The sequence below is a fragment of the Eleginops maclovinus genome, chromosome 4 (assembly GCF_036324505.1).
Source record: "Eleginops maclovinus isolate JMC-PN-2008 ecotype Puerto Natales chromosome 4, JC_Emac_rtc_rv5, whole genome shotgun sequence".
In the NCBI taxonomy this organism is placed as follows: Eukaryota; Metazoa; Chordata; class Actinopteri; order Perciformes; family Eleginopidae; genus Eleginops; species Eleginops maclovinus.
The window spans coordinates 31,341,953-31,414,041 of record NC_086352.1 but is presented as its reverse complement, the minus strand read 5'-3'; the positions used below and the strand labels follow the sequence as shown (position 1 = coordinate 31,414,041).

Here is a 72,089-nt window from a genome sequence, read left to right as displayed (position 1 = left end):
AAACACTTATCTCCATAACATCACTGTGCTAAATTTCACAGATGGTTGCCATATCTGTGCCAGTTCAGGATGCAACAACTTATCAAGTTTACCGAAAGTAATGTTAATGATTGTGTTTGTGTTTGGTGTATGGCCAGGATCAGGCTTATGTTACAGTTTCACTGGTATCCATCAGGAGGTTTGTAGGTGGGTCATCAGCATGGTTTCCTCAAACAAGTGAAATGTCCTGCCAATGGAGACATTATTACATGCTTGGCCTGTCCCCTTTAGGAACGGAAGCCGGGAGGTATGTGTGTGACGTGTGCACCTCGGGGTTGTGGGAAAGAGAACTGTCCGGCTGTGTAATAGCGACGACCGCGGTGAGGCGCACATGTGTAGTGTAGAGAGGGAAAAAGTGTCCGGTTTAGCTCATTATGAACCTGCTTGAAGACATGTTATCACGTTCTGTGTGAAATAAAGCGGCGGATGTTCCAACGGCACCCAAACGCCTCCTTATCCTTTTGTTAAGGTAAAAATAGCCTGGGCGGCTGGTTACCGCCTGACAACGAGCCAAGGTCAGACATTCAAAGGCCAGTGAGCATCCCAACTACGGTTCGGAGCCGACATACTGTCCGAGACGGAAAGAAAGGTAACAACATGTTCACTTTAAAGAATAGTTTGCCATGTTGGGACTCACTCGTTCACTTTCTTGCTGAAAGTTAGAAAAGAAAGCCAATACCTCATGTCTGTATTTTAATGAGAAGCTAAAGCCACAACATGTTAGCCTAGCTTAGCACTAAGACTGGAAGCAAGGAGAAACAGGTAGCCAGGCTTTGTCAAAAGGTGGAAAATCCAGTTAGCATTTTACACGTTAGCATCTTACACGTTAGCATCCATGTTAGCTGGTTCTAGCAGGAAAAATGAGACAATAGACTTTAAAAACTAAGACAAAACAAGCTACTTCTACTGCAGAGTAAACAATGGAGGAACTGAATTATTCTAATAAACGTGAATCAAATACTTTAATTTAATATATATTTTTAAAGAATGCTGAAATAAAGTATGAAACATACTGATGCCTTACCAATTGGCTAGTCATTGTGCAAGCTAACAATTGAATTGGTGAATTTACATGAGCTCAATGGGGTTCAAATGTGTGTAGATCTGGCTCTGATACTAGCCAGCATCTCCCAATGTATTGACCTCACTGCATGGCACTGGAACAGCCTTAAAGATACTGCCTCAATGCCCCTTTCAACAGCTCTGGAGCCATATTCTTATTTTCTTACATTTTTTATGTAAAAATGTACCTTGTAGTTTAATTGTGCATGCTTCAACTGACTTTGCTTGATTTCCTCTAGCCTGTGGCTTTTTTGCTCTGATTTGCTGTGTAATGGGCTGCTGACTATGAAAATGCATGTTGTGTTTTTTTTAATTATCTGTTGCTAGTATGCTGTCTCTACCCCTTTATTATCAGCAGAGGAAAAGTTGATGCTCAAAGTAAATGTTTTACTTTTATCATAAATTGTGTTTGTCTGTAGTCGTGTCATTTTAAATGGTGGGCATGGTTTCAAGTCACTTTGGGTTATAACCAATATGTGCTGATCTTTGGTAGCTGTTATCTAGTCATTTCAACTTGGTGTAGCTTTGGGCCTTACCTGTTTCATCCTGTTAAACACATATTGAATAGCTTTCTTCTTTACCAAAAAAGAAAGATAAGAAAGGGGAGAATATTCAAAATGTAAATTAATGTTCGCTGCTTGCAAACTACAATTGTTTCTTAAGAGATGTTGTTAACACACTCATAACCTGTGACCTGGTAAACTGTACTTCTGGATTAGCAGTTTAAGTGTTTCCCATTGAAGCCGAACGGGTGTCCAAAATCACGACTATGTTTGTTCAATATGCAGGACAACTTAAGGAGGAGTAATGTGCTTTTAATTGATTCTGTTGATTTGTTTTACATTTGCATGGTTTCCCCCTGCTTTAAATGTTCATGCTATGCTGTGTCTGGATTCATATTCAGCATACAGACATGGGTATTATGTATTTTTCACCTAACTTTTTTTTTAAAGGATGAGTATGCCATAAAAATGTGACCACTTTTGAATGCCAGGTTTTTCACAGATAACATTTAGAGATAAGAGACTATTTTTCATTGTCTCTGCAGTTTCCTATCTGAGGATTGGCCATCTGAAAATCTGGTAACAAGCCAGAAAAAAATGGCTTTTCTGGAAGAATTGGTTCCATGGGAGCATATATTTCCTGCACTTTCCCGGTACTCTTTGCTTTTTCAAGAGTCTAAGATAATGAAGGAGTGAGAAATGGTGGAGGAAGGTGACTAACTAAGTCATCGTGTCTTTCCATAACCCACACACACACACACACACACACACACACACACACACACACACACACACACACACACACACACACACACACACACATACACACATACATATGCATGCATGCATAATATTTGTTATCATTTTCTAAGTAACGTAGTGGGGATATTACGTGAATAATATTACTATTAAAACCAGGCTGAAGACTTTTTATCTGAAGATCTTTTCTATTTAATGTCTGTTTTTAAATGACATATTTCTTAATCCTCTTAATGTTTCGCTACATCTTCCCACCAAACCGCCTGTAGTTGTATTCAGGAAAAAACAATGGAAAAATCCTACCCAGGAACCTCATCTTGTTCCAGTAAACGAGATAAGACCAGAGTTTTTCTTTGGAATCTTAGTCTTAAAAAGGAAAAAGGAAGGAATTAAATCGTTGTTGAATGAACAGAGATAAGAAAAGAAGAAACAAATGTTACTGGGATAACAGGAAACCCAGATTCAGCTGTTGTAAAATATACGTTAGCATCATCAATGTGAACTCACGGGTCACACAAAATTATGATTAACCATTTGGTATTCAGGTTCCTTACTGAGCGAGAAAGTGTGTGTGTGTGTGTGTGTGTGTGTGTGTGTGTGTGTGTGTGTGTGTTGCTCCATCATTTACTCCACTCCAGCTGGCTAAAATGAATTGGTGTGACCTGTGACCCCTCCATCAGAATAGCTGGATGTGAGTTATGCCCAAGGGTATCTCTGCCATCAATCATTTGGCTGGAGTGACTGCTAAAATCATAAAGAAGCGTTTATTATACAGGGCTGTAAAAAAATAATTAAATCTTTAAGGATTTGCTTTGAACAGTTGCTGAGAAATATATTATAGGTCCTTAAATGGATCGTACAACAAGTTTGTATTGCAAGAACATGGGGTTTTTGAGTTGTCCTGATTCTTATTTAGTTTGCTGTTTGTGTTCTGCTGTCATTTCAGACACGGCCAATCCCACTTGCCGGCTATCTCGTTACTAGATTAACTCCACCTGCTCCTCCTCGCCACTCACCTGCTCCCCATTCCCTAATCAGTTCCCTGGTATATGTAAAGGTCCACGTCCATTGCTTTGGAGCCAAATTGTCTTGGTGCCATGAGCATTTCAGATCCTAGCCTAACAGTACTTGTCTTCTGCCTGTGTTTTTGACTTTTGCCCCTTTTTCTCTAGAATATAATAAGCTTAGCCCTTTTAGTTTGCCTGCTTTGATTTTTGTATCTTTGCTCCTCTTATTGTAAGCAAGACTTAGTTTCTTGTAACCTGCCTTGTTGACTTGGATTTTCCTTCCTTGAACTGTAAAAGAGGGAACTTGTGAGGGACAGATTAAAACAATTTGTACAAATTGTATATCAGAAACAGTCTGAACAAGGCTCACCGTGACCCAAAAATGCTTTTGCATGCTGGGAAGTGCTTCTTGTAATCTTTATTATTGGATATGTACATGTGAATGCAGAATGTGCAGGCAGCGGGCAAGATTTTGGTATCAGAAGGGTTCTGTTTTTGTTTGTAGTCTGAGTAGCATTGACCAAGCTGGCTTGAATTGCATGCGGAGAGCAAAAGAGGCTCGACGCATGGGCTGTAATGCAATTCCTGAAGACAATTTAGCTCTTGGATGACAGGCACATGGCAAAGATTTCGACCAGATATCTGTTGTTGGAACAATAAATAAAATGAGAACCCCAGGAAAAAAACAATGGGTTACGATAAAGTGCTCCATGTGACGATTGGTGGAATGCCCCTTTCACAGCCGACACAAACAACTAGCTCATCATCAGTGGTTGGAAAAGATTACGTTCCAGTCAAATCTGTAGAAAAGAAAGTGACATGTTTCACACTATTTGTATCTTCATGCAGTGCAGTTAAATATATTTAATCTATTTCTGAACCTGTCAAATATGTTGATGTCATTGACTCTTTTAGAAATGCACCCAAGTCTAGCTTTATTTATTCATTTAGTTGGTAGGGACAGTGCTCATTGATTGACAAATTGCTGTAAATAAGCCAGAGTTAGCTGCTTTAGTCAGATCTGTCTGATAAGGGGTCTAAGAAGAATAAACTGACAAACACAGGGGAAGTGATGAAAATTAGGGCCAAAACAGAATCAAGATGGTTGCAAAGGTCATCAACGAAAGACATTTCCTAATAAGGGATCATTATACTGAATGAAACCATTAATCATTTGGCTTAAGGACCTTCACTTTGAAGGTTACTGATCTGGAACCATGGTGGTCAGATAATAAGCCTCTGTTTCCCCTTCCGTCTCCCCTCTTTCCCCCTCCTTTTAACCTCATTTCCTCTTTAAGGTGTCTCCTCTTTGCATCCTCCAATCCATCATGATTCTGCTCTTTGCCCTTGTGGCTGTGAGATGGGAGAGAATGGCACTATGCTTCTATATTCCTTATGAAATACCTGTAAAAAAACCTATCCAAATATTCCAATAACAATACCCATTAGCCATGACAGCAATAAACACACAGCACGAAAAACAGTGAAGCGAGGCTTGTTATTATATCTAGTGAAGCATCAAAGGAAAAGCAATCAATAAGAAAATCAATGAAGCCTGTGATTTATACATCCTGGGATCCCCGGAGTTCAATTTATGTTTTAGGATATTTGTCGGACTGAATCCAAGACATCCTGTCATTGATATTGTTAACTTTTTAGCCTTTAAACAAATAAATCAGAGAGAGTGTTAATACTTACTAAACATTTTTTTGCAGACAGACACCGACAGTGATGCCAAACGTTGATGAATGATTTGAGTTTGCCATGGCCCTATACTTAAAGCCACGCATGTTTTCACACTCATGAAAGTTTTTCTCGTAGACAGAGAGACATCTGTCATTATACTATGATGTAATAACATGTATTATATTCTACATTTGGGAAAGAATGACCATAAAAAGTGAACAGCTCTCCTGCTAGCCTGCGCTGGTTCATACAGCTGTTAACTGATTGCTTTTGTTTGCGAAATGTCCACAGCAATCAAAGTGAAAGGTTGAAAAGCCAAACACAATGGCAATGTCATTATTCTTCTCTCTTTTGCACTACTTTATTTATCTTTTGCACCATGCATGTTGAGTTGTTGGAGGAGCATGCGACATAAGATTTTCATTGCCAACATATACGCTGTATCTGCTGTGCATATGACAAATAAAACCTTGAAACCTTGAAACCTTGATGTCAGAGAAATGTGTAATATTCGGCCTCAAAATGATCCAGGACTGGAGTTCCTACTATAGCTTGCCCATCTTTTTATTTGCCACTTCTATTATTTGCAGCTAATAAGTGCACACTGTATTTCTAAATAAGGCACCAGTAGGTCTTCCTCCTCTGAAGCCCATGGACCAACCCCCCCCCCCCCAGGTTTTCCCCTGCAGTCCACTCGTTGAGTGATAAATGGCCTCTCAATCATGGCATTGATCCCCCCCAGAGGAAATAGCCATTAAATAAAACCGTAAGGTTACTAACAATGATGGGGACTTCACTCTACACTCCAGTCCTGGGAATTGATCAATGCTCTTAAAAGTGCCTCTTAATATGGAGCTCTACTTTTCATGGCCACACAAACACACAATATAGAAGCAGACACACCCAGAAGCAGAGCAGGCATCAGGACTGTATGAAACTACATACGTCTGTTTATTTGTTGACCTTTCAATGAACTGCGGTCGGTCCACCACCCATGGTGCAGTGTCCCTATGCGTAGGCCGAATAGCTTGATGTAATTACCCGAGTCATATGGAAATCCTCTGGAACAAAAGACTCGCCACAGTCTAGCAGGGTAGGCAGACACAATCTGATCTGTAATTTACATAAATGGGGATAAAAGACATGAGAAAATAAAATGATATGCAAAAAGCCTTGTGTTTATTGTGTGTGTGTGTGTGTGTGAGAGAGAGAGTGAGTATGTGTGTGTGTGTGTGTGTGTGTGTGTGTGTGTGTGTGTGTGTGTGTGTGTGTGTGTGTGTGTGTGTGTGTGTGTGTGTGTGTGTGTGTGTGTGTGTGTGTGTGTGTGTGTGTGTGTGTGTGTGTGAGTGTAAGAGAGGGAGTAGGAGGCGGTAATTACAGGAACTCCAGCCCACACTAGAGATAGAGATTGAGATAGATGGATGAATAACTGATCAAAGGAAGAAAGTGGGCAGCACAAACAAGATGGAAACTTTGAGAAAAATAAAATGCTCAGCAGGAGCAATCTCCACCAATAACATTTTCCAGTGCTTCATTGTCGGCATACTAAACTCAACTGATCATTTTCATGTAGTATCTTAACATTCTGTTTTATGTTGTGTTGTTGGTCATGGCGATACCGAAGCCCTAGGCGACCAACCTGAACTCGCTGTCCTTTGACCAGCTGAATCTATAAGAGATCGGAAGTTCTTCAAGGCATTATTTTGAATGAAAATGTTGTTTTTTCAATTAAGGTGATGATTTTCTTAAGATCTGAGTTTTAATTATTGATTTAACTGAACAGGCATAGGACTAAATTTGGCGACCCCCGAAAAACTATATTTGTTATATCAGAAATGATATAAATATCTTGTGATCTCTGAAAAACATTTCTTCTCTATAACTTCTCGTCATAAACCAGGGGAAGTAACCCTAACCCTAGTTTGAACTACATCTGTTTAGGGCTTCTAAACAACCACCATTTCAATGTTTATAGTTGACCATCAAACTTTTTTTTTTTATTGACTGATTGATATGATTTTTTTCACAATATGTGTGGGGAACAGCTAAAAGGGAACTCCTAATTTAATATTGAAGCTGTCATCTTGGATGTTTAATCATCACTATATCAAACATGTTTATCATGCTAGCAACTAGGTGGTAGCTATATTTCTGTAAAATAATTATTAAAGATATTACCTCAATATATGCCTGGGTATGCATCCTCTGCGTCCTTGTATCTTATGAACTGGACTGCGGGTCCATGCAGTCCATGGCAACACTGACTCATTTCCTGCCTAATGTGATTGGATGATCCCAGCAATTTTCCCTTTGGGACCTCTGCCTAGATCAGAGTGAGGACACAGTGGGAATCTACTGAAGGAGAAAAGGGTTGATGGTCAATACATAGTAAGAGAACACATTATGAAATAGATCTATTGATACTGTAATACAGTACATTTGCACACTTTTGAGCTTTTACAGTTCTTTGTTTTCTTAAATTTAGATTTGGAGTAAAAACTTGTCTTTAGCATTTTTTTAATGCTAAATAGTTTCTTATAAATACATATTATTATCTTTATATTTCACACCACGAGACACCAAATCTAACTCCTTGTATGTGTAAACGTACCGGCAAGGAACTTGATTCTGATCAAATATTAAACTCACCACAATGGCGTTGTTTCTTGTTTCAAACAGTTTTGGACAAAATGTAACAATTCTAATGCTTGTGGTGACATGTTGTTGTTGTTGTTCTGTCCAACTTCCACTTTCCACGTAATCAATCAAATGCTGTATGCTGACATTTCAAAGTAATGGGTTAATCATTCAAGATAAACATTACACAAACTATTTACAATACAGAATCCCAACTAGAAACCTAACATCATTGACTTGGTGATGATTGATGTGGCTTTAATATAAAACTAGTAATGTGTACTGCAACATGGCCTGTGTTGATTCATGTCCTCTCTACCTGCATCCTCTTATAACCCAGCCTCACTTCAAACGACTGTTGGCTTCAGGCTGTGTGGTTGGAGTAAATAAATAAATACTTTTTTTCCAAGTGACATTTAAAGTAAATTGAGGCCTACTTTTGCAAAAACAAGCAAATCGACCTCAACAGATATTTCTTATAAAATGTGATATAAAGAACACACACACGAAATGCAATGAAAATAAAAATATGTCTAAGATGAGCCAAAAAAATCTCAATGGAGTGATTCAAATAATTGGGAATTGAAAAGGAGATTGATAATGGGCGTGGGTGTGGGTGTGTGTTAGTGGGTGTGTGTACGTGCGTGCGTGCGTGCGTGCGTGTGTGGCCATAAGCTGATTTTAACAAGGGCTGACTAATGGAGTTATGAGGGTTTTTTTAAAGGTAGCCAAATGGTTGCTGGATCACAGAAGGAAGTGTCCAGCAGCTGCTTCTCAGAAGGTGCTCAGATCAAATGGTCCTCCTTCTCCTCGCTGATGTGTCTCATGATGCAACCTGTGGAGAATCTGCAGTAATAGGGACTTACCCATAACCATCTGTCTTTAGAATGCTGAATAGAAGATCGAATTGCATGAAGAACATATTGCTACTGCCATTAGCTCTTCCATAAGTGTTTCCTTACTAAAACCACATCAATCTTACATGAAAATAAGATGGGACAAGATGGGGTTGAAATTCAGAAGTGCAATTCCACAAATTCAGTTTTTGCTCAAATTAATTTGTAGTGTTCGAAGTCTCGACTGAACCGTTCTAAAACTCAGGGAAAGTGTCATTTCAGTTGCATTGTTTTAAGTTAGCTAGGCAAATTTATTTTGAAGTCTGGACTGAACCACTCTAAATTTCTTTGTGATGAAAAGTGGTGGCTACAGAAGAAAATACATTTATATTGTCTTCCCATCGTCCTTCATTGAGCTATCAGGAAAAAGTGGACTTTTCAACATTTTTCAATAGAGCTAATAGCCTTATAGCTAGTTTTCCATTAGCTCATAAATGTTGTTTGAAGTCTGGACTGAGCCATTCTCCGAAGGACAAGTGATGACTATAAAATAAGTGATTTCAATTGTTTCCTTATTAGTGTTCATTGAGCTACCCAGAAAAGTACATTGTTCAATAGAGCTAATAGTTATACGTTAGCTTGGAAACAGTTATAATGTTAAGTTGGTACTGTGAAGGAATTTGTTCATGGTGACCGAGCAGTAACAAATAATTACCAAACTTACCAGAGGAAGTGCTGCCTCTGAGTCCCTATGTGCATTTTAATGAAAAAAAAAAAATCCACCAAATATCAGAAGTGATGTTGTTTTCTGTGTGCCTGTCTTAAAAAAACAAACAATAACAGCATTCTTTTCTTTTCAATGTCTAAATGGTGACACATCCCCAAAATGCACTTGGGCTCGCTTAGAATCGGAGAAACTACCGGATACATTTTGATCTCTTGTATGTCACTTCTATGGCTTTTATTTGTCAGTGCAAGTTGCCTTACAGAGACAAAGTACAAATCAGACAGAATTATTCATGTGGGGGAGTCTTTCAAGGGTTACAGGAAAGAATATCTTTCAAAAAAAGTTCCGTGTTTCTGACACATACAGTATAGATCTATATTAGTCACCGTAAGAGAACTGCGAGTCGTAGCCAGCAGGGAAAACATCACATGAGCTCAGCAATCGCGTGTCCTAAGGGATGTAAGCTTCATTGTTATTCCTCTAATGAAGCAGGAGGCCTATAACTTGTTTGGCTGCACCCCCGCTGACCCCCACTTGTTGTCTGCCTGTGGTTAGGTCTCAATTCTTTGCATCCCGAGGCTCATTTTTTACATTCTTAACTTGCCTTCTCATGTTGCACTTGTTCCTGTTTTGATGTAGTCTTTTAACAAACATCATGTGCTGGTATTGTTAGGGAGGGGGGTGCATGGAGATGTTGTTCTGAACATGACAAGTCCTATTGTAGCATCCATTTATTGCAAATTGCCATACTTGTCACACATGAGACTCCGGGCACTCCATTTTTAGGTGATTGCTGCTTTGCTACTAGATGGTAGACAGAGGGGATGAAAAATAGGGGAGTTGCAGAGATTACACGTGACAAAGGTCATGCACCAGACAAGTATGCTTCTTATAGCTGCTGTGCCCCCAGGGAACCCACAGAACACAATTTCCCATGAATTGTCTCTGGTTGCTTCAGTCTGTGCAGTGGTTGCACCATGCAGAACAGGACGTTGGGTTCCTAATATTTCCGGCCAGGTCTAGCCATTTAAAAGCATCTATTCTCATTAAGTGAGATGCACTTGTGATTTGCATCATCCAGGAAGAGGTTTAATCCACACCTACGCAGCTGCATGACAAGAATAGACGAGGACTAGACAGAAAGTCGACTGGTACTGTAGGGTATTTAAGGTTCAGACTGGAGCCACACAGACCACACAGGAAACAAGGTTGCACTCAAGTTTAAGTTTATTCTCTCTTAGTCCAAAAATGGTGAATTGGAGACAGGACTGGATGAGTGCCAATGATGAGTACCAATGGTTCTACAAAGACAGAAAACAACATTACAATGCTTTGTCCAAAGTAAAATACAAACAGAAATGTTGCCTTACAATCGCAACACATGCCACATCAAACGTAGACAATTCAAACGATATCTAGTCAAGCTTCACATTAACTTCATAATCAACAAGTTAGATCTAATGAACTATTAAACTTACTATTAACATATTAGCAGTTAATACCTAAACATGATCCTCATCAATAAATGAAACTGGACTTACATTGAAATAACTCCAAAAGACACATGGCACACTTCACCAAACAATTTCCAGACGTGTTTAGGGACAAAGAGAGGAAGTCCCGCCCTTACAGGTCTGTATTTAAAGGGTAGGCAATGATTGACAGGTAGATTGTTCACTTGTACCACCTTGTGGAGCGGAGGGGAAATGCACTTGTAGTTCTTTGGAACTTGTAGTTTCTAACAGCCGCCCCCGGAGTTGTGCAGCAAATACGTTACGTGGTTTCTTCTTCAGTGATTTCAGGGAGTGGGATTAATCTGGAGACAGGGCGTATGTATTCTCGACCTTGAATGGTGATTTTAGCACTGCGAACCTTTCCATCTTTTCCAGGGTAGGTTTCGGTTATCCTTCCGATAGGCCAGGATGCTCGAGGTAGCTGGGGGTCAACCAACATCACAACCTGGCCTGAATCCAAATTCTCCTTGTCAGTTTTCCATTTCTGTCTGACTTGAAGGTTTGGAAGGTAGGATCGGATGAAAGCTGACCAGAATTTGTCAGCCAAGATTTGACTGTGACGCCATCTTCTCTTACCAAGAAGTTCACTGGGACAGTAGATTGCTTGGGGAAGAGAAGAATCAGGCCGCCCCATCAATAACATATTTGGTGTAACTGGATCAAGGTCAGCAGGGTCAGAGGAAATGTATGCAAGGGGTTTCGAATTCAGAAGGCCCTCTACTTCAATAAGGGTTGTATGTAGGACTGTCTCAGTTGTTTGTTGGTTTCCCAGTACAACACGGAGGGCCATTTTTATTGATTTGATTTCTCGTTCCCAGCTTCCACCGAAATGGGGGGCAGATGGAGGATTGAATTGGAAGTTGACTTGTGCACGAGCCAATTGCTGCTTTAACTCTGGGGTCATCGCTTGGAATGCACTTCGCAGTTCTGCCTCTCCTGCTTTGAAATTAGTCCCACAGTCCGAAATTAGTTCCAAAGGTTTGCCTCTACGTGAGACGAATCTTCTGAAGGCCATCAAAAATGTATCTGCATCCATGCTGTCAAGCAGCTCAAGATGAATGCAGCGTGTTGTTAAGCATTTAAATAGTATGCCCCACCTTTTCTCCGTGCGCCGGCCAATTTTAACCGTGAAAGGCCCAAAGCAGTCCACACCTGTGGACCAAAAGGGGGGTTTAAACAGCCTAAGACGGGCCGGAGGAAGGTCTGCCATTTTTGGAATGACTGGGTTGGCTCTCCATCTCTGACAGTCTCGACACTGGTGCTGATGTTGACGGATGGCTTGGCGACCACGTAAGATCCAGTACTTGCGTCTCACCTCACCTAGAAGACGCTCAGGACCTGGGTGGAACAGTTTGTTGTCATAATACTTGATAATGAGTTTTGTTATGGGATGTTTAGGATCTAATATAAGTGGATGGAGGGTGTCATGATCGAGGGACTCTGCTCTTCGAAGTCGACCTCCCACTCTAATGAGACCGAGATTGGGGTCGTATTCGGGAGAAAGAGGGAGTAGTTTACTATTCCTGGGAATAGATTTGTTGGTTTTAAGGGCATTGTACTCCTCAGGAAAACACTCAGATTGGGCCCTTTGCAAAAGATACTTCTCTGAGTTGATGTAGCATTGTGCCAAGTTTGAGTTTTGATCTTGAGCCGCCCCGTAAAGCATCTCCTTTGTTTCCTCCATCAGATCATCCCAGCTGCTGTATTTATTTAGATCAGGGAGGTTTGTGTTAAACATCACTGTGCCACAGAACATTGATTTTCTGAGTTCCGCAACAGGTTCTTGTTCAACAGCCGCACCTGGGTTGGCTGGCCAGCAGTCAGGGTTCAACAGAAGGAATGGGGGGCCTCGGTTCCATCTGTTTGGCTGAGAAAGCTCAAGGAGGGTTTTACCCCGGGTTACATCATCAGCCGGATTACTCTTTGAATCCACATATCGCCAGCTCATTGTGTCAGTCAGTGTCTGAATCTCAGCTATTCTTGTGCCAACAAATACCTTATAGCGGCACGAGTCAGATGTCAGCCATGACAGAACTGTTGTGGAATCTGTCCAAAGGGTCACTGACTGCAGTGGAATAGTTAGCTCAGAACTGAGGAGGTTAACCAGCTGTGCACCTGACAAAGCTGCACACAATTCAAGGCGGGGTATAGATAGCTGTCGTTTAGGGGCTATACGAGACCTGGCCATAATGAAGCTGACATGGATGTGGTGGTGCTGATCTACAGTCTGGAGGTAGGCAACGGCACCATAAACACGCTCAGATGCATCACAGAAGATGTGCATGTGGGAAGTTGAGGTAGCTGCATTGACAGATGGGGGTAAGTAACAGCGAGGAAAGTGGATGTCAGGGAGATTTTGCAGTTCCATTTCCCATGCTTGCCATTTCTCCAACAAGCTCTCAGTTTTGATTATGTTATCCCATCCTCTTTCCTGCTTCCATAGGTCCTGCACTATAATCTTTGCACGAGCTGTGAAAGGGGCCAGGTAGCCCAGAGGATCATACTGACTAGCCAGTACCTTGTAGACATTCCTCATTGTTGGCTCATGGTAAGTGATGGACCGGTTTTTGTAGCCCAGCATGTCTGTGCAACAGTTCCATTGGAGGCCTAGAGTCAGCTCTTTGGGGTCTCCATTCTCTGAGAGCCACAGTTCAGTTGTTTTGGACTTTGCATCTGGTGGGAGATGGTGTATTACAGCAGAATTATTGCTAGCCCATTGTCTGATGTCAAATCCACCATCCGCAAGAAGGGGTCTCATTTTGTTAATGAGGGACTTGGCCTCATGAGAGGAAGGGAAGCTTTGGAGGCAATTATCAACATAAAAGCAATGTTGGACAGATTGGAGGACATCCTCATTACTTCCAGAGTGATCTTGGACATGTCTGTGTATTGCATAGGTGGCACAGCAAGGGCTACATGTCGTTCCAAATGGTAAGACTTGCCATTCATAAACAGTGGGTTCCTGGTCCAGTTGCATCCCTCTCCATATAAAGCGCAGTAGAGGTTTGTCCTCATTCAGAAGGCGTACCTGATGGAACATTGCTTTAATATCTCCACAAATGGCAATAGCATGTTGGCGAAATCTGAGAAGGACCCCAAGGAGATCCTAGCCTGGTATGTACAGCCAATGGGCCACCAGGGGGCCCTATGAGAATTGGCTCTATGGCTGTAATAAGATGAGCATAGTCTGAACCAATGAGTACAAGAGGGCATGCATGTTCAACAAGTTGTAATGGAACATCTCTGAGATGGTGATACTGCTCTTGTAGCTGTCTCACAGGATATGTGTGCTCTGACAGGCCAAGATTGTCTGCAGTGAATGCACTGCTGATAACATGCCTCTGGTTTGGCTGGTTGATAGGGGAAATTTCAAAAGATACGGATGCTCCATGTACTTGCACTATATCTTGTCTTACGGTGCGTAGTGAGATGGTCTCAGGCTGAGCTGTGAGGCCCAAAGACTGAACAGCTTGGGGGAGTAGAATGGACCTGTCAGCCCCATCATCAAGGACTGCAAATGTGGTGAAGGTCTTCTCTCCATTGTAGAGACATACATTGACAACTTTCAACATGACCTTATGGGGACGGTTGGGTTTGTCCATGTAAAGGAGCTCTGAGGGGGAGGATGTAAGCATCACTGTGACTGATTTGTTTACATTAACATCATGGAGAATGGTTAGGTGAATCTCCTTACAAATGTTACATGGCCTCTTTAATGTGCATTTGTCAAATTTGTGTGTTCTCCCACATTTACGGCATCTGTCCTTCTCATTGATCCATTTCAGAATGTCATTTTTTGAGAGTTTCTTGAAGTCTGGGCATGAACCAAGAAAATGGTCTCTGACATTACAGTGAGGACAGTAAGGTTTGGGCTTAATTTCTACCTTCTCCTGTGCGCTTGATGTAGTATCCTTTTCCCATGTTGACAGGTAGACAGAGGAGACAGGTCTAGAGGGCCGGCGTTCATTTACAGCTTGTGGTCTTTTGTCACCAATTGTAGGTCTTTCCTGTTTATGGAGTTCAACCGCTCTCTCTGATATGCGTTTAGCTCTTGTCTTTGACTGCAGCCAGGTTGAAAGGTCAAGGAGGGAGTAAGTTCGGTTTGCCTGCCCAGTAATAATGCCACGTTTAATGCAGTACTCAACAAATCCATCTCTATACTGCACAGGGAGTTTGCTAAGCAGTCTGTCGACATGAGAACCACATCTTAATTCAGAGCCATTAGGGCCCTCTAGGGACAGCAGCATTACCACCAAAGCATGGATGGAAAGGGAGAAATCATCCAGGGCCTCTACATCGCTTATGCGAATAATGGGGGAATTCAATATTGCTCCAATTTCGCTCTGAACAAGGAGCCTTGGCTGACCATATTTCTCCTCAAGCGCTGCAAGAGCTGTGGAATATGGTCTAGCATCATGCATGCTGGATCTGGCCAGTTTGTTAGCACCTGGGTGCTGCAGATGGTCCAAGAGGATCTGATATTTATAATGTTCAGTAAGATGTGGGTGATTTTCAAGGAGGTTGCTAAGAGCCATTCTCAGGAGGGCAAACTCACTCTCTTGACCACTCTTGAACACAGGAAGTGAAGGTCTTGGTATCCCATATGCTGAGGCTATTAGCAGATCCATGTTATTGGGGGGTTGAATATGTGGATAAAGAGCTTGTGGCTGCTGGGATGATGTAACTTGCACTGGGGGCAATCTACCAGTCGAAATGGGCCATCTAGGATCAGGCATGGATGCAATATAAGCAGGAGCTTGGACAGTCGCTGACGGTGCAGTTGCACGGTGAATAAGAAGGGAGGAGTGTGGTACACTGACAGAGGCATGGTGACTGGAAGGCTGGGTAGACACACTAGGCATGGACAGCACTGCAGCTTGAGCAGTAGCTACAGGGGGCAAAGGGCAAGACTGAATAGAGCCTATGGACAATGGGGCTGTTTGAGGTGCAGCAACAGAATTGGGAGCTTGGAAAATGGCTACCTTTGGCTCCATAGGTTGAGGCATAGGAAAGGTTTGGGGAACCCTGGGAAGGCCAGGCTGAGGGAATAGAGAAAACTGTGAAGCTGCGAGAATTTGATTGTCAGCATGCGGAATTCTTGAGGGGGCAGGAGTGAATATTCTGGATGGAGGCAGATCATAAAAGGAAGAGGTGGCTACATTAGGAGGTGAGGGAAAGAGAGCGGCAGCTCCACAGGGGTCATCAAAGAGGTTTTGTTGAATGAAACTAGTCACAAGCTGGGCTGAGTCAAGCTCTAGTTCTTTCTGGCGAATGCGTCTATTAATCGCAACCTGTCTGACAATTCTCTCTCTGTCCTTGTGCGCCTCTTCCTGCCACTGCTGAGCAGCTTTGGCATTCTTATCAATCAGTTTGCATTGTTCATCCAGGTCTTCTTCCTCCTGTCTTTGTCTTTTCAGCTCCTCCAGCTCATCTTTCTTCTTCTTTGCCTCAAGCATGCTGACTTGGAGGTCACTCAAACAACTAGTGTGGCTACTACTAGAATGCCTACTGGTGTGAGATCTAGCAGGGAGACTAAAGGTCGTTTTTGTACGACCCCTCTTACTATGAGAGCTACGGGAGCCATGGGAAAGTGTATGCGGCCTTTGCGATCGCACAGGAATACTATAGAAATCAGGGGGCCGTGTTTGCCTTTTCGGTCTAGTCCCTGGGTCAAGGGCAGGTGGCTTTAAGACGACTTCACAAGGTACTGATGGCAAAGGGATTTGGTCCTCTTTGTGAGAGGTAGGTAATGGGAGTTTAGGTGAAAGGCTAGGCTCTGTTTGATGAGTGGGTATAGATGGCGTAGGTGATGTTTGCGGGGGGGCTTTATCTTCTGCGTAAAGCTTGGTTGCGTCTAATTCACCTTGGGATCCATCCGCACACTCAGTGGAGGTAGCCTGACCTTCAGTGGTCTCAAGTACAGGGGGCTCATCAGTAGACCTTATCTCGTCTGGTTGTACATCGGCCATTGTCTTCGTGTGGTGTGTGGCTCAGTATCCGGCTCGAAGGACCAACTGTAGGGTATTTAAGGTTCAGACTGGAGCCACACAGACCACACAGGAAACAAGGTTGCACTCAAGTTTAAGTTTATTCTCTCTTAGTCCAAAAATGGTGAATTGGAGACAGGACTGGATGAGTGCCAATGATGAGTACCAATGGTTCTACAAAGACAGAAAACAACATTACAATGCTTTGTCCAAAGTAAAATACAAACAGAAATGTTGCCTTACAATCGCAACACATGCCACATCAAACGTAGACAATTCAAACGATATCTAGTCAAGCTTCACATTAACTTCATAATCAACAAGTTAGATCTAATGAACTATTAAACTTACTATTAACATATTAGCAGTTAATACCTAAACATGATCCTCATCAATAAATGAAACTGGACTTACATTGAAATAACTCCAAAAGACACATGGCACACTTCACCAAACAATTTCCAGACGTGTTTAGGGACAAAGAGAGGAAGTCCCGCCCTTACAGGTCTGTATTTAAAGGGTAGGCAATGATTGACAGGTAGATTGTTCACTTGTACCACCTTGTGGAGCGGAGGGGAAATGCACTTGTAGTTCTTTGGAACTTGTAGTTTCTAACAGGTACAATAAATAGCTCTATAAATCTACTCTGTGTGTGAGTGTGAGTGTGAGTGTGAGTGTGTGTGTGTGTGTTTGTGTGTGTGTGTGTGTGTGTGTGTGTGTGTGCGTGTGTGCGTGCCTCACCCCAGGGGAGTAAGTTAGTGGTCACAACAGAGGTGGTTGCTAACTTCAAATCAGTCTGCATTCCTGAGCCAGATGAAATAACAGCACAATACAGATGCAAACACATTCCACGCAGCAGAGGGGTGGCATCGTGATCTTATAGTGGCGTCTCATGGGCCTCTTTCCTACTTGTGGTCTCTCGCTACATCTTATCCGAAACTCTGTTTTACAACCTTGCATGGGAATACTGTACCATGAAATTATTGATGTGGGGGGATTAGACTTTGTATGGTGTTTTCAGATATGTGACCCATTAAGGGGCCATTCAGAGGTTTGGCTCATTTTGGGGTTTTTGGTTGATTTTTAACAAACCAGACGATAAATATATTTTTGAAGCGTGTAAAGACAGGGTGTGAACTTCGGCGTTCACCGTCTCCTCTCACTCTGATCTGTTCCACCCCCCTCCCTCCCCACGCCTCGTGTAAGTAATGATTGACAGGGGAATATTAACAAGACAGGTTCCAGGATAATTCATCTGATCTCAAGCAAAACAAAGTTTTGGCTTTCAGAAAAAGTAATATTGTCAAATTCAGGTGATGAAAACAGCAAGGATGCTTGTAAAAGTACGATACTGAGGGGCGAACGGTGCAAACTCACACATTCTTGACCGACCTTTTAATTCTGTCTTCTTGAATCAAAGACTTTGCTAATTCAAGCTAGGCCAGGTGGAGAAGAAATGCACTTTTTTTTAATTATCATTTTTGCTCGAGGGAAGGCCCCAGACTCCCCACTAATTAAGAATCTTTTCAAGGTGGCACACCAATTTGTAAACCAAGCTGGGTATGTACAATTTATAACTCCAAATGGGATTTTGATCTAGCTGGACACTTTTTTTGAAATTTTGGGGTTTCGGGATAGCGGGTCATCGGAAATATATCACGGCAGCAACCAAGAACCCATGCAAATAGCTGTGGAATTGTCAAAAAGCCTCATTACATTTTGAAATGAGTCAGGAGAAATTAAAATGTGGAATTGCAAACCTGAAGTTGAAATAACGCCCACACTCAGCTGGTTATCAAACCCGTCATCCTGTTGCAAAGTAATGAAGGCGGACTGCGGATAGACAAGCAGCCACCTACTCAGCCCACTCAGCGCGTCCGGAGTGCATTGAGACTGAAGTCGCTGCCCTGAGCCGAGAGGAGACAGAGGCTGGAATGCATGGAGAGGTGAGAGTCTGTGCACAAGAATCCTTTATTCTGAGGCAGACATGAGAGAAAAGGCACAGTAGTTATTAGACTGATGGAGGGAGGGGGTGAGAAGTTACTGATGGCATGAAATGAGTTGCAAACATCAAAAACAGAGAGGGACATCTCTGAAGAAGAGGTGGGATTGATATGATTTTCATTCAATCAGAAAACGGAACCAAAAAGATGACTTAACTTTCAGCTTCAACAAAAGAAGAACATTTTAAATGCTGTTGTAATTTGCACTTTTAAATGAATCAATTCAAATCAGACAAATTGAAACTGAACTGCCAAAGGGACCGAACACATCTCACAGTCCGATTGTGTCTCGCTGTCTCTCTTTCATCTGTGCCAGTGTGCAGGCACATCTTAACTTTGAGGATGCTATCACAGGAATCCTTCTGGCCCCAGGCGGGAACTGACAACGGAACGAAGACAGAACAGACTCACCTCGACATTGCGATGAATGAGCAGGAGTGAAAGAGGGAGATGAAGCGAGCCGAGAAGAGATTCTGCCATTAAAAAAAGATGAAAATGGGGGAGGATGAGAGCTGAGACATATAGGCCCGAGCTGAAAAGATTTCTTATCACTGTCAGCCTGAAGAGGAGCGCCGTCTGAATACTGCAAGTACAGACTGAGGATACTATTTCAGAAGCGAGGCGAATAAAAAAGCAGCAATATTTAATTAGCTACCTGAATCATTAGGTTGTTAGCTAGCTTTCTGTAATAAGCACTAACAACTGAAACCGTGTTTAATATAGTTCCTTCACTTGCAGGCAGCAAGTGAAGGAACTATATTTTCTGAAACCCATTTGCTTCTTATAAACAGGATGTTGTTACTTGGATCTATTTATGCTAAAAGTGCAGTACGCATTCCTGTGTTGTAGCTTCCTGCACTTTTTCCTTGTATATGCAGAAGAAGATACAAGATCCAAAATATTAGTTACCAGAATAGCTTTTAATTACATCTCTCAAGGGTCTTTTTGTATCATATGTATACATGTCTCTGGATCGATTGTGCATTTATTCAACTTTTGAGTCCTTTGAGTCTGAAAGTTTACAATAGCAATACCTAAGAATAACTTTTTAAGAGACACAGGTTGATAAAAACTGATTAGAGTTAGCTGCTCTCTTGCCATGAGTTATATGAGAAGCTCAATAGCACTCTGATGTTGGGCCATCACCTATAGAGCTGCAGGCAAGAGTTGATCGGTTAGCATAAAGAGTCAGGAGAAACAGCTAGCATGGGTCTTTGTAACGTTCGATAGTGACTATAGCCTGAAAGACCTACCTGCGCCATTTACATGAAAGGATGGACTGATCCTAGTTACGGGGCAGATACACGCATTATGTTTCACTTTCATTAATGTTGACAAATGAGGCGTTACTGTTGGTATAACCTGATATATTAGTTGTCCCAACACCGACCCTAACCATTCTTGTGAATTCCCCCCAAATCCGGACGACCATCCATGTGGTTTCCTGATTAAAACTGTAAGCTCATGAACAAAGGACAAGAACAACACCTTAACATCTTGGGAAATGGGACCCTCCAAGGTTTTTTGTAAATGCACCATCGTCCTTGGTGTAAATCTACTCTCGCCCAAGGCCTTTATGGATGTATCACTATGTTTCTGGTTTAATACACAGAAGTGAACGTAAAAATGTAAGTGTCTTTTTATGTTCTGTAATGTGAGCAGAGTTAATTACAAAAGGTATTTAAATATGATTGGACCATTCAAAAGTGGACTGGACTAAATGCAGGGGGAAATGGAGTTTTAGTGAAGCTGGGAGATGTAGATAACTGTTGGCCTCCACCTACACCTACCTATTTTGTGTTATCAAACCACAAAGAGCAGAATTAGGGTACATTTATAGTTGCTACTAACTACAAGCTAATGGTCAAAAGTAGTTTGTGTAACGGGCGGGGTTAGCTAGTGGCCATAAATCGCATTTGATTGGATACAGTTCAGCTACATACAACCCAAAGAAGAAAATATTTCTTGTAAATAAAACTTCAAGTTTATACACTTTACGGTTCTGACGTATAAGAATTAAGAAACGTGTTTTCTGTATTTTCTATCTCTTTAAGAGGGAAATAAATACTTGAAATGTGTCATGGCTATCAGGTCAAGCTGTCCTGCATTCCACAAATGATTGTTTTAAATTCCTGATAGTGTACAAATTGAACAAACTCAACAAAAACAGTGTATTATTGAGTTTTGCAGGGGCTGGGCACCATATTTGGCTTTCTAACTTCTTATTTACTTGATACTTGGGCTTCTTGATAGGGCCATGAACAAGTGTTTTTCCCAAAACTATTCCTTAAAAAAAATAATTGCTCTATGTATGCAAAGAGCTGCGTTGCTAAGGGAACTCCAGGTGTCAAGAAGTGTTGTTTAGCTGCAGAACTGCAAGTATTTATCCTGTTGAAGAACCTTGAGCAAGAGTAATGCATGTCATCAGTGATCATTCATGTTTTTGTTGATTCTGGATATAAATTATTTATATGCATCATTGGCTAATACCTATTATGAATAGTTGTTCCTCTCTGAACAGAACTAGGTCATTGGGACTTTGGAATCCACCTGGTGTGTAAAAGCTTCTCATTTCCCCACATGCGGACACACACATACACTTTTCATTACATTCTCCATTTGGCATCTGTTTGTTTTCTGCTAGTTGCCCGCCTCATCATTCCTGCCCCAGCTGCCTGGAAAAGATGACGGCATTTCCAGAGCCGGTGCAGGACCAGGGGCTCCGCTCCCGCTGTGTGGCCCACTAACGCTGCCTCTTTGTGGGCTCAGCTCCAGATGTCCCTGCCCCTGATGAAGGCCGGGGTTTCTTCAGATGATGCTGTTTTGAGTTTCTGTGTGTGTATTTGTGTGTTTGCAACCCTGACATCTGTTAGACTGCCAGAAATCATGAGAATGTTTGATCATCAGGATCTTCAATCCTGATGTTTACTCTATCCAAGTGTGTGTGTGTTTGTGTTTCTGCAAAATCAGCTCAAAAGCCTGCAATTATCACACACACCCTCACAACAAACGCATGCATTTACAGAACTAAGCCCCTGGTAAAAAAAAAAAAGAAATCCTATTTGACTGTAAAATGGAAGAACAAAGACCAACAAAGAAGAATGAAAGACAAATCAACTGCTCTCTCTTTTGATGACGTAATGTGTTCTATATGACTTACCTCATCATTTCTTCTGTATACACAGCTGCCCTACTGACACCGCTTCATACTCACAAGATGCCATTTCTAGAAAAAGGTCAGACGAAGAACTTAGTGTTAAAGCTTTACTCTTTGCTGTCAATAGCTACTTAAAAATCTCTGCACATCCAGCAGGTACGGTCTAGGGACAAATAGGTACCTCTGGTGGATTGCAGTTGGAAAATAATTTGACCAGCTATTGTTGATCTGAGAATCTAAATCATCTGCAAACTTAACACGTAACACATCCTTCACCCAGAAAATGTTATCTTATGGATCTTAATTCTTACTCAAATGATGATCTCTGCACAGACATGAGATTGGTTTATATGTGTAAATGTTTTGGGAATGCAAATGCAAGAAATGTGGCTTTTTCAAACTTAAAGTTGTTAGGCCTTGACTTCTTATTATTTTACTTCTTAATGAAATGTCAACTGTAGCGCTGACATACAAAAAAAAAGTGTTTTAAGAGTGGCACCTATTTTATAAATGTCAATTAAACTGAAAGTACTATGGATGGAATTACAATGTTACTTTTTGCTGAGAAAATGTACTGCGAAACAAAAGAGATCATAAAAATTAAGAACAGATGAAGGTCTGTGGATAAGATAAGATCTTTTAGGTGGTACCTGCATGAAGGCTAAGCAAATATCAGTGTAAATCCAGGCTTTATTTACTACATTTTAGCAGATTTACCTTTCTGTCAGACAGCTCTTTCTGACAGGAAACTGGAGCTGTTATCTTTGCACTCCAGCCACCAGACTCCATTAGCAAAAAAATAATTCTTCCCTCGCAGAACTTTGGAGTTGTTTGTCAACCAATGTACTGTTTAGTTTGTTTGTGACTTTTTGAATTGGGAATAATCTTTTCAAACAGCTAAATTATGCAGTAACACAAATAACTGACTGATCGAGGCTTTAGTACACCAGTAACTTCAATCTTCTGTAATTTGAAATTACTATTTTTGACAATGATGGCTGATGGCTCTGCTTGTTCTGTTTAGGACGATTCAAAGGGGCGTACCAACGGCTATCTACTGTAGGTAATACATTGACTATGGATAATTATTTTGTACATCCCATTTTAAACAATCCCAGCTAACTATCAAATACATTATTCATGGCTAATGTACAGTACGCACCCTGAACCAACTGCCGGTCTCATTGGATTTAGCTTGTCAAATGTTATTAGTTACCTACTTTAATTTGTATTAGTACTATACATGCTCTGTATAGACGCCGAAGGCCCACAAAAGTTGTAAATTCTTGTAATGTAATCTAAAAGTTGGATTACAAATTGTAAACGGTCAAGTGTCTGTGACAAATTCTACTTCTTAAACTGTTTTAATTTCAGTTTATGAGGAGTTAGTTACCACTGCACCAAAACTAATTGAAATGTAGTGTTAACTTAGTGTATATTGTAAGCTTTAGATGATGATTGAAGAAGTAGCATTTGGCAAGACTTGAATTAGATGCTGTGTCTCTTCTATAAGTACACTGCCCTGTTAAACACTGTAAACGCTTTTGACCGTATAAGGTTTTCTCAAATCGCACATGGCTGCTCTGCCCTCACAGAAAGTGGCGTTAGCCGCCGTTAGATAGCTAGCTAGCAAAGATTGTTTGTGATGCAAAATCTTTACGGACTGCTTTTAACCAAATCAAATAACTAGTTTCTACTAACTTCAAGCTAATGGTCCAGAGTAGTTTATGTAATGGGCGGGGTTAGTTAGTGGCCATAAATCACCTTTGATTGGATACACTTCGGCTATGCAACCAAGAGGCCAAGATCGATCTTCAAAAAATGTATTTTATACTGTACATTTCTGACATAAGAATTAAGAAAAACATTGTTGTATTATCTGTGTCTTTAAAAGGCAAATAAGTACTTTAAATATTTATGGCATGAGGTCAAACTGTCCTGAAGATTACAAATTGTTGGTTTAAATTCCTGATTGTGTACAGATTGAACCAGCTCAACATATAGTGTGTATTATTGAGTTTTGCGGGGGCTGGGGGTCATATTTAGCTTTTTAACTTCCTATAATCTCATCTCAAATCGCACACAGCTGCTCTGCCCTCATAGTAACTGCGGTTAGCTGCTGTTAGATAGCTAGCTAGCAAAGATTGTTTGTGGTGCAAAATCTTTACAGACTGCTTATTAACTAAATAAAAGTAACTGTGGCTTCTATTAGATTAGAGTATTAAGTTGTACGTTACTATAATTGTGAAAAAAGCCCACATTTGTAACTTTTATTTGTATAGTGCTATCGTGGCTAATCACGTAACTTCAGTTCAGTAGTGTCCAGTGTTTCACAGTCAACTTGTTTAAACATTAGTAGTCCAGTGTGCATAAACACTTATCTTCAGCATTTTTATGATAAGTGACTAAATTGTAATCGAATGTACAATTTGTTACACGAACAAGTAACCAAATGAATGTTGCGCACATTACTGCTTCACTGCTCAAACATGCACACCGGTACTCCTCTGTGCTTACCGACACTAAACGACACCTTCATAGCTTGTTTTACTGCTCTCACTCTCACACACAGACACACACACACTCACACACACACACACACCACGCATCCCTTGTGGTGCTTTGCTCATTAACTTTATTACATCCCATTATCTTATGAGCTTTCTTGCCTGGTTGTTTTGATAATAGGTTCAACATCAGCGTGAAGCCTAACTCTCTTTGACTTCTATCTGCATACACCTTCTAATGCATGAGAGTGTAAATACTCATACTCACACAGATACATGTTTTATTGTACAGATGGGGGGACTACAGATCATAATAAAATACACGACTCAGCAGGTCTGCATTAAACTGATTCTCTTTGTAGTGCACACCGCTGAACCTCTGCAAAAGGTTGATGTGAAATGTAATAAAGTTAGAGACAGTAAAATAAAGTCAGAGAACATGATGACCAGGTAAGTCTTCCCATGATTGCAGAATGTCTCCCTGTGGACTGTGAGCTGAATGAAGAGAGTTTGATGTCTCTTCTTTTTCAAATGTTCCCCACAGGGTGAAGGATGTTCTGAAATATTTTTGTTTCATTCAAGATACTGTGATGTCAGGCTGTAATGATTGAAAAGACCTGTGGGGAGGGAAAACCATTTTCCCTTTACAGTTTCCCTCGAAATATCAATTTTAGTACATTCTGACAATGAAATTGAGACAGAAATTAAACACTGCGTTGCCAAATTACCATACTCCTTTATTGTGCTTATAGTGAACACTGTAGCTTTACAGACATGAGAGAGAATCTTGACAGTGAATCTCCTGATATTATGTCTCGTCTCTCGTGGGTCTATGGATGTCAGAGGTTCAAAACACAAGGGATTGTGGGAAGTGAGGAGTCTGCTAGTCTTTAAGGTTCAGCTGCTCTGAAGACGAGGTCACAACTTTCTCTCAGGAAAAATAGTTTGTCTGAGTTTTGTGGGGACTTTTCTGGAGCAACAGGACAGATCAGCTGCCACACACACACACACACACGTTGTTTTAGTTTAAAGCCCTAAGGATCTGTTGTCACTCACTTCATGATGTGCTCTGTTAACACCCCCCACCTGGATGGAAGTAATTCTAAGTCACTCACACACCTGCATCCCAGCATTTTAGTTCATGCATTCCTTGCATGTTTGCGAGTCCAGATGCAGCGGTGTAAGTCCTTCCAGGTGTTGTTTGTGGTGCCATGCTGGAGACCAGTTGGGCTTCCCTGAGTTGGCAAAACAGTTTTACCCCGGGAAAGATCTACATACGTTACTTACAACCAGGCTAGGTAAAAGTCTCAGTTTTTACTTAAAAGTCACCTTAGGTTTGGTCCAACTCATCTGGGAAATAACTTCGAAACATGACTTTATAGTGGCAGTTGTCTGAGTTCCCTAAAAAAAGAGTGATGCAACGAAAATGCAGTCAGATTTTGTATCTGATGCTGGGTGTTGTGAAGCTGCAAATTTGCTTTTAATCTCCAGTGGATTATTTTTGTGTAGTAAAACACATTTCATTATTTTTATATTTACCATGATCTGAGGATTATTTCATGTTTTTTGTATCAGTGTCCTTTTAAGATGCCGTGCTTTGATTTCCAACAAATTAAACCTTTTGAAATTGGTATTAAAAAAAAGAAACCGGGCTTAGTCCCTGCTGAGGCGGACACAAGTTTAATTCCAGTCTGGGGTCCCTGCACACGTTTCGTCCTCTTAATCTCCCCCGGAAATACATCTCTCTAATAAAGAGAGATATTAAACTAAACTGGCCAAATAAATTGCAGTATTATGCACATTTTTTGGTCCATGTTAGTATTTAGTTCCTCTACTGGGACATGTCTTCATGCTCTAATGTTCAAAAAGCTCTTTGTTTTTCTCATCCTACCTGTGCTGCAGCAACTCTATTCACCCTCTGTCTGAAACCAGAGCCCAGTCTGCTCTGATTGGTTAGCTGGCTGGCTCTGATTGGTCAAACGCTTATAGAAATCTCCGTTCAGCCTATCATAATACAATGTTTGGAGCGCTAGCCAATAGGAGCACGACCGTTATATAGTGATGGCACTTTAGTAAACAAAGGAGTTTGTTTCAGGCGGGGGGGGGGGCAGTGTTTGGGAACACAGGGATTTTAGCCCTTGCAGACCATTTACATGCACTTAAACATCTACAACACACTAAAAGAAAGGTAAAACCCAAAAAGTATAATAAGGGCTCTTTAATACAAATATTTCATTCTTCTCTTTATGACACAATAGTCTTGGGTTAGTACCTTTAGCCTCCATTACCCACACTGACGTCTGTCACACATCATGCTTCGCCTACGTTGAGGTATCCTTGGTAAAGTATTAAATGGTTGCTGGGTGGACCTCCCTTCTTTATATTACTGTAGCTATGCTCTGCACCTATTTTACAAGCACCAAGAGTATCGTCGTGCCACTGAACATAACACCCCCAATCCCAGCATTAACCCGTGATGCCTTCAGGAGCATGTCCACACCCTTGCACTGCACTGATGTGTGCCAAAGCTAGCACCAAAAAACATTGCATTACAGCTCCAGATGTTACCTCAACATTACCTCACTGTGAAACAATAAAAGTGAAGCAGGGAAGGGAAATGGAAACTGTGTTTTCATGGTGGGGATTTTATACATTACACACACGTGCAGAAAACATCATGAAGGTGCTTTCCTGAACCCCTACATCCAGTTCAGCTAATAAAAATAGTCATGTTCAGTGTAATATTTGCCATTTTGAATTGATTATTTGTCTTAGTTTGACACAACTCTGCAGTTCTGTGTATCTTGGATGTTTTTTTTCTCTTTTCTGTTTTTTGTCTTGGCTGTATCTCATTATATGCTGCCTCAGATCAGCCCAGCACTCATTAAAGTTTCATCTAATCTAATCAGCCAATCTAAATAAGTTATTGTACACCTAAAGCAAAGTACAACAAGAAAACATTGGGCATAATTGTGGAATTAAAAGCACATTTTACTCTATCTGCATTCATTTCCCCCAAAATGCTTTACACAGCTTTTGAAATTCATTTTTCAGATATGTGGTAGATGTTGTTGGGCTCTTGGGTTCTCCTCCGTAGATCAAATACAATCACATTTTGTTGGCTCAATGGTTGGTTTGATTTCTGGTTCCACAGAAGCGGAAATTGATAACTGAAGGCTCTGGCTCTGCTTTTGGAGACTCTAGGAACCGCTAATAGCCTTGCATTCCTGGAACGTGATGCCTGAGGGGGGCAACAGGGTGCTATGAGCTCTTTAAGATGGATGGATAGGATGGTGCCTGACAATTAAGGGCTTTGTAGGCTAGGAGAAGATTTTTAAATTGCATCATTATATCAATTGTATCAGAGCAGAGCTGCTAATAACAATTTAATCTTGTGCTTGATTATTGGATCAACTGCAGATTTTATGGACGCTTTATAAATACATGCTAGTTTTTCTGCATCATTCACAGGCAGGAGGTGCTGGATTTGAGCAATTTTACCAAGATAAAATTGTTAAGTCCTTATCATTTGTGTGGGAGTTTAAGGACATGATGAAACATAACGCCAAGATTCCTAATGGCAGTGCCAGATGGACCTGGCATCAAGGGCTGGACCTGGGGGACTAGGCCTGTCTAGCCAGAGTTTTGGCCCTCCCAGGAGGAATCATTGTTATTATTGTCAATGTGTAGGCCATGGATGTTTAATAAGAGAACGAGCAGGCCCAAATATATTTTTGTCAGGTTTGAGCAGAACAGGTAAGACCCAATTGCAGGAAAGACAAATGTTTTAAACTGAAAATACCTTTATTTCAAGGCTAAACACGTTAAACATTAAACACAATTCACTACCTTGTAAACTCACAGGCAAACCGAACTCTCTCCATTGTGAAAGACTCAAGAATCCAAGAACCACCAACATAAAAACCAGAACTTAAATGGACGCAGAACTAATGCAGAGGAAAAGACACAGCTGAACACCTTACAAAATAAAACAGGAAAACAGACGGATCGTGACACTCCAAAATAAAACACAGATAGATCGTGACAATTTTAAATGTAACGTAATGTTTGTGTTTGTGAGATAGTTGTCAAATAGTCAGAATAAACGCCGGTCTCTGAAGTAACTGTGTGTGATTGAGTCTCGTGGAGCGACACAAATGGAAGAGGAAATATGGCAGAGCAAATATTTAATTGTTGAAATAGACTTGTGTTTTTGGTAACATTACACATGTGCATTGTTCAATGATTGAGACATGTTCTTGTATGTAAATAAGTGTCCAGAACGCATCAAAAAGCATCAAAACAGCTTTTTAATCGCAAAATGTGACCTCCGTACAGAGATTCATGTAGCCTGAATGTTTATGGTGTTCCTACTTAATCGCTGATGCCAGGTCTGGTAATGGAGGCCAGGTTAATGACATTCAGAGTAATTATATCGGTAACACTTAACTTGAATGGGTGTTCATAACACTGACATAACATTGTCATAACCATGACATGACACCTGTCATAAACATTAATGAATACTTATGACAGTTGTCGTTAAGTGTCATTCGGTAAGTTATCTCACTTTTGATGCAAAGGTGACATTGTTTGAGATGTCCTTGTTGTGACAACTTGACATAAACCAAGACAACAAAACCTGTCATAAACATGTCATAGCAGACCTAACTGTCAAACTTAAGAAAAACATTTAGCTTGATATCTTAGCACGACATTAAACCGTCATATATGGATGTCTGCTATGACATGTTTATGACAGGTTTTGTTGTCTTGGTTTATGTCAAGTTGTCATAACAAGGACATCTCATACAATGTTACCTTTGCATCAAAAGTGAGATAACTTACCGAATGACACTTAACGACAACTGTCATAAGCATTCATTAATGTTTATGACAGGTGTCATGTCATGGTTATGACGATGTTATGTCAGTCTTATGAACACCCATTCAAGTAAAGTGTTACCGATATATCTGTGGATAATGTTTTTTCAACGTTGTTTGTATTGTAATGATATGTCGTCATTTCCATAAGGACCACATCCTTAGTAAGAAGTTCCAGCAACAACAAACAAAACTTAAAATCCATACTATACCCCAGTTATTTAACTCCCTTCCAAATGCCCAACAGGTGCATTACTGTCAAAGCATTGTTGAACAGGTGATTCAGCTTCACCTCCTTCAGATATTCTCAGTGGAGTCATTAGCTGAAGCTGCTAGTGATTAACTTCCTCTATACAGTATGTGTCTGTGCACATACACATATGTTGTACGTATGGGCAAAAAGTGAGTTAATTTTCCAACCAGAGAAAAAGAGATGTCTGCAAGTAATTATGGAGCACCACAGGGTGGTACCTGGTGATAACTGTAACTGATAGATTTTACAAGCAAGGATCCCGGCCAGCGCCAGACTCTGGCAGGAAAACATTAAAAACATGTAAACACAGAGCAAACCAGGACGACATACACACACCACACGCTCCATTAAAGTTGTTTGTTTACAAATTGCACATAGGAATGTCCCACAAAAAAAGGATAATGGTTGACAGCACAAGTAAGTAGGTCATTTGGAGACGTAACGTTTGAAACCCTGGTCGTTCATGTATCCTCTTCCATCATGATAACGGGTCATGTTCTAATTCAATAATCTGATAGAGGATCAAATAACTGACTCAAAATGTGTTTTGTATATTTATCCTGAGAAGTTCCAGAACAAAAATAGTTTTGGGGTCATCTCCAAATGTTATTATACCCAGGCCAGTCCCTCCAATTTCACATATTTGCCCTACCCAAAATAAAATGTGTTTTACAATTATTATTAGTTTTGTTATTCTGCTCTTAAATGCTACGATATATAAGATGTAAACAGGCTTTGGTAGTATGGAATTACTTGTGACGAGATTACATAATCAGGTAACTGTATTCCCTTACAGTGACCCAAAATTGAGGTAATCAGATTACTGTTACATTTCAAAAAATGGGGATTACTAGAAGGATTACAAGGTTACTAAAAACCTAAAAAGAGCATATAGTGTGTGTTGGATCAATGTATTTCTTCTTTGTAAACTGTACTGTTCTGTAGGCTAATACTTTAAGTGTGTATCTATACGCCTACTATTTGATCCAATATCCTGGTTTCTTCTTCTAAGGTCACATTGTTCTGTTGTCTTATATACTACACTTAAGTTAAACAAAACATCTCATTGATGGTTTCCTTTCTCTTTTATTTATTTGCATTGCCTTTGATATGGAGGAAATCCAAAAACAACGTCAATAAATGAAATAACATTACTTTTTTTATGTTGATACTTTGATCAGATTACGTTTTTTAACAGTAACTAATAATTGTAATGGATGACATTTTTTTAAAGCAACCCACCAGATACTAAATTAAATCCTGAAAACATTTAATAGACTGTTTGTGATTAGCCCAGATTTGGACCAATCGCTATCCAGAACACATCACGCAATCAAGTTTGTGTACATTGCACTGTTCACCTGTTCAGAAGTTTGGATTCTGTAGCCTGCCTGTTCTGTCTGAAACAAAAATGGACATCAGAAAATGGATTATCAGCATCAAGTGGTGAGTAGATTAGTTTCATATTTATTAAATGCTCTGCTAATTTCTGCGTAATGTGGTGTCACGCTGCATTGTTTACATTTGTATCTGTGTTAGGCCCAAACCAGACTGTTGCTGTGGTGTTTTTTGGTGTGGGCGTGTGAATTCACGCACTTGCTCTTGTGTGCTTTTGTTAACTGGTGAGTGTGCCGCCGCGCACACAATGAGAGGCTGCTGAAGTGGCTTGTATGTTGCTGTTGATTAGTGCGTATTTGGAAAGGCGTGCGTCTTTACGCAGTGCTGTTAGCCATGCGGTTTGAACGGAATTTAATGTGTGCCGCCGCACATGACGGTTTGTGGGCCCTCCAATGAAAATGCCCTCTGCAGATCTGCTCTGATGCTAGGCCTGCATAAACATATTCAACGTCATACATGTAGGACAAACGCATGTTGCAAGAGGCTTCAAGGTGGTGCCGTTTTGCTAAGCCTGTGCGAAAAAAAACACATTTTGGCAACATTTCAATTGTGTGCCAGGTTTAATTAAAAAGGAATACAATTCTGGGCCCCTCGAAAATTCAATTTATTGTGTGAATAATCATAAATCCTAAAATTTCATCTGAGTAAAGATAATTTAAACAGTTGAAATCAATATTTTACAATTACAGTTGTTAAAATGACAATGCATCAGGCACAGATAACCTGACTCAGCAGTTCCTTTCACTTTTACAGACCATTTAAAGCTCTGTTCAGCTTCTTTTCTTTTCATTTAGCAGCTAAAGACAAAGAGAATGAACAATAACCTTACATTGGTGAGGTGGCCTTTACAGGTAGTCCAGATGAATGATAATCTTACTCTGTATTAGCTATTCTTGGTATATCATGGCAGAGTTAAAAACTTTTGCAACATTCTGGTCACATGGATGGACCACAGACCAGAAAAGTGTGTTATGCTGCAGAGGTTTGAGAATGTGCATATGAGACTGGACCCTTGTAGGAATCTGTTGTGTCTGTGAGGATGTTAGCTACAGATTTTAAGCTACAGACAGTTTGAACCACCTTTCAGACCAGCAGGCAGTGAACATTATATGCAGTGGAGTATTTTTGAAGTGTGTGAGTCAGAGAATTATCAGTTAGGGCGGGGAGTATGGCAGGTAAGGGTGAAGTATTGTAAAGACCAAAACCAGAAATAAGTTGATGCAAGTATGTGTATTTAAACCCTAATATATTATTCCTTTGAGCTACTTGAGATACTACTTCTGGGGGAAACACACTGATTTTGGCTTTTGTAGACCATTTACAAACACAAAAAGCTATATAACACACTACAGGAAAGGGAAAATGCTGAAGAAGCATATTAGGGCCTCTTGAAGTTGGGAATTGTTTTCAGGGTAGCATTACTATCTGTTCTGTTGATGCAACTATTGCCCATCCAATGTTTGTCTGGCACCTGTGTGAAATGTGTCTTGCCAAACAGACTCTGTCACCTCTTGAAAATGTGTTGTTTTCTTTTTTCTCATCCCTGTAATAGACCCCTTTCCTCTCAAAAAACGTGCCGCCCTCGGCTGGTTGCCTGCATTAATCAATCATAAGGATTCAGGAGGAGACAAAATAACTATCATTCGGTTTCAATTTTGTCTGATTACACCCGCGACGGGATGTGAGTAGGTGTCGCTTCGTTTTCGGTCTGGGCAACATCTTACTCCAAGTCACAAAAACATCTCATTAAGTTTTCCGTCAGTCACTGTTCTGTAATTTTGGTGTTTGGATGCAATCCATCACACTTTAGCCGTGTGGTGCTGTGAACAATGAATTTCCTCCTCAGTGCGATGACACCATTGCCCCATCGCTTTCTTTTAGGCGAGCACCCTGCTCACTTCCTCCCCGCTCATTTGGCTTCCTGGCAGGCAGCCAGACCCCACCCTCTATCATGGTCTATAAAGACTTGTGCTGCCGGTCCCGTGTGAGACAGGAAGCAGGGCCCTATGGACAGTGACCTCACAGCAGGAAGAGAGCGCAGGGTGTGTGTGCAGAATTATAGTCCTCCATTCTCTCCAGATAGCACCAGTCACACGTAGTAACGAAATCAAAAATATTTTCAGAGCAATTTTTAATGTGTACATGTCCAGCATGGCTTGTTAACACACTCAACTAGAGGTGATCACACAAAAACACAAATGTATAAAATATTACATTTTCTACAGGAAAAAACCCATTAACAACCAACCAAAAAAAAAACAATTGGAATGTTATTAACAAAAAACATGTCCTATTAAGTTTGAGAAATAAAATAAAAATTATCAAAGATGAACAATAACCTCATCTGTTTTATTTTTGACAGCTGCTTTTTTTTGTATCTCGTCCCAGTCAGGGATGGTGGTTAAGTTTTCAAAAAGTCACCGAAGCATTACTCGGGTAGTAATGAAGAGTTCCACCATGGACGGCCAGTTAATAATCCAACAAGATCTACTGTCGCTGCAGTTAGAGGGGGACAACAGGCTGCTAAACAGGTTCCATGTCTGTCTGAAGCAGCACTCAATGTCTTTGTCTGTTTCATCACCGTGGTGATTTAGAATGAGTGGTTTCAGAGTGGATTGGTTCAATGAGCTAAGGTGAGATGCACTCTGGGAAAAGAGAGAACCATCTGGACAACCTATGATCCTTTGGGTTCGAGCCATCATAAGCCACAAAGTTGACCCAAGTCGTACTGTATGTGAAGTTTGACTTTTTTCTTTGATCTCCTCAGTCCGTTTGTTATTGATCTGGTTTTTCCCCCTTTGAGTTCAGACTTTGCACAGGGCTGATGCAATGACTGTTTGAAGCTTGTGGTTATTAGAGGAAGTGCAGGGACACACATTGACCACAGGAAGCTGAAGCGGAGTGGAGAGAGAGACAGCAAGAAGAAAAGGTAAAGAGAAAAGAGGAGGTTTTAACAGAGATGTTCATCAAAATAAGAGAGAAGCAGTGTTCACAGAAACATCCTGAGGGAGATGAAAGCTCACACAAGGGATCGCCTCACCACACCTAAACCTTGCATCAAGGCCCTTTACTTCAAAACGAACAGGGTATTAACATAAAAAGAACTTCAGCCTTTGCAACTTTAAATCTGAATGTGACATCCTGCTGAAGAGTCTGCACAAAGCCAACTAAAACCTGTGTGTGTGTGTGTGTGTGTGTGTGTGTGTGTGTGTGTGTGTGTGTGTGTGTGTGTGTGTGTGTGTGTGTGTGTGTGTGTGTGTGTGTGTGTGTGTGTGTGTGTGTGTGTGTGTGTGTGTGTGTGTGTGTGTGTGTGTGTGTGTGTGTGTGTGTGTGTGTGTGTGTGTGTGTGTGTGTGTGTGTGTGTGTGTGTGTGTGTGTGTGTGAAGGCCATTGTTGTTATTACGATCCCCGGGGCGTGGAGGGCCGGGCTGAGCATGTGGAGGGGGGCAGATAGAGAGTGTTGTGGGAGATTTACAGTCGGAGAACAGGCCTCGCTTATGGAGAGTAGAGCTGATTAACTAAACACCTCGACACACACAAACAGGCATCAATCAGCCTGGACAGCTTCCTTTCTGAACCTTTACATTTCTCTCCTGCTAGCTGTCCAAAGACAGGACTGTGTCTCAATGCGGACACTTCCCCTTAATCCGCTGCATGCGAAGCACTGTGAACACTGACACCGTGTGTGAATTTCAACCCTGTTTTGTTTTGTCTCAAATCACCACAAGCTGCTGTACCCTTACAGGAAGAGCAAACATCGCTGTTAGCTAGCTAGCTACTAAGATAATTAGTTAGCAATGTAATCGTTAGCTGTAGCAAATCATTACCGACGGCATAATTTACCCAATAGAATGAATGGGAGCTGACACTAGTATAGTATTACCTTTATCAATTACTGATAAAAACTAACGGTTGACCTTTCTTTCTGCTGCTTTGTTAATTCCATCAACTATCGCTGGTAGCGCAGCTTCTGCTACGTAGCCAACCTTTGCTAATATGATGGTTCTTGAGTGTGAGAAGTGTCCAGCGTTCTACACTCAAGTTTTTGACAGTTAAAAGGGCCGAACCATGCAAAAGGACAGAAGTGCGCAAATTGAGACACAACAAATTAATCCCGGTCAGTGTCACGCCACGCCACAAAGGACCTCTCAAACTGGCAAACATTATGATTTCAGGGAAAGTAACGCCCGTACAATTAACGTGTTAAACTTTAACGTGGTTAACTGCATGTGGGCTTGCTGTGTGGAGGTCACAAAGGAGAACTGATAATAAGAGCAGCATTGCTTCTAATACAATGAGTCGACATTTTCTGAGCCTGTCCAGACACGAGGCTGTCTAAGCATTGATGCCTGTAGGAAGAGCAGGACAGGAGAGGAGAAAGCAGAAAGGGAGGGGGGGCTTTTAACAATGATTAGCTACGTCCGCCAACCCCCCTCCCCCCAACAACCCTGATGGAGAGGAGGTGAGCGATGGACACAGGACACCGTTTCCTGGCAACCATTATTGACCGGCCACAAATCAATCTGCAGACTTCTGGTGACGGCAGATTATGCTCTTCCTTTTCTTCCACTCAGCGGGTGTCCTGTTAACTTCACCTCCGTCTGAACCGTGTACCACCTCAACCTGTCTGCACCTGCAGCTGAAGGTGAAGTAAGAGAACAGCGGTGTTGTGTTTCCGCACCGTCTGTCAACATGACTGGCAGTGAAGAAAAGCAGACGAAGCAAAACTGTGAGGCGCAGCTGGAAGTAGTGTGCAGGTTTTTTTAAACTAGCGCTGCAACTACCGATTATTGTCTTTGTTGTTAATGTCATTTATTTTTGGGGTATTTCAACTCAAAGTAGAGGAGAACAGAAACTAGGGAAGAATCATATTTAGAAAGCAGGGATGAAAGGATTTGGCTTTAGTTTGATGTCAAAAAAGTCTTCATTTATTTAATGTTTCCCAAATTGCTTGATCTTTTTCGCTCTCTTTTCACCATGTAATGGGGTCCATTCACACTGCAAGCAAAGCACATGCAGCAAAAGACTGTCACCTACTGTAGGCTAAAGTTTCCTCTTTGGCTAGCACTGCGGTTGAGCTAGCAGGAGAATTTGGGTCACATGAGCTGTTGCCAGTGGAATAGAGCCATCAAAGTCCCCTATCTCCCTCTCTCTCTCACCCCTCCTTATTCCTGTGATCCAAGCTGTGTGAGCTCAGGGAGACGAGGTTAGCCTCCCTCCCCCTTTCTCTTGAGTCTCCTCACCCTCCCCGTTCACATCTGTAACCTGATCCGGCTGAGACCCGTCTGCTCAGATTGGCAGCTTGGTCCTAAATGCGCCCTCAGATAAGGCTTCCTCCAATTCATATTGAAGCTGCACTCTAAAGTGTGCACTCCTATGATCTCTCTCTCAACTGAAGCTGGGTGTCTAAAGTCTTTTTAATCCTATTTTTATTGAAAAATGATTAATGATAATTGACATTGCTCTTGCATGGATCTTTTTTCAGTGAATATTTCCATGGCAGCCATAAATTTCCATTCATTTCTTTACAGTGTGGATCTGTCATGATCTCAGATTTTTAAGTTGGCCGGTTGCAATATATATACAAAATGTTTTTAAGATTATTGTTTAGGACAGATGTAAAGGGTCAACAGGTCCGAGCCCCTTTTTAATTGAACTGTTCTGATCTAACATTGCACTGTGACCTTTATTCTGCACTGTAACTTTTATTCATGTACTTTATACCTGTTGTGTTTATCTCATTATCCTTGCTCTTAAATGACTGTTTTTAATGCCTTTTCATAATGTGTTTATACTACACTATTTATGTAACGCTCTTAATGCCTTTCATGTCTATAAAGCGCTTTGAATTGCCTTGTGTTGAAAGGTACTCTATAAATAAACTTGCCTTGCCTAGGAGTAAGCTATGCGGCTGTATAAAATAAGAACATGCATTTTGAATTCAAATTTATTTTTCACTTAGTTTGTTGTGCGTTATGGTTCTTTTTTGGCATCTTAATGTGTTCAAAACATGACTGTGGTGATAGGCTAGAATAACTGTACAAGAGTGTTTCACTTAGATAGTGAAAAGGTAATTTGATTAACCAATAAAGCGGAAGATAGAATGATTATTTAAATGGCTCTCTATTGTTGACATGGGATCATATGTGTATGTTGACATATCAGTATTTAATCTTTTTATATTAATACCACATATATATGGCGAAAACCCTTGAGTTATATAATCCATCCGAGTGAATTATTTTTGCATTTTAATAACCTGTGATTTTTATACTCAACAAAATGAATGGAAACCAATGGCTGCCAGGAATATTAGAGTAGATGAGATTGAGACATTTTTCTTCTGCCCACACTCCACTTCCCGCGAGATGAAAAGGGAGAGGACAGTGTTTTGCTTCTAGGAGTTCAAGGTTTAGTTTAGCGATCGCAGGGGTTAACAGCATTTGCACACACCTGCTGTTTGTTAATGAACAGGATTAGTCTGTGTTCACATGAGCTGAGCCCACCCCTGGTGCTCGCAGCTCCAGTATTTACAACAGATAGACCCCAGGTCATGTGTGAACCTACTTCAATTGAAAAAAAAAAAAAACCACAAGCAGTAAAAAGTCCATTACAGAGTGCACGGTACATTAGCTTCACCCTATGACCGCTGGGTTACATGTGTGCTGCTACTTCCTATTCTGGAGTTAAAGGCCAGGGCTTTGCTTCGTTTCTCCCTGGTTTTATGTCAAAGATGCAATGAATGCTCCCTATCTGTTGTTATTTCTCACTGAGCTGACTTTTTAAATGGACCATGAAAACAAGGCAGTGGTGGTCTGAATTTAAAGGATAATTACTGTTGATTCCACTTAGACCATATTTTCGGGGCCACGATTTATATTTGCGAACAAAAAATGCCTTGCCAATACATTTCCCAAAATATTTAACCTTTTTTTAAATAGCCCCCATGTTAGATGGCTTATTTTAACGCTGTATCTGACAGACATGACAAACTGTTCTGCAGAGAGAGGCGAAGACACAGAGAAGAAGATGGTGAGAAAGGGAAGACAATCTACTGAACTCTTCCTGAAGCATAGTGGCCCGTCTTTCTTTACTAACCCGTTGCATTTTCTTTGTGGAATCTGATAGCATGAGCAGATGTGAAGGTATTGGCGAGGGCAAAGACCCTGCTGAGATTAGAGGGGGGTAAGGCGGTATATAAAGAGGAGGAGAATAGAACAGCCTTCCTGGTTTAGAAATAATTATAATTATAACAAAACGTCACACAAAATAATAAAAGAAACAATGTGCAAACTTCTCTCATATAAATAGACTACAGTCAACGCATTGTAGAGCACCATGGGAGACAGGAGGAGGTTAGGGTGGTGTGTGTGTATAAGTAAGAGTGTGTGTGTGTACAGTATTGGATCTACTACCACAGGTTCTAAGAGTTGCCGAGATGGATGGGTCAGTGAAAAGAGGCTTGGATTAGAGGAGCGCACTGTCTAAGGTTCCGATTTAAGTTCAAAGTTCTGTTTCTGCTCTCGTTAAGGGTCAGACCCAGTCTTGCAGCGAGCGCTTGCAGTGCACCAGCAGCCGCGGCGCCCCTTTGCTCTGCAGCGTGTTGATGATGGCGTAGATGAGTCCCAGGATGCACAGCAGCAGGACCAGAGGGATGGTCACCATCAGGATGTTCATGGTCCGCTCCTCGCTGTCGTCCACCTTCAGCACCACGTCCACCTCGTTGGTGTCTTCCTCGCGGCCCTCCCGGTAGTCCTCGTCTTTGTCGCTGTCCGTCCCTTTGCCCGAGTCATTGTCCGTCCCGTCGCGGTCCCCGTCTTTGCCCTTGTCTCCCTCACGTCCGGTTGTGTCGGGGTTGAACGGGGGGTGGTTCACGTCGGGGTATTTGCGCCCTGGGTCTGTATCCGTGTCTCTGTCCGGGTCCTGGTCCGCGGTGCAGCCCATGAAGTCTCTCAAGATGGACTTGGGGTAGCCCGGTTCGCTCTTCATGCGGTGGTTGTCAAACTTCCAGTACTTCGAACCCTTGTAGAAGTAGGTGTACGCTGGAGGAAGCAAGGGGAGCACAGGATGTCAAATAACATGAATATTTAAAGACAGACAAATGAAAGGAATAGTTTAAAATGTTCCAACTATACCGCTCTTATTATCTGTCTGTTCAATAGAGTGGTGCAGTGATTTAGATTTTCACTAGGGCTCCCTCGACAAAAAGCTATGAGATTTTTCCATTGGATTTAAAAGGTGCCATAGAATGCATCTATCTGGTATTTAAAATGTTCTCTGATGTCTCAAAAGAAGGTGTATAATTGTGGTTGATCCAAAAAATGTCCAGATGCAGTTTTACAGGCCCATTTACAACCCTATGATTTGGTCCTAGAATGCAACAAGCTGAATTGCCTTATTTAAATAATTATGATGAGCTCTGCTCTGATTGGCTGATTTACAAGGAGCAATCCATGGCTGCCTCAGAGCCCAAAGAAGTAAGGGATGTGAAACTGTGAGAGATGAACCATGGAGGCTATTGGCATCCAACCTTACATGTTTGAGCCTTCATCGGAGGAGGAAACCGATGAATTTGAAGAACAGCCAGTTGGTCGGATATTGGAGAGCAACTACGGAGTGGTAAGTGTTAGCGTTAGTGTTTCCTGTAGCTGGTGTATGCAAATGTTGGGGCTGGACTACCGTGTGTGACGTAACACACAGGGATTGTTGTAATTCGCCTGTTTTACCGCTGTGATATGCATATTCATGATTCGCACGTGAAGGTGGTGTTTGAGGTTCACGGTATGTCAGTTCAATGTACCGAACTCTCCTTATTCAACTATGCCAAGGTAAATACAGTTTCCCATTCTATGGCACCTTTAACATATTGCAAAAAATTAGATCTGTGGAAGACACACGTTTATGATGCTTACATGTGCTGTTCAGCAGAATAACCTCCACATAATAACACAACTTTTATGCTTATTGAAGAGTACAGTTAGGCTGTAAACAAACCACCTCACGGTCGCATGGCTTCACATCAGCATGGCTAGGCTACATTTTGACTATTGGTTATGACGTTAAGTTATCTTAGTCAGTTAATAGTTAGCATCATCCATTGTGTTAACCACAGACCTTAATTCAGGCAAGGGAACCGGAAGGGGTAAAATGCTAACTCGTTTCCAGGTTTTAGGGCTCATTCCATAAAAGGCTAAAGCCAAAGCTATTTGGATACATTGCCATTTGAAATATAAAGATAATTTTGACTATGCAAATTGTTATGACAGTGTATTGTGTGTGACTTTTATGTTTCAAAATGTCAGAAGGGACTATGGCACCCTGGGCATATTCACATTATCAAATCTGGCCCTCTTTGAAAAAAGGTTGGACACCCCTGCCGTAGATTGTACCACTCCTCTCTATCTTCACTGTAAACAAGCACAGCACAGCACAAAGCACTTCACATGTCTATGCTCAAATTCACACACACACTCCATCCCCTTTCTCTCCTGATGATTGTGGTACCACACCCTGATTCTTTGTTCCATGCATCAGTGTGCCCCGGCCCTTTCTGGCTTTTTCACACACACAGACGCACACAAGCACTCTTCTTGTGTGAGCTCACCTCCATCATCGCTGAGGAAGGCCCCCTTGGGGGAGGAGGGAACTGACGATCCCCAGACGCTGATAGGTTTCGGGTATCCTTGGTCGGCGTGGCGAGACTGCTCGTTGAAGCGCCAGTACCTACAGACAGCAGCGCAGAACCAGTTGTTACTGTAACTGTCTAAACAAGTAAAGAGCAGAATTCTTACACAGTGCAGCACATGGTGTGTGTATAAGAGCTGTTCTTACACTAGTGAAACCGCAAAAAGACATACTGTGATGAGAGGTCTCTTTGGAAATACAGACCTTAAGTGTAACTATGTTTCTACTTAAATAAATAGGTTACACTTGCATTTATTGTTATTTCTATAGCAGAAGTGGGTTCAGTATGTTTGTTTTGTCCACAGAAGTTTTTTAACTTTGTTAACAATGAGCTGTACAAACACAGCTGGTGCTTTCCCTCTGGTGAAGTGTATTACTCATCGGGCTTTGCTGTAACACAAATTGCTCCCGTGATCTCAGTCATTTGAGACTTTATATGGAAACAAACACAACACTCCAGGTAGATAGATTCAAAACATTGACACTGCTTCATCACGTGAACTTACTTTCTGCCTGAATTGGAGAAGTGTGAGCAGCCTTTGTCTTTGAGTTAAAGAGTAACGGTGGTTATGATTTCATATATTCTGCATCCTGCTGTATGAAGCTGTACTAAGCTTGATAATGCTTTAAATGAAATGTTAACCTTAACATGATCAGATTAATAATGCCTTCATACTGTTTCACATGTATAATGTCTACCATTTTTTAAACTTTATTTTCCTTTTTCTTAATGAACATATACAGTGTCAAAGACAAGAAGAACAGGTGTGCAGGTTGTCAACACCATGTCTTATTTTCACATGTTAGCATGCTAACACACTGCAGCTGACAGAGTAGGCTATAGCTGAGGCTAATGTTGCATTACTTGTCAGCTATTTTTACTTTTTGTATCACAGTACATTCTACTTCCATTTCGATCTACTCTAGCCAAGATATCACCAGTTTTCTCGAAAAATATGTTAGTGTTGTCAAATTAACCTTCAGTTAGCAGCTGAACTCTAGCAATGCAAATCCAGCTAGTGCAAACCCCACCGCTGGGTGACGGCAGCAACAGAATTTTCTTTTTCTGGTGCTGATGTTTACGCTGACTGAATTCGAATAGTTTGGACAAATGGTAGAATCTAGCAGCATGCAACATAAGAGAGATGTGGTAAAGTTTTTAACTACATTTTAAGTCTTGTTCTTTTTCATCAACAGTGTTTCATTTTGATAAAGTAAGGTTTGACATCTGTGCCTTCTCCTCATCGTCTCGTTGTAGGACATAGACCAAATAATGTAATCATAGAGTAACGAAAACAGCGCTAGACTGGTGTAAATGTCAGGTCATAAACCAAAAACATTGGACACATTCAAACATGATGTAACAAGATAAAAAGTTTCTAAAATTACATTTAATCCTGAGTGAGGTGATTCCTGCATCAAATCTATCCTATAACTGCTCTATTAACATTTAGAGCGATATGCTGGTTGCTACATTACCAGTCTCCTTGGAAGAAGTAGGTGTAGCCGGATGGCTCCCACCAGATAGCTGTGTCTATTCGGTCGTAGGGAATATCCTGACCATAATCAACCAGCTCCATTGGATAGCCTTGTTCCAGGTTAGCCTCCCTGAAGAGCCAGAATCTGGTTCCTGAGGGGGAGGAGATGACAGGAGGAGTGTTTAATGATCCTATATGGCCCATACATCTGTACATTCCCTATCCACCCCCCACTCATAACCCTTATGGACTCTGGGAAATGTTAGCACGCACACAATCGTCTTGTATATGTCGTGTTCACTCGGTTACACACACATCCAAGAACAGATGTGCCCATGCACATCCTGCTTATGCACACAGATTTTATCTTCTGGCACAGAATGTGTTAAATAATTGAGAATTAGGAAGAAAAAAGAGAACAATCAGAGAAACCAAACCGAGCTTGTAAACTCTTATGAATGTTATAATGATTTGCTGGCAAGATATCAGAAAACACCAGCACATCACTGACTGCTGGTTGAGCTCGTAATGATCCATTAGCAGCGGCGTGTCTCATGTCCTGAAGCAGGTTTTTCTCGCCCAAGGGAGGGTTTTATTGTTTTTACTGTGTCAGACAGGGGGACTCCGTTCCTCCTGGCACTGTTACATCTCTCCTCTTGGCTTCAATCCGCCTTTCCCTTCCCAGACCCACCCATCTATTCACCCACCTCCAGCCCCTTGCTCCTTGTTTAAAAGTAAAGCTCTACACTCAGCATCTGGAGAGAACCACAGGTTGACGCAATGCTTCCCAGTGTTCCTGCGGTGCACACAACTTAGAGTGAAATTCCATTCCTTATTCCAAGACTTTCCAGGGATTTAGTGACCTGTAGGTTTGACTCCTTCCTGCTGTGTAACATTTAAATGGATGGGTATGTTCTGTCTGGATTACAACTTTTAGAACGTCAGTCCATCAAGTGATCCTTGTTTAATATATTCCCTGTAGGTCTTCCTAAAGTCCAAAATTGCTTTCTTGGTATTTGAGAAATTGATATCAGCAGTCCAAACTCCAAACATCAGAAGGATACTTTATTTACGATTAGTACAATATCAGTCAGACTTTTTGTATAAATATGAGCTGTGTATTTGCAACTTAACAAATCTGTTGTCATCAATGAACTGCCTCTATTTACGAAGATAATTCATTTTTTATTATGGACAATTGAAAAAATACACTTTTAAATGGAAAGGATTATGTACTTAGACTTGCTTGAGCTAGCTTGCCTTGCTAGCAGGAACTCAGAATGTTTTTAAAGAGGCCCTATTGTTCTTTTGGGGGTTTTCTCTTTCTTGTTGTGTATCATATAGATTTTTGTGCCCGTAGGCTAAAATCCCAAAGTTCCCTCAACAGAGGCAGTATGAGAACATAACATAATGTCACAAAAGAGGCACAATATAGAAATATGAACCTGAAAATGAGCATAATAGGGCCCCTTTCTCTACAAAGTGAGGAATCTCTATGTATTTGTGTTCATATAACGAGAGCCATCCATCTGATCTTCCATATACTTGGCGGGTGTATTACTGTAACTCTCCCCCTGGTTGTTCTCCCTCTCTCATCTATGCTCAGGTGTTCCTGATCTGCACTAATCACTGATATAAATGGAAAGCTTGGCAAGACTCTGCAGCACTCAGTCAGCCTTAGTTAAGGATGTTGCTCTTTAATATGTCTTAGTGTGTTTAAGTATGGAGGATCAGGTAGTCCAGTTTTCCCGTCTTTCTTTCTTAGTTTACTTTATGCATTTGCCTTTAAGATAAACCTTTTTTGATACCAGAAGGTAAATTCAGCTGTTTTCGGCAACAGCCATAGGTTTAGTCTAGGGTGGGCTGTTCTGGGTCCTAGGGCCCCTTACGGCTTCCTTACACTCTTTCGTCCGGTCTTCCGGACTGGCATAGCTTCATTTAGTTTAAAATAAATAAAAACGTTTGCTTGTAACAGGATTTTAGTGTTGCTACTTTTACTTTAAGATCTGGGTACTTTTACCACCACTGCCCAAGATTAAGAACCGCTCCCTGCACTTTGAACCATTCTCCAAAAATAAGAGTACTTAAGCATTTGAGCCACTTTGAGCTAAGCAAATGTCCAAAACATATAGATAAAGGAGTGTTCAGCCTAAGTTATTCGAGTTCTGGACTGCTATGATCCATTTAAAGGTCTGAGCTTCAGCTGTGTTTGTCTCTCAGTTCTTGCTTCCTTCCTTCCTCTGAACTTCTCTTGTTCTTCCTTGGCTAATGGCTCGCAGCCAAGTGTCACACTGAGAGCCTCGCCGATGACATCATCCTCCTCATCATCAGCAGCTGCCCCCTAAGCCAGCAGCTCTCAAGACTCAAGCCGTCACAGGGTCCTTTTCTTTTTCCTTCAACAAACTTTATCCAGTGCTGTAAAACACACGCTGCTCAGTGACTCACAGGGCAATAACGAGCTGTTGTGAAAGAGATTTATGCGCTGCATGTAGAATGTATTATGTACTTTTATCCAAGAGTTGGGGGCATGTTTATTATTTTCATAATCTGAAGATGATGAAAAAAGTTCTGCGATTTACTTTATAGTTGAACTATGTCATTATTAAGACCTGACGCTTTGAAATGACTATGGAGAATGAATGATGTTTAGAGGTTGTGAAGAACAAACCAGATGGGGATGACTTCAATGCAGGAGATATTACTTATGTCAAAGGAAATCCATATTTTTCATATGCTCATGATACATAATTTACCTTTAGGAGCTGACATGATGCTAGACTATCTTATGATAAAACCTGGATTTTGTGTTTTACCACAGCTTCCAGTGAATCCTATGATTCTGTTTTGGTGTGGCAGAGTACACAGCGCTGCTTCACTGGAAACGGAATCCAAACACTGGATTTGTTTGTCATCATTGCTACTGAAGCATAGCAGTGGTTGAATGTTACTCTCAAGCTTGGAGCCTTATTTCAGAATTGGTTTGAATCTGAAAGTCTGCTTCTGGACGTCTTGTCATGCTCCAAAACTGACGGGGAATAATACCAAAAGAAGATTATTTGGAACTGGCCCATGCCTGTTTTTATAGCAACAATAACCAGAGACATTCATCCTCTGAAGGAGATCTGGTAGATGAGGATAAGAGAGGTCTAGTCCATCTTCCAGGGCTGACCACTTAGTAAAAACTAAAACACTTAGATGCAAATCAAATGTATTAAAACTGCTTTTTTTTCTTATTATATATTAAATGTGATTCAATATGGAAAAGATCAAAGGGTGTGTACCATGGTTTGTCTGCTCTACGCTCTAAGTTTTTACATTTTATTAAATCAGATATCAATAAGAAACTTACTGGATAAGTTATACAAAGTCTGTATATAGCTACTAAAAAAATAAGTTTTGTCCTTTGTCAAAAATAACAGGGCTCTCAATCCCTTTGGTCACGTCAGCTAGATAACCGATCATCCTCATTTAACTGCAGACAGAGCATGGAATAGAACAGAAAGTCTGAGAAACAAAGTGATGACTTATCAGTATCCGTATTACCAAAGCTATAGCTGGAGTTACCTTAACTTTAGTTTCATGCAAGTATTTTGGCAAGAAGGTCACATCTGTTGCAAGAAGCTAGCTAACAACAGCAGCTTAGGAAGGTTCCTAACGGAGCGAAATGACCCATGTGTGCCAAGTGCAATAAAAATGAAAAAAATGCCTACTATAATAATCATTTTGTCAACAATAATTGATTGAGCAGCGATTTGGAACAAGAACTTTTGATTTGTAAATGATTGCAGTTAGGAACATGTTTACTGTGGACTACTTTTCACATGCCACACTTCATGCCATGTCACAACTCAACAGGCTGCTTTTGCACATCTGATTCATAAAAGTCTTATTGTATACTTCTTTTACCTAAGAAACTATTTAATATCTTGTGAAAGATAACTGTACATGATATTTGAAGATTACTTGATCTTTCTTGACCCTCCAAATTGAGGGAGAAGTATAGCTCCAAATGTGGATTCAGTGGCGACGTCACCTACTGTATGTGTCGAAGAAGGGGAGGCTGTTGTCCTCCTGAGCACCATGCATGATGACAGAGCAGGGATCAACAGCGTGAAGAAGAAACCAGAAGTGATCCAGTACTTAAACAATTCATCAATGAACAAAATCAGGAGTAGAAACAATGGATCAGAGGGTTCGCACCTACACATGTAAACGGAGAGCACAGTGGTGGCCCAATGTGCTGGATGTTACCAACCGTGGAAGGCACAACCACTGAGGCAGATGGATTATGCTTACACTGATGCGGATCTGCCACTATGGTAGCCTTTCGGACAGGCAGAATTGGAATAGCTATTAAACTGATTACCCAAACCAGTCTGTGGGATAAAGTATGTGCACCCATGAAGCATTGAGTGTTCATCAAGGAGCTGGGCAAAGAGCTTGTCCTGCCACATATGAAAAGGCACATGGAGGGCAAGTGATTGTCATTCGTGAGGCATGTGTGCACTGAGATGGTCATGTTGTGATAGTACTGGATCACTTCTGGTTTCTTCTTCACACTGTTGTCATCCACAGCTCTGTCATCATGCATTGTGCTCAGGAGAAACAGCCTTCCCCTTCCCACATAGCTCACCATGGACATGTTGCCACTGAATCCCCATTCTGAGCTATGCTTGTGAAAAGCAGTCAACAGTAAACATTTACAAACCAAAGGTTCTTGTTCCAAATCGCGGCTCAATCAATTATCTTAACAAAATGTTTATCATAGTAGGTTTTTTTTTTCATTTTTATCGCACTTGGCACGCTTGGGTCAAAAATGACCCATGCATGTAAACCTGATGTAGCCATACAAAAACTGTTTCAGTTCATAAATTAAGAAAGGGACAATGAAAATAATGATTTATGTTAATCATAAACAAGATATTTAATGAATAATTGGAATAATACATTTAAATACATTGATTTCCAAAAATATAGCAAAGAAGCCCTCAGCCATGAATGAAATAACATTGTAGGTCAATACGGGTCATTTTTTACCCATGTTGTCCCTTAGAGGGGGTATGCATAGCTTGTGTATCAAAGGGTTGAACTGAGCATCCGGCATTCAATATGCTGGAGCTTAACTAAACTATGTTTATATTACATTTTATAGTATTTCCCCAGGGGAAGTATTTCTCATTCTGAAAACATGAGTGTGTATTTGCTGCTTACCTTTAAAGAAGACGAACCTGCCGTCGTGTCTCTCGTAGGCAGAGTCTATGTCTCCAGGCAGCCCCCTCCAGAAGTGACCGATGGGCATGGGGTAGTTATCCAGAACCCTGTTCCTGCGCACGCGCCAGAACCAGCGGCCCTGGGGGGGGGACACGCGTATGTTTGATGTCACTTCCTGTTGTCAGCTTTAAAAACTCTTTTTTCAAATTCCTGTGACTCACAAGCGTAAACCAATGCCCAAATAAGTTCAAAACATAGGGCTTCATATCTTAAACTAAATATTTCCTCTAGCCTTTTCAAAACATGCATATGAACAGAATAATGAAGTGTACGGTATTCTCTTTTCAACCGGTTTTAACAGTTTCACCAAGCAAGCAGCAGTCTGCAGCACGGCTGGACCAGGTATTTACTGTATATTGCACTCTCTGTCGATCACATCCTGATACAGTAACTTATTTTGAGTAATTTCAATATCAAGGCACACAAACAAGTAAAGTAGCACATTTTCTCCTAAGAACATTCATTCACTGTATGCTGTGCACACAGGCCAGCAGGCAGATTTACACCAGCAGCCCTCAGACTCATTCATGAGTGGTGAGTCAGTATCCTTGTCCTGGATAATGTAGCAGCAAAATGCTCAGTGCTACTTCTTTCTGGCAAGCGCACCTAGTTGTGTCCTTCACGCAGGACATGCTGGCAGACAAGGCGGCGCGGAACGTCACGGGATGGAACAGAAAGGAGAGCTGAGCGAAGGCCGAGCATGCTTTTCGATTTGTGTGGTCTGACAGCCCCCTTTTGCGTTGACCAGATTGAGACGGAGTTGACCATATTAGTCCTCGGCGGAACAGATCTCAGAGTGGGAGTTTGAATATTGAGCTCTGCAGGTCCAGCCCTGTGCTTCGAGCAAAGTGAATAAAATAAATGACAGCTCCTTTTCTTATTTTAATGAACTGTGGGGAGAGTGGCACTGATGTGCTACAGATTACTCCCACTCACAGTCAGTCATTCTTCCTGTGCATAGTTATATCAGAGAAGAACAATGTCTACCTTGCATAATAACAGTGGAGGCACCACTGCCAAATTCACATGAGGAGAACCAAAATGAATTAGTCAAGTGCTAAATATGTTAACAACTTATTGGGAAAATATACTTCACTTGTCTGTCTTCCTACACTTTATCGGAGTATAGAACCATCTAGAAGACAAAAACGGAGACACAAGGCTGCAGCATTTCCACTCTGTGTCTTGATTACATTAACTTTAATATTGCTGTACATGTGCAGATACACAGCCGGATAAAACTGCTTTCATAATGCTGAACTCATCACGTCCAGTCTTTTCAATTGGGGAAGCAGTTTGTTTCACTATGGTAAGGGTGATATGGTATTGCAGCCCATTTAAATTAGCATGTTTCACTTTTCCCGCCATAAACCAGAGAATATGACGAATGTTGTTTTAATGATAGAGCCAGATGGATAGATTGATGGCAGTCCAGCCACTACTTGTTGGGATATGTCATTAAAAGAAAAAGGAAAGCTGCTGGTGGCCCTACAGGAGAAAAGAGGGGATCCCCACCATTATTAGGGCTCTTCCTCCGGGGACCATGATGTCTGTACAAGATGTTATGCCAATATATCGGTTTTTAGCCATTTAGTCTCATAAAAAGGAAGGGGTTTGCAATCCATAGAGCCAAACCGCATGAAAGTAAAATTCTCCTTCTCTTTCTCCTCCTCCTCCTCCTCCTCCTCCTCCTCCTCCTCCTCCTCCTTCTCCTCCTCCTTCATTTAATAAAATAATAGTTTGCCCAGGACATGGTAATTATATTGATTGCATCTGGTCTGCATTGACTCGGTTCCAGACAAAGTTTAAGAACTGGTGAGAATGGACAAAGTTAATTTTGGAGACTGATTAAGGCTTTCCAGACTAGCTTCATGAAACCAAAGCACAGAGACATTGCTGTCTGAGATGAAACCCAAGAGCACAGACACAAATGTTTGACCATGTGCAGCACTTGTCCAGGCAGCTGGACGCCGGGACTTACTGGTCAGTGTCAGAAACACTTAGTCAGAGATAGCAGATTCACAGACACGGCTCTGTTATAAGACTCACCCAAAATAATGGGTGTATTCGTTTATCCAATCAAATGAGAGCAAAATCAATGAAGCGTTCTGTTTCTACATGTATTAGTGAACAGCCTAGTTAAAACGCATGAAAGAGAAACTTTTGTATAATAGGCTAAAGCTAAAGTTGGGCTTTAGCGAAAATGTAAGCTAGTGAGCTAGCAAAACTAGCAAACGGAACCTGCATCAACAGCTCTGCGGGGCCTTGCTAATGTGTTTCTATGGAAACAGTGGTGCTTCACTCAAATTTCCAATTATTTCATGTTTGACCTTGTTAACGCTAACCTTCTGATCTGCAACCAATCAGATGACAGCTGTGCGAAACAGGACAAGCTAGCAAGGCAGGTAATCAGAAATCTGAAATCCTATATCATCGCGTTGAGCAAAGAGCAGATTGCATATCATGTGAATTCAACATTAGGGTAAGCTGCTCTGAATAACCAGAAGGGCATTTTCCACCAGTTCTCTGAGTTCTTGAACAATCCCGTTCGTGCGAGCGCGCTCCTACGCTAAGAGTGACTTTTGACAAATGCGTCATTGGTGCTCATAGCTAACCTGCATCTGTTTTTTCATTTTCAGCTCAGAGTAGTTTTATATTTCGCCATGACATGTCTAACTGTATACATAATTCAAGACGTGGTTGATAGTTTGATACTACTGTTGGATATCTCCAGCAATGTCAATCCCTACTGTGGCTCCAACATTTCAGATGTCATGACAACATTTCTGAAAGTAAAGCAGAAGCTCCATTACAGTGAACCCTGGGTGTTCTCTGTCCCGCTCTGTATCATATCTGCCAACCACTTCAACGCTGCCAACACAGGACACCCCCCTCTGACCTCCCCCACTGTAACTCATTATTACTTATCTTTGCAGAGCTGCACTATGTATAGAACTCATTCTGAAGAGGAGAAAACACACAAGAGGTTGCTGAAATGTAACTTTGAAAATCACCAAATAAATGTGTTGCATCATCAACTCTAACCAAGAACCATTCCCCCCAAGGATAATGGAAAGAAAATAGCAGTTCATAACACATTAACCCAGGGGGTGAGTTGCATAATATTGAAATACCTTAAATATTTAATAGATCATACAACCCAGCTGACAGCAACAGCAGTGCACTGACCGGTACTTGCAGTCACATCTCTTAAAGGTAAACCCAGCTAATGGCTAACTGCTGCTTCAGCTCTTATTCAATGTTTAGTGTGGGTCCAGAGGCTCTTTAAGACAAACACCTGACCGCACCCCACCCTTTTAACAGTGTTCCGCCTCATAAAAAACACTGGCCTGTTGGTTTACAATCCACAAGGACCTGATTGAAAACAGGCGCCTTGTTGGCAGCGCACACGCCATTTGTCTCAAAGTGATTCCACAGAAAAGAATAACTAATTAATTGACACAGTTAAGTTGTCAGGATAGCTCCTCTGCTGGAAGCCGATTGAATTTCCAAGCAAGGACATGTAATAAAGGACTGCCAAGGTTCGCATATCTCTCTTATGCTTTAAACTCAAACTTATATCAAGTTAGCTAGCTACGGCAGAGCCTGAAGATAAAATGTACCTTGAAAACAAACATCTCCCCTCGGAGCATGGCAACACTGTCAAAGTTCCCTTCACAGATATTGGGCCCGTAGTGATCCGGTCTCTCAGTGGTCCTGGGGCGGTCAGGATGCCGGGGGGGAGTTTGTGGTGGGCGGGGCTCCGGGCGGCGAGGCGTCACTGTGGGCAGGGCCACGGTGGGGCTGCTGTTATGCTGACCTGCAGGGACAAACAGTAAGGGTTAAACATATCTTATCTAATAAAGAATAGAGAAATCAATACTTAAAAGCTCAAACTGCTTAAATTAAGGTGGATAATGTAAATTAGAAAGGGTGTAAGCTCTTTTATTTTGTTGTTCATTTGTGGTGACTTTTGGATAGAGCTGGTGTTGTTGACGAAAAAATGAATATAGAAATATGTAGTCAATTTTACACATGGCGCAAATCACCAGCTCATGATTGGAAAAACCACAAGGATTCTATGCTCTTGTCATCCAAAAAACCTCTTACCATAGATCTGCTGGATGCCTCGCCGGTCGTCATCAGGCAATTGGAAATTCTCCGTCTCCATCCACTGGTAAAAGGGAGCCATGATGGCCAGTGGGTTGTTGGAATGCTCTAAACCGAGGGCGTGGCCCAGCTCATGGACTGCAACCAGGAAGAGGTCATTACCTGTGTATGATGAAGCAAAGACATGAGGTAAGGGAAAATAAAAAGATGCAAACTTCACTTTGACACTTACAATCTAGTAATGGATTGTTTGAGTTTACTCTTAAGGAGATAGATAAAGCATGGGATGATGCAACTGGTTTCTTGAAGATGTCCAGTTGTATAAAATTGCCTTTAACCTTTTCACTTTCAGTTCATTAAAATGTTTAATTGTAATGTTGGTCATCTAAAAATGACGTATTCATTGTTTAGTTGTACTTCACTTCTGGTATCAAAAAGCCAAGACTCAGTCCGTTACATCATTTTCACAATACTTTTTCGACACTGATATACATTGGTAAAAAGGTGTCTTTAAATAAGCGCATCATTTTCTTTTTAGCTAAATTAACTCCACAGTCTGAACACTTAAATAGCCCTAATACAATGTTCAATCCTCCATCCATTGGCTGCAAATTGAAGGCAGGGCTTAAGGGAAATGCAAGTGTGCACTCTCTATGGACCCAGATACAGGTACTTTTGCTCTTGAGAGTCAGGCCATTTTAGGTCATGTGCCACTGAGCACATGTTATAGAAATAAACGGCCCCGCCTCCAACGCTGTATCCACTTGTCTTTCCATACCTGTTCAAAACTACAATCCACAATCCTTTGGGGCTTTAAAATAGAAATATTCAAGTAAAGTAGAAGTATGCCGAGTATTTCAGAATCATTCTTGAGTAAATGTTCTGCGTTACATTCCACCCCAGCAGAAGGCCTCAGTCAGCAGATATTCCCAGTAAATCCATGCAGTCAATGGATGACAATAGCTGTTCATTGTCCTCTCCCAGTTATGGTGTCAATGAACATCTCTGTGGATCTGGCATATCATTCACACACACAGGAATGCTAATGATTGCTGACATGAAGCAACATACATTTCTAACCAATCAAGAGATGTCATTGTCCAGCGCCACACAGCTGTGACACACTGATCCCTGCATCAACTTCCTCTCTACTTACTTTCTTTATTAGAAAAGTAAACCACAGTTCCAAATTAACCAAAAATATTCCTATAAAATTGTCTCGGAAGTGAATCCACACATACTGTATGTAGGTGCTTCCCCTCTTTGTTTCCCGGGCATGCTCTTTGTGAACTTTAAATTAGCAAGCCATTTTGTCTGGCGCGATTACCATTTGTGCTAGTTACGTCATGCTCTTGGTGGGGGGGGGGGGATTGGGACTCATGGATGTCACTGCTGTGTGTCATGCAAGGGAATAGAAGATGCTCTGAATGCCCGTCCTTGAGCGTCCTCTCATATGCACACACACAAAGGAACACACACAGGAGGATACACACAGTTCATCTCCCCTACGATCTATAATTTTCAGAGTCACATGAATGTCCTCATGGTGGACCAACGCTGGAGCTTACACTCAAAGAGAGAAACCAGCAGAGGGCAAAAAAGAGCGCTAGAGATAGCTGAGAGGATAAAGAGGCCTTTGTGTGGTGACTGTGGCAACTATTCAATAGAGAAAGCAGGAGTAGACTTCAAAAGTCTTGGCAAAGTTATAAGTTCAGCCAATGAGACCACTGCTATTTCTGACCACCCTGTACACACTACCACAGACATTTTGTCATCCTTATTTCACCTCTGAAGCATTGTTCGCTTGTTTACCACGTCTCACATCTCGTTCCCCAGCAGCTTAAGCAGCACCCTGACAACCAAAATGCACTCTCCAAGTTTGCTCTGCCTCTTGCCAGTGACTTACTCACATTAGTCTCATCTGACCGCACAGAAACACACAAGCTCCTGGGCTTTTATCGCTACCGGCCTGCACTGTTGTATCCGTGTAAGGTGGCTTTGAGTGTGCGTGTCAGCAAGTCACAGTGAGCAGCTGATTAATCACACCGTGCATCACAAGGTTCACTCAGAAAATGTCCTTCCTCAAAGCATTGTTTTTCACTAACCCGTGAAACTGAGGTCAAGGATAGGGAAACCCCTTAACTTTAAAGAGTGCACTGAATGGGTTTCAAGCTTTTACAGTCAATCTGTCGTATACATTTTTTATGTGGAACTATTGATCCCTAAGATAAAGTGTGTGTCTGTTCAACCCCACCCAAAAGGAGGTCAGAGTTCAAAGCTGATTCTGTTTCAAGGACACTTGAGCGCAGCCGATGTTAAATAAGGCCGGGGGAGTGTGGGAGAGAGGAAGCCTTTGCAGACCATTTACATGCACAAAAATCTATATAACACACTGCAGGGAAGGGAAACCCCCAAAAGCATAATAAGGCTTCTTAAAGTCTGTAGAATATTGTTTGTAGACTTGAGCTTCTCACAGGACTTGATTCAGATATTTTCACATACTTTGCCTTCAACAAATTTTGCAATTTTTGGAGATTAAATATTGTACATGGATATTGCACCATTCAAACATATAAACTGCCTCGAATAATTAACTGAATGAGTTGTGTCAGCTCTAAATGTTGATTCTCTTTACTGTTTTGTTCAATATCTCTCCCACAGCCAATCTGCAGGAGTGATGCTGGCAGAGTCAAAAAATTCAAATGGAACAAAGACTGTGCGACTGGTAGGAAGTCGACATGCTGAGGTTAAAAGAACACTGCCTCTGCAAAAAGTTTGACTAATTAGACACGTGTCCAACTAAAGTAGGACAAGATTGTAATTTGGTTCTACTCTGCTGTTGAGCTGTGTAAGTAGCGTGGTGCAACAAAGGGACCTGTCTAAAGATCTCCCCCAAGTGGAACACACTCCCACTTACTGAGGCATTCCACTGTCCCTGTGATCTGTCCGGCTACACATCCCACACACAGCTGATCACACAGATACACACACACAACGTTTAGCTGTCTGCTGTGTCTGTAGATAACAGGGGGAGGGAAGCCTATTGTCACTAAAATCCCTCTCTGGTGAGCGGGGTTAATGAGTGCACAGTAAGGAAACTTCTAAAAGGTTCTTAAAAATTAATATATTTTCTTAATCCTCACTTTTTCTAGAGTTGTAATTGGGTATAGGGTTCAACTCAAGTTAAATGTAGAGGGTAAGCATGAAGCATTCATAGGTCAAGGCAATGATTTCAGCAGCAAAAGTCCCCGTAAGCGCTAAAGTACAATTTACAATCTCTTAGTTGAGCCATGCCAACTCTAGTAAGGTGTGTAGAACAGCTGTTTATTTTACAATCATGGGGAGCTCACTATTGTAATGACAAATGGTGCGCTGGATTTCTAACAGAAGGCAAAATGAGAGCATTAGATTTGTTTTATCTTTATTTTCTTATTATAAGAAGCCACAATTGTAATTGTAAATAAAATGTGATAAATCCACCAGCACTAAATCCTACAGCCTATAACCTGTATCCTAATTGCTACCTAAAAAGAAGGTAATGCCTCCCTCCACATCCAATAAAAGGCTTCATAACACAGCAAGCGGTACGTGAAGAGCTGCACACATAAAAAAACACGTCCAACACTCCAACAAAAAATGTAGACGGCTTCCTTGTTGTGTGATAAGATTTTGTTCTTGGTTTATCTAAATTTGGCCATACACTAAAAATTCTGAATTATACTGGCAGTAACCGTTTACCTTGTACGTTATGGTTTCCTATGGTCCACGGTTCATCGGAGTCAAAGTGTGTGTCCCCGCCCATTCCAGGTCCAGGGAAGTAGGCGTGAGCTAGGAAGCCTCCCTCTCCATCAAAAGGAGAGCTGTCTCCATGGAAACCCGAAGCAAAAAAGATCATAATGTCGGGCTCCTTGCGGCGTCCATATTTGATGTCCTGGTAGGGGATTTCGTCAAAGGTCAATGGGGTCACCAACTGCCAGACTTTAAACGCCCGACGGATGGCTTCGTATGAGTTATACTCTCCAATCTTGGGAGTGTAGTTCTGGATACTGTGGTAAAAAGAGAAGAAGTTGGATTTTTTTTTCTACAAAAGTGTAACAGTAACCGGTTCGATTTTCTTTACAACCAGAAGGTCTTTGTGTTACCTGTAAGTGAGGTGGCCCTTGTTCCATTTATGTCCTGTGAGGGCATAGCGTTTCCGCCGAACATTGGTTTTGATCTGGCCTCCAAACTTGTCAGGCACACCGCAGCGGGGTCTCTTCATGGCACTAAAAGAGTTGGAAGGAGCAGGCAAGAAATGAATCAATATTTTATCGTCCATTTATCGTGAAATTTAGACTCCGTATTAAATCAAGCTAATTAGGGTGAGGCCTCAACCACAACTCTAACCCACTAAGCTACTTATAACCGGTCTACATATCGGTGTCCTTTCCATCCATCCATTCCCCGTCCTACCTCATCTTAACCCACAGCCATACATCCCTCCCTTCCATACATCCCTCCCTTCCATTCATTCCTTCCCCACTACATTCATTTGACTCTGCATCCCTTCCTCCCAATATCTCTGCGACCCTTCATTCTTCCCTACAGCCTTTGATCTTCATTCCTTCCATCCTTCATCCCATATCCCTTCTTCCTAAGTTCCTGTCATCGCTCCTTCCCTCCCTCCCTCCTCCCTCCATCCCTTTATCCCTTCCTCCCTACATCACTTCCTCCTAAGATCCCGTCATCGCTCCTTCTCTTCCTCCCTTCCTCCATTCACCCATCACTTCATCCATTCACCCCTTCCTTCCTTCATTCCTTACTCCTGTCTTTTTCCATATCTTATCATCTGGGGGTTTGTATCCCCACCCTTAGTCTCCCTCTGCCTGGACTTAAGTTTGTCCTCTAGACCAGCCTTACAGACAAGATTACTTATCCTTCTTCACCCTTTTCTACTTACAATCAATTTCTGCTGTAAATAAATCTTTAACATGCTGTTGACGCGTTGTCCTTGGTTTCAGGGACTGGTCCATATTTTCTTAAGAGTTGGTTTAAGTCTTAACATAGCAAAAACAGTCCAGTTAATCCTTGCTAACCTGACTGTTTGTTTGTCCATCTGTCCAGTGACCTCCAGGCTGTAGAAGCGCTGCATGTCACTGATGGCATTAGATAAGATCTGAGCCGATCGCATGGTGGACATCTGTCTGCTGGCCTGGGGCAGGTAACCGTACATCCTCAGCCATGACTGGAGACAAGAAAAAAATATATACAGAAACCTTTACAAATATCATTATTGTTAGCTGCAATGCTAACGCACAGGAAATGGACAGTATCAAAAATGCAAATGCCAAAATTACGCTACACAGACGTGACACCAACTCGAAAAATAACTATGGAATATATGAGTGCATTATACAAAAAATAGAGAAAATAGAAAGTATGAAAACTGATTGATTTATGAGCAAATGGGCGATCTCTGTCTGGATTTGTTTTATTCATTTTTTATGGAAGCCCATTTCCACAAATGGGATGAAGGAAAAGATTTGCAAAATCATGACTAAGAATCTCAAAACAATGACACCTAACTTAAAATACGGACTTATAGTCTTCAAAATTAGAAGCTTTTATAAATGATGGGCAAATTATTGAGCAATTGTGTCAAATTAATTACCTTGAATCTCAAAAGTCATTATTTTAAAAAAGGTATTCATTAATGCGATGTACTAAGAAAGTTTCTTATCATAATGTCACAAGGCAGAGAGTTGTTTATCGTTTTGTTATTTTTTAAACGTTTTAATGGCAGGAATGGGCTTCCATAGGGAGGCACAGTAGATACCAGAGCTTTTGTAACATGATGATATGACACAGTTTGACTTGGAGCTGAATGTGAGCACTGTGATCCTACCTCATCTGGTTCTCTGGGAGTATGTAAAAGGGGGGGGGGGGGGGGGGTTAATGACAGACTTGATGGAGAAAACATGATATTTGACCCAATCACAGATGACGCAAAGTCTATCCCACCTGTTAAGGAGAAACCTGATATCACACGCACTCGCACACGGGCAACCACTTACATACTGGGTAGTCTGGGATACTAGATACTCCCACACATGGACAACCCTCCCCATGGTGGTGCAGGGAATGTAAAAGGGTGCGTGTGAGTGCATGTGCGCTCACATAAAGCAGTGTGTGCATTAGTAAAGTCTACACCCATCTTTCACAATGCAAAAATACTGCTTGATAATCTGTGTTTACTTATCCACTCCTTAAAAACACTAGAAATATGTCAGTCTTTCTCTGACACTTAAAGACAGTGCACATCTTATAAAAACTGTAAAAAAAACAAGAGCTGTGGTCATATTGTAGTGCCGCCCACCAAATGTCTTAGTGTAGGAGGTAATGTCTACAAAACTACAATATGACTGTATGTAATAAAGCCAAAGGTGTGGACCTGTGCTCTTCTTTAAAAACACACACTGACGGAAGAGGAATTGAAATGATCATCACAGAGCTACTGACGTCAAAAACATCAGCTTTTAATCACTCGGATTTCATGACCTTAACCTGAGTACTTTGCCTCTGGTTATGATTAACACTATACATTGCATGCATGTGGCATTCATCCAAAATTACGACAGTTAATTATCGGGAAGTGAAAGCATAATGCCGGATCTATCAATCACTCTCTATCACTCAGAAGAGTCGGACAGCATTGCATCGCAAGTAGGGCATATTCTGCTCATTTTCAGGTTCATATTTGTATTTTCTTCCTCTACTCTGACATGTTTCCATGCTTTAATGTTCAAAAAGCTCTTTATTTTTCTCACTCTGCCTGTGCTGCAGCACCTCTTTTCACCTTCTGTCTGAAACCACAACCCAGTCTGCTCTGATTGGTTAACTGGTCGGCTCTGATGTGATTGGTCAACCGCCTAGAGAGGTCCCACCCCTTAGCCTATCACGTACAATGTGCTGGAGGGCTAGCCAAAGGAAGTGTTATTGTAACATAGCAATATTAATGTAAGATGTTAACAAAATAATCCAATCAAGTCATTACATGCAGGGGGGGAACTCCCTCTGGATGGAACTTTGGGATATTAGCCTTTGCAGACCATTTCCATGCACAGAAGCCTTTTTGACACATTGGATAGAGGGAGAACCCCAAAAAGCACAATAGGGCCACTTTAAGGTCGGCTTTTGTTGAAGTAGCATCTCTTGTCTTTTCCCCAAAGTTATCAGTAAATACAATTTATGTTAGCTCATGTGCCACATAATTCAGTAGAATATTTAAATTCAGGGCAGATAATCTGTATAACTGAGCTGCTTTTTTCTGTAAAAGATGCATTGAGTTTTCCCTTCAGCCTAAAACGTCGCTTAACATTTCTAAGCATTCACACAACTGTAGTAAACACAAATAACTCCCAGATACACCGGCCATCAGGAGGTCAAGGGAGGTAAACAAATAGTGTTTGAGCCCTCTGGCTTTGGAACAACCGGCCAAAGGAGCTCAAAGCTTCCAAAGCCTTTTCATATTTCTGTTATATCTCCAAACAATAAAGGCCGACTGCTGTGTGCTGAGCTTTTTCTATCTCCTCTTCAGGATGTTCATCATTATTTTTATTTGTATAGATGGTATTACCTACTTGTATGCCATTATTAAAACTTGCAAAATCCCACTTTTTATTTTATTTCATTCATATGTCATGTCAACCTATACTCCTATTTAACACTGTGCATTCTTAAATGTTGTTATACTATCCCATATTTACGTACGTACTTCACTTTTGTCACTTGAGCTCCTGCTAGTTAATGTTGTAATACGTATATGTTTTAATCTCCCTTTTTTATATTCTTCCATCCTATAGTTGTTATTGTTAAGCTATTAGCATTATTTTAAATAGCGCACTACACTTCATAATATTTTCAACTATTTAAGTGTTACATCATTTGAATTTGAATTGTGTCTAATTGGCACTTTTATTATTTCCTTTGCAGTACATGTTGAACAAAAACCTCTTAATGTTGTGTATGCTATGTATGCATTATTCCCTGTTTCTCATCTCCAATGTTTATCTTTCTTGTAGAGGTATATTGGTTTGCAGGAGAGAGGGTAAACTGGACGTGACCCTGACCCACCTTTGCCTTTAGATAAGGAAGCTCACACACACACACACACACACACACACACACACACACACACACACACACACACACACACACAGACACACACGCATACACTCCCTAACACAAACTTCCTGAAACACTATCTCAATACTCTCTCACCAACACACACACAGCCTAGAAAACAGGTGGCCGGGTACACAAAGAAAAACTCTATTCATCTCACGAAACGTAACCATACATGAGTTACAGAACAGCTACGACAACACAAACATCACAACAGTATACCAGGCTAACATGAACTCAACACAAAAAACTGGTTGATAAGCCCCGCCCCTCCAGTTTCTGTTGTTATACCCATGAAGTTTTCCATTCTTGACAGGCATATAATGCATATAACAATGAAAGCTGTGGCAGATTAACCATTCTAAACTTTAAGTAATGTTTGACCACAGGTCATTAATTACAGACTGAGGCAAACAGAGTTATTTCAATCTCAGTTATGGTAGTTTTGGTATGACAAACATGGCCAAAAACAGGCTTCTTCTCCAATTTCTCCAATAACCTCAACAGCACTTTTTAGAAAATCTTTCACTTGAAGTTCTTGGAGCCATAGCAAAAAAGGTTGAGTGGGAAGAAAAAAGTTGCAGAGCTTTTTTCTTGAGGCGGCCGCATGTGGTCACTCCCCAGTGAAAACTATTGAAAAAAGCTGTCACTCAGAAATAGCTGCTATGTGGACACAGGCCCTGGAAAGGCAACGTGATGGACTATGTACCTGGGTATATTTGCAATGCTATGCTAATGCTGGACAATCAAATGTTTGTTTAAAAATCAAACATCAAGAAAGAACTTCACCAAATAATTTCATCACAGCTGTATTTAATCGAATAACACAAATCTGACAGTTCCACTAGGTTGGATTTAGCTAATTTCAGCTAATGCAGCTTATATTTCATACTGCCTAAAGATAAAAACAAAGTGCTTGGTGAAATGCACCCGCTAACGGACATCTAAATACAGTAGTTTAAACCTGTAATAGAGTGATCACGTATTTTTGTAAGTAACCCTGTGTAACTGTAACTATCTTCAGCAAACACACATGTATGATACTTAAATATTTAACTGTGTAAGAATCACAGGATAGTCTCCACATTTTAACACCACTTTATGTTTTTGAGGGTTAATGCATACAGCAGAAGTGTAAAGCTAACAGCTATAAACTTCACGTCACCATCGCTAAGCTAAAGGCAGCTAAACTTCGGCTTGGTGATATTTACTTGTCTCATTTAGAAACTGGTTAGCAACTGCCGTTCATTATGACAGATAGAAGCTTCAGAGATTCACCAGTGGCGTATTTACTGACATATTTTGTGTTGTACAACTGAAAGGGAAAATCTGTAGCCTGTGTTAGGGTTTTAGGACTCAATACTGCGCCACTCTATTCCAACTCGAATTCCAATAAAAGTAATCGAAAGAAAAACCAAGCTAGTGTCCTGTGTAATCTCCTACATGTGTCTTTTTCCAGCTGCTTCCTCCCCTGCTCCTCTGTGATCAGCATCTCCATATGGTATTCATTGCTGCAGCGCCAGCCCTTGATGAAAATGGGAAATGCCTTTTTATGTTAGCTGAATCTGATCTTGTATCTACACACGCTTTCTGTGTTCCCTGTGTTTACAGCAGGTTGTAGTCTGGGACATGGGAAGAGCTACAGGACTGTTTGGAAGATGTATGGAGGCATTTGAACCCCCGTCCCCCCCTCAAACCCATTTGTCTCAAACAGTCAAGTCTCAGTCTGGCCACTCACCTTCCCTCATAAGCCGGGCAGAATACAAAGCAAGTTTTAGACAACAGGAGGAATAGGAGAGTGTTTGTGTGTATGTGCATGTACGCTTGGCCTCGTATATTAAATGGTCTTTCAAAGAGTCCTTGAGCTTACCTGCCAAAACCAGACCCAGCAATATACAAGGAGTTGTAAAACCTGCCAGGAGTGTGTGTGTTGGAGTGTGTGTGTGTCCACCCCAATGTCAGCCAAGATACTAACAGAGCTTTTATTTTAAGGCTTGGTACGCTGCCATCTCCTACCCCTCAAAGTCTTACCAACAGGACGGATAAGTAAATGGAGTTCTGAGAGCGAGACAAAGTTAGCAGGAGGAAGAGAATTTCATTAGTTCAATTTGAAGATTTCATGCAGCACACATGGAGTTAGAAAGGAAAACGCACACAAGGCTCAAAACTGCAGGCACATTTCTCTAGCATTCATGTACCCGGAGTAGAAATACTCTCTTTGATGATTATAGTTTGTATTATTAAGTTGTCATTTAAATGTAGTGGAGTAAAAAGTGCACTATTTGCCTCTGAATTGTAGTAGAATAAAGTAGTATAAAAGTATTAAGTAGCAGGAAATGGAAATACTTAAAGGGGCCCTATTATGTTTTTGGGGTTTTCCCTTGGCTCTTGTGTGTTATATTATTTTTTGAGTATGCAAATGGTCTGCAGAGGCTGAAATCCCTATGTTCCCTCTTGACGGAGTTTCTCTCCCACACACTCCCCCTCCCTGCCTGAAACGCCTCCATTGTAGTCTTTTTTTACTTCCGTAACATAGAGACAATACTATTGGCTAGTGCCCCAACATTTTATGTGATAGGCTAAGGGATGAGACATCTTTAAATGGTTGACCAATAACAACAGAGCAGTCCAGCTAACCAATGAGAGCAGACTGGGCTCTGGTTTCAGACAGAGGGTGAAAATTGGTGCTGCAGCACGGGCAGTATGAGAAAAATAAAGACCTTTTTGAACATTAAAGCATGGAGACATGTCAGAGGAGAGGCACTAAATACAAATATGAACCTGAAAGTGAGCAGAATAGAGCACCTTTAAGAAGAAGTAACTCAAAATTACACTTGGGAACAGTGCCAAAGTAAACGTACTTAGCTACTGTCCATTGATTAAAGGCATGCTCTACCAAAAGAAGGGTGTGACCAAATCATGTACAAACTGAGAAAGTTAGTAGCACCAGTGCTAAGGTTAGTCTGAATCCCTGATGACACGGCCCTTTTTTTAAAAAACATGATTTGGCAAAAAGCAGAAATGCCCAATGCACAATCACCCTATTATATGCTCAGAGAGTCCCGTTCCCATCTCATATCATCCCCCGGCCCCATCCCATCCCTTAAGCAATGTCAGAGTTGTGGAAGTGGTGATAGCCAATCACAGGGGGGGGGGGGAAAGTGGCTGGAATGTGGAGAGACAGCACGTTGCAGATTACGTGAATACAAAGAGGATACGGATTGAGGAAGTTGTCGTGTTATGTGCAGCAATAAGTCACTGATTACCACTTCCCTACTGTTACTCTGCTTCAGCTATGTATCACTGTTGAACACCTTTTGCATACTCTTTATCCAGCTTTCTCTTATCGTGTTTCTTTCTGGGCTTTATCCGCTGTCTTTCTCCTATTGGCAAAGTTTTCTCTCACAGCTCTTTCTATTCAGACAAGAGGGTCCATTGTATTTCCTAAGATGCCTTGGAGTCCCAGGGTGTGTGTGTGTGTGTGTGTGTGTGTGTGTGTGTGTGTGTGTGTGTGTGTGTGTGTGTGTGTGTGTGTCCCAGTTGGAGAACAGCTGTCACATGCTGCACAGCTGAGACTGAGCGTCAACTTTCTATATCCATCTTGGTCTCTCTTTCCGGCTTTTATAAATAAATTTGCCGGGGCATTTCCTCTTTTGAATCAAGATTTTGAAAAATTCTCGTCACACTCAAAAACCCTTCCTTTTCCTTCATTCTTCCTCCTTCCCACTTCGTCCTTTTTGTCCAGACAGAGTAGGAGTAGAGGTCTCAGGCCAACTGCTCAACACATGGATTAAACCACAACTGACAAGTGAGGATCAGATTGAATTTTAGATGACGTGTTTCGGTATGTGAACAAACTGTAGAGTAGGTGTAATGTAGACTCAACACAGTCCAACACAGTGTGGGGTTGTTTAACAGATACAGGCTGCTTTGAACCAAACAAAACATCACTTTGATGTGTAATGTCATTTTATATGTTGATCCAAGTCCTTCTTTACCAGTTCTTTATTTGAGAAAGTATACTTTACAGCATGTTAGCTGAGAGAAAATAAATGTTCGTCAGACTCCAGAGAAACAGTCACCAGCCACAAAGACCACCAGTGAGCCCGTAAATTCTCCATAGTGTCTCTCCTGTCAAATGATTAGTGGTAAGGCTGTGATCAGCAGGCCCATCAACAAATAAACAAACAGCAAGACATCTTTAAGTCATCAAGTACAAATTGCAGCTAATGCCTTTGTTATTAAGCACCTCAAGTCCTATGATCCCTAACCCCCACTCCCCTTTTCTCCTCCCTATTTGTAAAGCGACCTTGGGTACCATGAAAGGCGCTATATAAGTTTAAGTTATTATTATTATTATTATTTGCCATATTTGTCCGAATAACAGTGATTTTATAATAATAATAACTTATATAGCGCCTTTCATGGTACCCAAGGTTGCTTTACAAATAGGGATTTTAATCTAAGATATGTGCTTGCTTTTAAATCATTTTACATTATCAGGATAAAAACAACAGGTGCTTATTACATTTATTTGCTGGGGCAACACAACAACATTGTTCTGTTTTTAACTTAAAACGACCCTTTACATCCAAGGCTTTAGTCAAATCCTCATGCAAATTTTCATTTAATTTAATTGAATCGTAATTCCAATTTAAGGCAGTCCTGACACATATTGACTTTTAAAGGGGCCCTTTTAATGCTACTTTTCAGGGTTTATATTTGTATTTGGTACCTCTACTGTGACATGTTCACATGATTCAATTTAATAGGTCTTTATTTTTCTAATATGCCTGTGCTGCAGCACCTCTTTTCACCCTCTGTCTGAAACCAGAGCCCAGTCTGCCAGCAACAGAAGCGTCAGTGTTACATGGTGATGTCAAGTAAACAAAGCAGCTTTTGGGATTTTAGCTTTTGCAGACCATTTACATGCACATACACTTATATAACACACTACAGGAAAGGAAAAAAACACCTAAAAGCCTCTTTAAGGCAATCAAAAGTGTTCTGTACCTGAAGGTTTTCCAAAGAGTATCGATGTCCTGTTTGTTTTACCCATGCTTTCTAATACGTTTGTTATTAAAAACATAGCCATCCAGTAAAGAACTGACAGGTGGAAACAATATTGGTTGTTGGCATTCAGTGCCGGAATATCCTATTTGGTAGGTTGGCACATCTGTCTTATCCATCAGCCTTAATTTACTTTTGTTGGAACAGCAGCCATTAATAAAGTTGAAGTGCACCACGTCCAAGATGCACTTTACCTTCAGCGATCTATGGAGCATTCCAGATGTGGAAAAGGCAACATGTGTTGTTACTATTTCGGTTGGCACACACACACACACACACACACACATTTAGCAACAAGCGCTTAGGAATTTCTCATCAGTCCACACATTGTGTAAACCTTCCATCTCTTGTCAGCGAGACCCATTAGCACACACACACACACACACACACACACATACACACACAGTATGTTGTAACCTGGCTAACAAGCAGACCCCCCTCGGTCAATGAGTTTGGAAATGCATGGTCACCTCTAAGGACCGGGTGGATTGTCTGTCTGTCTCTCTGTCTGTCTTCTCTTCGTAAAACAACAAACAAAAGCGCCACCACTAATCACCTTTCAATACTCTGAAACAGTCAAGTGTGCTAGATAACAGCTGGACTGGTGAAAGAAAATGCAACAACTGCTGGTTCAAGTTCAAACTTGTTACTATGGCACCCTATGCCGTCTAATTACGTGCCTAAATAATGATAACACATGTGTTCCTTATGGTTAAGAGCGGTGCCCGGTAATATTCCCACAAGTACTTTACTTTACACTGGCTACTAAAGTGGTGATCAGTTTTGCAAAAGCGTATGTTTTTTCTAGCACAGTAAATATGAAAGGGGTGTCCAGAGAAATTGTTTTTGACAATGGTTTGATGGGGTGCCCAGACTGAAAAAAACCCATCTTACCTAAAACATGTTATATTAAAGAGGTGAATGTCCCTTACAGGAAGATTTGTTAAAGCCTATTGATGTAAATGAATGCAATATAAAAGAGTGCACAACTGCCAATCAATATGGTTTTCTAACCAAGAGAACCACATGGGAAAATATGTATTTAGTTAGGGCATTATTACAATAATATAATTAGTACTAGTATCATAAACCAGCTGTTGTGCACCGGATGGTTGTCCATAATTGTTGATGACTTGCTCATGTCTGAAGCTGTTACACTGGTTTATGTCTTTATTTTAGTGTATTAAAATGAGAAAACAAAATGACAATAATAGGGCTTGCACTAGTCTGTAAATGAATTTTTATTTTATTTATTTTTTGCCTTTAGCGAAAGTAAGAACATTACTTTGGGCAGTTTTTGAATGTTTTTTTTTTTTTTGGCGGATGCAGGGTAAAACATGTCCTCCCCAGCATCTACAGCTTCATGGTTTTATTGCAGTTATTAGAGAAAGAGCTTTTTTTCAGTTGGTATAATCACTAATTACACTGCTCTGTATTTACCTCTGAGTTGAAGGCGCTGTCACCCTCCGCTCCTCCACGCGCCACTAGCGCGCATAGCCACAGAGAGATGAAGGTGCGTCTCCAGAGCAACGAGAAGCAGCTGTTCCGCGAGGAGGAGGCCATGGTCCGGGCGCGAGGGAAATCAGTCGTGGTTCAATCCCAGCGGATACACTACGGTGTCTTTAAAATGTTTTTACAGTATTGTTGGTTTAAGTGATAAAAACCCGGATAAAATGGTTGTAAACTATTCCCCAGGTAGAATTGTAAGACGGTCTTCAACTGTGCACTTGTATCCTGGAAAAGAGCCCCATTTCAGTTTTACAGCCAGAGCCGTACTACAAACTGCACTCCATAAATGTTGTTGAGTTGTATTCACTGTCATGTGAACCTCTACAGAGGTTTCTCCGTTAACAGACCGTCTCACCTTTCTTTGACTACTGTGCTCTGCTATCTCTAGCGGGAGTTACCCACTAGAGCGCCCGACTCATTTAATTAACATCAAAGTCGATGCCCTGTTAGTAACCCTGAAAGTGCACTTCAAAAAAGCAACAATATTTCCAGCAGTGCCCACTATCAGCAAAGTGGGCATAAAGCAGAAATGCTTTTGAGTAAATAATTTACTGCTGACATGTTGAAATACAGTGGCTAAATGAACTCCTGTCGTGATAATGTCAATTCGGGTGCATTCAAATGTACCTTGAGAAAGTTTAAAAATCGAAAACAACGACGAAATGAAAGTTCACCGCACTTGACTCCTTCAGCTGCAGCTCGAGCAGTGTCGTAGCTGTAAGCGACCGCGGCAGTTATAGCTTGCGACCCCTTGTAAAGCCCTCTACGTCCAGTTGTTCCCTTTTGCCAGAGGAAACCGTCTCGGTGGCCGATAATTAGTTGATATCAGTCTTGTTCTGATTCAGTGGATGTGTTGTCTTCCTACCGAAGCGGCACGGACAGTGGTCCGCTGTTCTTTGGATTTCAGTACCTAACGTGGAGATGAAAGAGTCAAGCGTAACAGTACATTAGCAAGGTGTCCCTGTCATGACTACCAAAATAAAAGGTTCGTAATCGGACTCATTCTGTCTTCTCTGTATTGAAAGTAAGATTAGGGAGAAACATGGATTACTGTATAATAAAGAAAGCTATTTTCTCCGTGCAGAACGTGACCTTTTTCCTACTCCATTATATCGGCCTTTTAACAGTTAAATGTTTGAGGGAGCTCACTTTTAAGCTAGCATTTGAAATATTGAGTCAAAAATAATGTTTGTTTTTATTTACTATTAAAGTTTCCTCCCAGGTCTGATCATTTTTTGTTGGCTCTTATTTTGAAGGCACATTATTTCCGGTTTTGTCCTATCTTTCAGTGGCTGACTTGGAGCTGACCACTAGGCTACAATGCTCCAACCGGACGGATGGAGGTGGAAGTGGGGAGAGAGCGGAGAAAGAGCCCGAGGCGGACGCCAGCAAAGATGACCCTCCCCCTCACTTAATGTGTGTAAGAGCTCACATACGTACAAATACTGAATATAACAGGTACTGATAAGATATGAGATTTAAAGCCATCGTTATGTGATAAACATAATAAAAGCGTATTATTCATTCACTTTATTTAACAAATGTGTTTGTTTCATTAAAGCAGAGGCATGCACAAATACACAGCAGCACACACATTTACAGTGTATGTTTACAGTGGAATCTATTCTGTCTTTTTTGTGCTTTGCCATGTTAAAAGCAATAATAAGTAACTGCACCAATGACTGCATACAGTATACTTTACAAAAGGCCTGAGAAAGAAGAGAACTTATCTGCTTGTCCATTTTCTGAATCAAATCTGGTCAAATTGTTTTCTATTCTATCAATTTATTCTTATCTGTTCAACAGGTGTTGGGGGTGGGGGGTTGCCTCATAAAATAAGTTTGGGCAGGATAATTTCTCTAACTTACTTTAAATCATCTGTGAAAACAGATGATTTAAAGTTATTCATAATTACTTTACATATATTTTAAGAAAAAGTGGAAACATTGCTCAGTGGTGCACTGCATCCTCTTGTGGCCAAAATGAGTTACTGTTTTATAGATGAAAATTAAATGAAGACATAAACTTAATAGTAAGATGCATAACAAAAGTTGTTTTGTTTTTAGTCTCACTTATAACTAAAAAATAACAACTTGAATGTGGTACCTGTTTGCCATTGTCAATGCTGTCGTGCACCTGCTATTTCTCATTCATTGAGCAGTCATAAAAAGTTATTTAATCTAAAGAATTAAGTGTTCATACAGCAATAAGCCGTCTGGGCGTATGTTTTGAAGTGAGTTTTCAGTAATTCACTCTGCACTTACCTCTGGTTGGTACTGCAGGGAAATATTTCTAAAAGACTCACTGATTTTTGGCCTGAGGTCAATACAGGAAGAGTCTCAGTTTACTGAACACACACAAAGGTATTTGGTAAGCCTCAATATTTGAGTTTCAGTTCATATAATAAATGTAAATGTTACTCAGCGATTGTTTTCCAGTTTGCTTTTGTACAAATTGAAACAAGACGTGACAATGTTGAGGAAAACATAGAAGTAGCCAAAATCATTTGACTTCTTGGAAATCCCCATTGTATAATTTGTGGACACTTTTGCTGACAACTAAAAAGGTAAATTGACTTACAAATAAAAAGTGTTTTATCACCTAGGGTTTTCCCGTTAGTCATGAGGATCAGCACTTGCTTTGTGTGAGTCACTATGCTTCACTGGTGTCTTTGTATGACGTTTGTCTCAGGTAGGAATGTACCCCAGAGGCTATCATCAGTCAACCCCTGCCCACACACCACTGATCTTGGCATCAACCTACCCAAAGGAGAAAAAAGGAGCCCTCGCTAGCAGACCCTAGCCAGATAAATGAAAAAACAAAAAACGTTATTGTTTTCCTTAGTTGGTGAACACTGCCTACATTCATCTAATGAATATAAACCGGAATATCCTTTAATCATTCCTCAACGACTGTTAACTAATTCAGTAATGCAAAAACAACTAAATGACTATGGTTGTCAATCCTGTCTTCTGCATTTTGCCACAAATCCTCATCCATGTCTCCTTGACTTGTTTCCTTTCCTTTTTCCACCTGTCACTATAGGATAATCTTTTGTAAAGTTCACAAAAGGATCAAATCAAGGTAAATTGAATAGTCATCTGTGAATTGCAGTAATGTTGTGTTATGTTAAGTTTTTTTTAAATAGTATTTCAACATCTACATTTTCCCCAAAGAGCGTAGCTTTGTCGGCGGTTTTAGGTTAACAGAAAATTCATGACATTTGAAAGATGTGGTCATTAGTGGGTTTTTTTATGTTGTGCTGACAACTTCAAGAGTTTGGAAAGAAATTACCTTAATATTGAAGAATGTGGGTAAAGATGTGTCAAAAAGATATATTCTATTCTATTATTTTTTCATTTATTTTCAATTATGTTGTATCTATTTTATTGTGTTGAGTTTTCTGTCATCTTTATGCTGTGCTGGCCACCTGGCAAAAAGGCCACCTGCATGCCCACCCAGTAAACGTACTGATGGATAAAGCATAATGTCTTTCAAACACACACACACACACACACACACACACACACACACACACACACACACACACACACACACACACACACACACACACACACACACACACACACACACACACAAACACAAACAAACTATGGAATGTCTGCACATTATCACAGGCTACATGTGGGTCCATAAACATAAAGGTTTATATTATAAAACGGGTGGCTTTAGTTTCTTCTGACGATAATACCAAATCTAAACACTAAACATTTTTACCTCAGGTCGAATGGGCCTGAGAGCTATGGTGCACCAAACTAATTGAATAAGATGAGTAAATAATGGAATAAAAAGCTCATTATTCCAAAATGTTATTTAATCGTAATATTCTCTTTTCAAAAGTCTGCTTTGATTAATTTCATTCTCTTTCTTTCATCATTTCATATTGTCTCTTTTTATACTTCTTACTTTATATTGTCACTTCATAATGTCGTTTTTCCTGAGTGTTGCTCACCACTTCATCCAATCACGTCCATGCCTATTCAGCTACAGCAAGCTCATTAACTGCATCACTAACTAGCAAGTTAGTACCTGCTAGAACAACAATGAAGCCAAATTGTTTTTTATAAATAAATGAACTAGATTGCCAAAAAATAAAAAGGTATTTCCAAATCAGGAATGACACCATATCTCTTTTACAGCCCTTTAGTATGTTGATGTAGTGTAGTGAATGTTTTTCCCTATTTCCCCTATTTCCCTATAGCATTTCAAATTAGTATTAATGTTGACCCGCTGTTGTATCACTTTCTGTTTTCTTCCAAACTACCAACAAAAAAAGGCAACAACTTGACTTATTAACTGTGCTGCATCTACTTCTTGTAAAAATGTAAACAGGCTTCTTCTAGCAGCCTTGCTAACGGTTGCTGCCCAAAGCAAGACAATTAAGGCTTGAAACTAAGTTTAACACCCTGTAGTATTCAAAAGTAATGTAAGGATGCATCGCTTGCTTTCAACTTTAAACAGCTTGTCCCACTAGATTTTTCTTTAAACGCTCTACTCCCATCTGTTGGTGGTAGTTGTGACATTCAGCCATAAACCAAGTGATGTGTTAGATATTGACCAATGTACTCTTCAGGATAAACTATCTTCCAATCAAAACTGTGAGTTAGTACCTAATGTGTGTACATTATGCAAGACCATTGTTCAATGCTAAGTACATCTTCCCTCAATTATTTAATGTAAGCCTATATTTGGAGGCAACAGAAGTAAGTTACACAATAGGTATTTTTTGCGTTGGTTTGTGGCTGCTTCCTCTTTTTATAGAATATCATTTACATGTTGTGTTTTTTTGTGTTGCTTTACTTCCCATGAAGCCCACACATTTAGGTTTCCTTACTTACTTTTGTCCTGTTGTCACATCAGCTGTACTCTGAATAGTCTTAAGGCAAAAATATTGTCTACCCGGATTCAGCAACATGAAAAGGTAGGCTTTGTTTTGATTCTCCTTCTTTGAACCACAAAATGTAGCTTTCTATGCTGATAAAAGTCTCAATTATTGTTTGAACTTCCCGTTATGCCTTTGTATAAGGCTTAAGTATAGGACATCACAGAGGTCAATATTTAATGACTATTCATCTGCCGTTGATTTATGACTTATGTGTTTTTGAAAAGCCCAGACAGGTTGTTGTTCTTAATGAATCATTTTCCCTTCACAGAATGAAAAGTTGGCTCCTATGTTGGATGGTCTTGAGTTTGGTGTCTCAAAACATTACCTGGCAAAATCCGGGTTCCAATAATGGTTCAGGTCGGGATTCCAATAGTGATTCAGGTCAGGGTTCCAATAGTGGTTCAAGTCAGGGTTCCAATAATGGTTCAGGTCAGGGTTCCAATAATGGTTCAGGTCAGGGTTCCAATAGTGGTTCAAGTCAGGGTTCCAATAATGGTTCAGGTCAGGGTTCCAATAATGGTTCAGGCCAGGGTTCTAATAACGGTTCAGGTCAGGGTTCCAATAATGGTTCAGGTCAGGGTTCCAATAACGGTTCAGGTCAGGGTTCCAATAATGGTTCAGGTCAGGGTTCCAATAAGGGTTCAGGTCAGGGTTCCAATAACGGTTCAGGTCAGGGTTCCAATAATAGTTCAGGTCAGGGTTCCAATAATGGTTCAGGTCAGGGTTCCAATAACGGTTCAGGTCAGGGTTCCAATAATGGCTCAGGTCAGGGTTCCAATAATAGTTCAGGTCAGGGTTCCAATAATGGTTCAGGTCAGGGTTCCAATAACGGTTCAGGTCAGGGTTCCAATAAGGGTTCAGGTCAGGGTTCCAATAACGGTTCAGGTCAGGGTTCCAATAACGGTTCAGGTCAGGGTTCCAATAATGCTTCAGGCCAGG

The 72,089-nt window shown here is 41.0% G+C and overlaps 2 protein-coding genes and 1 long non-coding RNA gene across 7 annotated transcripts in view; 2 read left to right on the top strand and 1 right to left on the bottom strand.

Moving 5' to 3' along the window:
- The first annotated feature begins 30,933 nt into the window (after window positions 1-30,933).
- On the top strand, window positions 30,934-54,527 carry LOC134863293 (uncharacterized). Its single transcript, XR_010165650.1, has 3 exons — window positions 30,934-31,007; window positions 51,508-51,691; window positions 54,164-54,527. It is a non-coding gene; the product is annotated as an uncharacterized LOC134863293 (long non-coding RNA).
- Window positions 33,076-67,095, bottom strand: mmp15b (matrix metallopeptidase 15b). Its single transcript, XM_063881712.1, has 10 exons — window positions 66,176-67,095; window positions 56,578-56,726; window positions 55,645-55,767; window positions 55,241-55,548; window positions 51,503-51,664; window positions 51,016-51,212; window positions 47,333-47,471; window positions 42,123-42,273; window positions 40,564-40,682; window positions 33,076-39,001 (listed from the first exon to the last, which is right to left on the bottom strand). The coding sequence occupies exons 1-10, from the start codon at window positions 66,296-66,298 to the stop codon at window positions 38,493-38,495; spliced, it is 1,980 nt and encodes a 659-aa protein (XP_063737782.1). The 5' UTR covers window positions 66,299-67,095; the 3' UTR covers window positions 33,076-38,492.
- A 3,983-nt stretch (window positions 67,096-71,078) lies between these two features.
- Window positions 71,079-72,089, top strand: part of LOC134863273 (adhesion G-protein coupled receptor G5-like) — a 12,865-nt gene continuing 11,854 nt past the window's right edge. For 2 of the 5 annotated variants that reach the window (XM_063881698.1, XM_063881697.1), the window contains exons 1-2: window positions 71,079-71,186; window positions 71,419-72,089. The exon at window positions 71,419-72,089 is cut by the window's right edge and continues 555 nt beyond it. In XM_063881698.1, coding sequence (XP_063737768.1) covers window positions 71,179-71,186; window positions 71,419-72,089 — 679 coding nt within the window. In that variant the 5' untranslated portion in view covers window positions 71,079-71,178. The remainder of the gene's footprint in view (window positions 71,187-71,418) is intronic. The other 3 variants (XM_063881701.1, XM_063881700.1, XM_063881699.1) reach the window with 3 other exon arrangements.

Coding starts and splice junctions, on each gene's coding strand:
- mmp15b (XM_063881712.1), bottom strand. CDS start 66,298: ATGGCCTCCTCCTCGCGGAACAGCTGCTTCTCGTTGCTCTGGAGACGC. Junction 56,727..66,175: donor ACAGCGCCTTCAACTCAGAG/GTAAATACAGAG, acceptor TCTTGTCTCCAG/TCATGGCTGAGGATGTACGG. Junction 51,213..51,502: donor AGGCATCCAGCAGATCTATG/GTAAGAGGTTTT, acceptor TTGTCCCTGCAG/GTCAGCATAACAGCAGCCCC.